At 57.6% G+C, this 52,963-nt stretch overlaps 1 protein-coding gene and 1 long non-coding RNA gene across 3 annotated transcripts; one reads left to right on the plus strand and one right to left on the minus strand.

Annotated features, from left to right (window-relative positions):
* Positions 1-13,534: 13,534 nt before the first annotated feature.
* SLC7A5 (solute carrier family 7 member 5) lies at positions 13,535-52,760 on the minus strand. The gene is made up of 10 exons (XM_054453320.2): positions 52,137-52,760; positions 35,411-35,536; positions 24,928-25,033; positions 24,342-24,386; positions 23,616-23,739; positions 22,383-22,486; positions 21,514-21,610; positions 20,150-20,299; positions 17,936-18,113; positions 13,535-16,533 (listed from the first exon to the last, which is right to left on the minus strand). Exons 1-10 carry the CDS (start codon positions 52,672-52,674, stop codon positions 16,478-16,480), a joined length of 1,524 nt encoding a protein of 507 aa, XP_054309295.2. The 5' UTR covers positions 52,675-52,760; the 3' UTR covers positions 13,535-16,477.
* On the plus strand, positions 27,182-37,328 carry LOC134738526 (uncharacterized). Of its 2 annotated transcripts, none has more exons than XR_010124273.1 (2): positions 27,182-30,260; positions 34,693-37,328. It is a non-coding gene; the product is annotated as an uncharacterized LOC134738526 (long non-coding RNA). The 2 variants fall into 2 exon arrangements; XR_010124274.1 differs by having other exon boundaries at positions 34,696-37,328.
* Positions 52,761-52,963: the final 203 nt, after the last annotated feature.

Here is a 52,963-nt window from a genome sequence, read left to right on the forward strand (position 1 = left end):
AGACATTCTAAGTCATAGGATGAGATAGAAGGTCGGCACAAGACACAGGTCATAAAGACCTTGCAGATAAGACAAGTTGCAATAAAGAAACTGGCCAAAACCCACCAAAACCAAGATGGTGATGAGAGTGACCTCTGGTCGTCCTCACTGCTACACTCCCACCAGCACCATGACAGTTTACAAATGCTCTGGCAATGTCAGGAAGTTCCCCTGTATGGTCTAAAAAGGGGAAGTGTGAATAATCCACCCTTGTTTAGCATATCATCAAGAAATAACCATAAACATGGGCAACCAGCAGCCCTCGGGGCTGCTCTGTCTATGGAGTAGCCATTCTTTATTCCTTTACTTTCCTTTTTTTTTTTTTTTTTTTTTTTGAGACAGAGTTTCGCTTATGTTGCCCAGGCTGGAATGCAATGGTGCCGTCTAGGCTCGCTGCAACCTGTGCCTCCTGGGTTGGGTGGTATCAGTTTAGACTGTGAGGTCTGGCTCCAGCCAATGGATGCAGGACACAGCAGTAAGGATGACCCAAAAGTGTAAGGGATAAATATGTCTGCATTTCCTTTGTTCACTGTCCTCTCGGGGCAAGACTGCTGGTGAGTGTACCCTTTCTGCAGACAGTAAAAATTGCCTTGCTGAGAGAATTAAATTTATATTCAAGTGCTATTTCTTTATGGCACCAGGGAACAAGCATTTAGCATTTCTAACAAGGGTTCAAGTGGTTCTCCTACCTCAGCCTCCCCAGCAGCTGGGACTATAGGCACCTGCCACCACACCTGGTTAATTTTTGTATTTTTAGTAGAGATGGAGTTTCACCATGTTGGCCAGGCGGGTCTCAAACTCCTGACCTCAGGTGATCCGCCCACCTGGGCCTCCCAAAGTGCTGGGATTATAGGCGTGAACCACTGTGCCTGGCCCGATTTATTCCTTTACTTTCCTAACAAACTTGCTTTCTTTTCACTTTACAGACTTGCCCTGAATTATTTCTTATGTGAGATTCAAGAACCCTTATTGGGGTCTGGATCGGGACCCCTTTCTGGTAACAGATGTGCCTGGGGGAGAAGGAGCCAGGAGGAAGGTGATGCAGAGGCCACCTCCCCTAACCCTCACCAGCCTACATCACCTCTGCCACTCCCACTTCACAGGTGAGAAAACCAAGGCTTAGTGCTGTGGGGCCAAGTGCTCAGTGGTCACAGCTGGAGAGCGGCGGGCCAGGATTCATAATAAAAAAAGCAGCCCTCTCAGATCCTGGGAGGATGAACAGGAGAGCTCATTCCCTATTCTCCGGCTTCCATCTCAAAGTCTCCAGGAACCCCCAGCAACCAAAATATTCTTGTAAGTGAATAAGGAAAAGAAAAGCCAACAGGTGATTCTCGATGCTCCCGTAGGCCCCAGGGAGTGGAGAAGCACCACGCTCCAAGTGCCTGGACAGAGAAGGATCTGCCAATGGGAACTCAGTCAGAAAGAGGAGGAGGGGGAGCCAGGGCAGGGGGCAAAGAAAGAGAGTTCAGTGAGGGGGTAGCGCATGCCAAGGCCCCAAGGAGCATCCCGGGCATGGAATGTTCCGGCAACCAAGAGAAGGCCGTGTGGGTTTGAGTGCAGACAGAAGGGGAGAGTGGCTCAGCACAGCCAGGGAAAGCCAGTCAGAGCAGAGGGGCAATGGCCCAGGAATGGCTGGGGAGCTGCGGCTCTGTCTGGAAAGCAGTGGGCGGGCGTCACTGGCACCTGCTGCCATCTATGGATTCACCCAAGCCGAGGATGAAGATGGGGAACCAGCAGGCTCGGGACACAACATGGGCCCATCCCTCGACGACTCCCATTGGCGGACAGCGACCCATGCATGAGCTGCTTTGGAGGACGGCAGCTTCTGGCTCAGGGGCCAGCCTGCGTGTCTCTCCCACGGCAGGTCATAACCTCATCAGCCTCCTTTCTAAAATCCAAATGCCACACGCCTGCTGCATTTCTCAGGATCTCACAAATCCTACCCAGTCCCTAACATCCTGGCCAGCCTGACAGTTACTTCCTGGAGCATCTTCCAGAGTTCGTCGGGTTTGCTGACCCTGGTTGAGTGATGGCATTTTCTAGCTCTTTCTGTCTGTACCCTAGAATGTAGCTGGTCCCAGCCCAGTGACTTAAGCCCAATCTATTCATTTCACCACTGTCCCCTGGCAGGAGGAATTCCTCTGAAAAGACCCCAGGAGACTGGCGAGGGGTACGCTGGGGAGGCAGCTGGTGACAGGGCCTGGGCAGAAAGCCTGCTTGTCACTAAGAATTCTTTGAACCTTTTGAATTTTGTACTATTTGAATATACTGCCTGTTCAAAAATAAGTAATTAATTGAAACAATGAGATCATTCTCTTTGATACAAAAAGGCAAAACCCTAACGGGAGTCCTGTCATTCTGCTGTTATCTCATCCCTAGCTGGAATCTGGTCACCCCAAACTCCCCATGCCCCAGCCTCAGCGTCTCCATCTGTAAACCAAGGCCCACGCCCTCGGACCTTGGTGGGGGGGCTCCACTTTGTGACTCTGACTCGTCATAGCCTGAAGCTGTGGCCCGGGTCCCCGTCTCCGTCCCACTCGCAGGTTGGTTAAATCCCAGGAGTCAAAACCTCCAGGAGCAGGTTCCGTGGTCTGAGAGTCCAGGACAGCTTGTCACTCAGCAAGACAGCTGGGGGCGGGGGGGGGGGCACCCAGGGCGACTGAGGACACCAAGGTGGGGCCTGTGGGTGAGGTGCCCCCAGGAGTCCCAGTGGAAGCTCCAGGAAGGTCACAAGAGATCCCTCCTCCCAGGTGGCCCCTAAAGAAGCCAGCACACAGTCCATGGAGGAAGAGGCACGGAATCAATGAATCTGACTTTCAAGGAACGAATAAACTTAGACTTGTTGGTGTCTCAAAGGCATCTGGTACCTAAATTGTTCTTGAGGTTCCTACTGGAGGCTCCAGCCCTTAAAGGGTGAGCAGCCAGGGACAACATTCCAGGGCAGCTGGCAGTGCCATCCCTGTTTCCTGCCAACCCAGGACCCGTGGAGACCAGGAGCAGCCTCTAGCATCCCTGGGGCAGCAGGAGAGACCCTTGTCCCTCCTCCACCCACACACTAGGGATCCCCATGCCTCCCTCATAGCTTGTGAGGAGCCAGGGGTCTGGGGTCAAAGTCAGATGCCGCAAGCTGGAGAGGAAGCGTCGGCAGACATCCCCTGGGTGGGGTCCTGGGGTCTGCAGGTCACATGGAGAAGGCACAACGAGAACAAGACCGAGGCCAGACAGCAACGTCCAGCGCACGCTCCACAGCGGGCTTCCCGCAGCTCTGCCCAGCACGGCGAATTGCCACCTAAGTGTGTCCACGGAGCTTCCACCAGATCAAAGCTGGAGACAGCCCCAGCTTCCCAGACAGCCTGACGACCCTCAAAACTGCATTTAAAAACCACTGTTTTGGTGAGTGGGTGAATCATTCACGTGGTTCAAAATTCAAAAGGAACAGAATGACGTCACCTGGAAATGCGTTTCCTGCCCCATCCCAGGGACTCAGGCTCCCGCACCTGAAATGGCCTTTGCAGAAGTCCTGTCAGTGAGACAATTAGAACGCTAAGCTAAGCTAACCCAGCCCCCATCCTGCCTTTCCCTTAATTATTCTTGGGCTATCGGGCCAAGCTAACTTTGGAAGACATTTAGGCTACAGTTTAAATGATTGATAATAGGCCTTGCCCCAAACCTGCTTTTCTAAAGCTAATGGAGGCCCCCAGGCTTCCAGGAGGAGGGAAACAGACTCCTGTTAAGGTGCAGACACAAAGGATGGTCGGCCATTATCCCGGAGGTTACAAATATGCAACTTCCCCCATTACTCCTGCAAATAACACCACTGCTGTAGATGGAAGTATCTTTTGAGAGATCTTTCCAGGTTTTTTGCATGTCTGACACCCACAGCTCCACTCAGCCCCCATGGCTCCACCTGGACCTACAGCCCTGCTCCTGTGGCCCCACCACAAGCAATTCGGCTGCAGGAGGAAAGCTTCCACCCGCTGTGATTTCATCCCCACCCCAACCAATCAGCAGCAAACATCTGTTACCTGTACACCCCCACCTAAACCCCTAATCTAATCCGGGCGCAGTGGCTCACGCCTGTAATCTCAGCACTTTGGGAGGCCGATGCAGGTGGATCACAAGGTCAAGAGATCAAGACTATCCTGGTCAACAAGGTGAAACCCCATCTCTACTAAAAATACAAAAATTAGCCGGCCATGGTGGCGGGTGCCTGTAGTCTCAGTAACTCGGGAGGCTGAGGCAGGAGAATGGCTTGAACCTGGGAGGCAGAGGTTGCGGTGAGCCGAGATCACGCCACTGCACTCCAGCCTGGGTGACAGAGTGAGATCCGTCTCAAAATAAATAAATAAATAATAAAAAATTGTCACAAGGCTGGCCATGCCACAAGGGAGATGGAATTATTACTCAAATCAACCTCCCCGAAGACGTGGAGGTTAGGGGATTTTCAAAAACTAAATTTCTCCCAAAGCTAGCTTGGCGCACGCCCAGGAATGAAGGAAGCCAGCCAGCCTGCCTGTGAGGTGAGGAGCAAGATGGAGGCAGCTATGTCAGATTTCTCTTCCTGTCATAATTTTGCAAAGGCAGTTTCAGGACAGGGCAGGAAGGGTCTGTAACCAGCAGGTGCTCGACAATGAAAAAAGGAGAGTAAGGCCACACACAGCATCTCCACATCTAAAGTCCCGAGGAGGGGCGTCCTGCAGCAGGGGCAGAGGGAGAGACCACCAGGGACCCTAGAAGGGGGAGGTGCCTCGTGCAGCTCAGCAATGAATCCATCTTCATCTGCACAGCGTGGAACTCAGCGAGTCCTGGAAAGCCCTCCTGTGTGTTCTGGAAACAGCTCACTGCAAACAGCCCCCTTCCCACAGGACTGAGATGAGACTCGCGGATGCCAGGTCCGCCTAGGACAAGGCCAGATCATGGCCTCATCAGTGATTCCCTGAGCTGTTTTGTTCCCACAGATGCAGCACAACAAAATGCTTGTTTAAAAAAACAACAAAAAAAGCTTGTTCAGCTTCTCTGCCTCCCCCAAACCCTGAACTGGGAGACCCCCCAGCCTAGTTCCCCCTGGGTCAGCCTGTAACCCCACCTTAGCCCCTGAGACTGGGCTGGCCAGGGGGCACCTGCTGTATCTGCTGCCCCTCAGGCCCCCTCACGCCACTCCCCCACCGATTCTTTCCAGCCCTGCTCCCTCTCTCCATCAAAGAAAACCCCTTTCCCTGGCTCTGGAGGCCTTGTAGGCCTCGTAAATTGGAGTGGTATGTACCCCTACTGTGAGACGCCCCCCCAAGCCCTGCAATAATCCTTTTGGAATAAAGTTCCCCTTACTAAATCCGGATTTGTTTTTTATTTGACAATTTCTTCTCTGTGAAATTCTCGGCTCAACTCAAGGGACGGAGCCAAGCTTAGAAATAAAACAGGAGCAGCGTCAACAGAAGATGTCAGGAGTGGGGGCCTCGTTTCTGCGTGGGGAATTCTCAGACCCAGGCACACCGTCCCAAGAGGGCAGTAGACACCGGGGAAAGTGTCACGGCTGATGAAGGAGAGGGAGGGGGCCAGTGGAGGATCCAGGCTCCTTCTGGCCCCTGGCTGCCTAAAGATGAAGCGTCGCCCTGGCAGTGTTTGAAACACGGTCATTAAGGAGTGAAATCGGTGAGGTGAGTTGTGCAGGAGAATGTGGCAAAACCTCCCCGGAGATGAAGAGCCCCAGAGCGTGTAACCTCTCCAGGGGAGTCTGGGTCCAAGCCCACCGTGTCCTCACCCGGACCTGCCCACGCCTCTCTCCCAGCTGTCAGGAGTTGTCAAGGGGATTAAGTGGATTCTCTTTGCCGGTCATGGGAACGGCAGCGGGATTAGCTGGGGCCTCCTACCGAGGAGGGGGTGTGCGCGGGTTAGCCCAGACGACACTCAGAGAGCTTGGAGGGGCGGTGACCAAAGAGGTAGGTCACAGCCAGACACCAAGGCCTTGACTTTGGGGTCTCGTTTTACGGGTAAGAACCCTCCCTTGGCTGGGGGTGAGGATAGGGCCACACACCCATTCCCCAGCCAGCCTTTGCAGAGGTCAATGAGAGAGAGGCAAATTCTGGAATCTTTCCTCACCGTCTTTGACCCAGAGAGGATTTAATCTGGAATGAAGCTGGTTGAGACTAGTTTTGTGAGGAATCTGTCCACCTGGGGTGCCAGTGTGTTTTACAAGGCTGGCTTTCATGGTGCAGTTGAGTTCCCACTTGCAGAACGTACTCACCCTGTGGCTGTAAGGCAAAGGGCTGGGTCTTGTAGGAACTGGACCCCAAGCAGTGAACAGGTCATTGCAGGGCCTGTTTGTTTGGTGTGGCTGCACATGCACGAGAGACAGGAATGTAGGCGTTTCTGGCTGGAGGGAGAAGGTTGGACGAACGTAACAGCACCTTCGGGGTGAGGGTTTGCGTTTCCGCTGGAGATGAGGCCAGGTGTCTTGCACTCAGGTTAACGCTGTGAGGAATTGAGGCCAGGCCCAGAAGGAGGGTGGGATGGAAGGGAGGGGCAGTCATGTGGATGGTGGGTCAGGTGTCCAGGCCCTCCAGGTGCACAGGTTGGAGAACCCGGATTCTCCATGTGTGCGGGTCCTCCAAGTGCCCAGACCCTCCAGGTGCCCATGTCCTCCAGGTGCCCGGGCCGTCCAGGTGCACAGGCCCTCCAGGTGCCCACGTCTCCAGGTGCCCGGGCCGTCCGGGTGCACAGGTTTGTGAGATGCTCCCACTGTGTGCTTCCTACCATTTTGCATCCAATGCACACGGATCCACTCCCACCTCTTGGCTCCCCTGGATCACCCCAGGCAGGTGAAGGAATGTTTTGGAGCCCTGTTTTCTCCTCCCTGAGACAGGGTGGCACCCGGCCTCCTCCTCTGGCTGCTGCAGGCTCAGTTCACTTTCCCACGCTGGACCCCTTCAGGCCAAGCCTCGGGGAGCACAGAACCACGGGACAGTGGGGATCTAGGTCCCTCAGAAATCCGGCTGGAGGAGCTTCAGGGTGACCCCTCCTCCCCTGTCCCTCAGAGCAGATGCTCCTAGAATGCTCCTCCTTAGAGCGACTGAATTAGCATTCCCACCAAGGCTGCCCAGGGAGGGGTGGGGGAGGGTGTGTGGGGCCCAGCATGGGCAGCGAGCCTCCATCATCTGTGGTCTCAGTGGGCAGGCGGGCGGTGCCAGAAGTGCCATCTCCATCCACTGTCTCCCCTCTGTGCTCTCCCAAGGCATGGCCCCTCCCCGAGGCTGAGGACCCCTCCCCACCATCTCACCATCTCTGCAGGGTTTCTGCTGAAGACCAAGGACTTACAGGCTCTTGAGAGGCCAGAGAGCCATCCTGTGTTTGGGACAGTTGGCGGTGACCCAGCCCAGGTGGGGAGTGACCAGAGGACACCCAGGCAGAGCCACTACTCCCTCGGGGACTCCTGGGCCCCCTGCTCTTCCCAGGTGGGGAGTGAACAGAGGATTCCCAGGCAGAACCACAGTTCCCTCCGGGGCTCCTGCAGCCCCGCTCTGTCCAGATGTTGACTCCCCACCCTGCCCAGGCTGGGACCCCTGTTCACCTCCCTCTGCTATTCCCGCAGCCCGTGAAGCCCATGCCCTGCGGTGGTTTTGGCTGACTACAGGGCAGGGTTGCCTCCTCCTGTCCCAGGCGTGCAGCTCACACACACACAGCCGGCAAACACAGTGTGGTGAGCTCAAGAGGATTGTCTAGGATGCAGGAGTCACAGGAAGGGATCCCAGCCTGCAGCCCACCCTCTTCTGCGTCCCCCTCTTCCCACCACCGCCTTCTCCTCCTCCCTCTGCTTTCCTCTGTCTTCCATCCTCCTCTGCACAGGAAGCCTCTCCAGGCCTGAAGGCAGAGTTGCTGGAGCTGTTGCTTGATTAGGGCCGTGGCCCCCATCCCCTGGCCAGGGGAATTCTCTCTCCTCTCCCCCTTTTTCCTCCCCACTTCCCCCTTCCCTTCCTCTTCTCTTCTCTCCCCCTGAGCTGGGTTAGGCAGATCGGCTCTGAGCACCGAGGCAGAAGCACATTCATTCCGGTCCTCTCAGGGGCCAAGACCCTTTTACATCAGAGCTGGAGAACACAGCCGCCCCTGGGCTGGGGCAGGGGCCGGGGCGTCACAGAGCCAAGGCCCCCGCTTTCCAGGCCAATGCCCTCCTTCCTTCTGTTTCCCACCCTTTCCCACACCGGGGGTTAGGGTTTAATGTGCGTCTCCATGCCCTCCCACCCACAGTTCCCAGCAGGTCATAAGAGCTGCCCCGGAGTTCTGTCCAGCGGTACCTCACGGGGAGACGGGGTGCCAGCAAGGAGCTCTGGAGGAGGGCGAGGTGGCAGGAGAGGGCGGGCCATGGGGAGACCCGGGCTTTCTGCAATGAGGGGGCGGTGAGAGGATTGGTCACTGGTTCCTTTAGGAAGCCCTGCTCTCCCGGGGAGGGCGCACCTGACAGGCAGTTTCATTCGAATGTGTTTGGGGCTCCCGCCCCCACAAACGCTCTCCCCTCATCCTCTCTCTGGGGGAGAGGGAGCTGCCACACACCATTCGTTTATGCCTGCCATCTCCCACGGTGCTCAAGGCATCGAAGCGCCAGATGGAGGGAGGGCAGAGCTTGCTGGGTCCACCCGGGATGAGGCCAGGACGTACACAGCCCCTTTCTTGGCCTCATCAATGATTCTCTGAGCTGTTTTTGTCCCCACGGATCCATCAGAACAAAATGCCTGTTGACCAGACTCGAGTTCAGCTCCTCTCCCTCCCGCAGGCCCTTAACCTGGACCCCCTCAGCCTGGGCCAGCCGGTGACTCCCCACCCTCTGAGACAGTGCTGGCCGGGGGAAGCTGATTTGTTGTCCCTCAGGCCACCCACCCCACCCCCGACACAAGAATAAAGAACAAGGTTGAATTCTTTCCAGCCTTGTTCACATCCCCCATAAAAGAAAACCTTTGGCCAGGCACGGTGGCTCACGGCTGGAATCCCAGCACTTGGGGAGGCTGAGGCGGGCAGGTCACTTAAGGCTAGGAGTTCAAGACCAGCCTGGCCAACATGGTGAAACCCCGTCTCTACTAAAAATAAAAATCAAAAAAAGTAGCCAGGCATAGTGGTAAGTGCCCATAATCCCAGCTATTCTGGAGGCTGAGGCAGGAGAATCACTTGAGCCCGGGGGGCGGAGGTTGCAGTGAGCTGAGATCACACCAGCCTAGATGACAGAGTGAGACTCCATCTCAATTAAAAAAAAAAAAAAAAAAGGCCGGGCACGGTGACTCACGCCTGTAATCCCAGCACTTTGGGAGGCCGAGGCGGGCGGGTCACGAGGTCAAGAGATCGAGACCACCCTGGCTAACACGGTGAAACCCCGTCTCTACTGAAAATACAAAAACAAAATTAGCCGGGCGTGGTGGAGGGCGCCTGTAGTCCCAGCTACTTGGGAGGCTGAGGCTAGAGAATGGCGTGAACCCAGGAGGCGGAGCTTGCAGTGAGCCGAGATCACGCCACTGCACCCCAGCCTGGGTGGCAGAGCAAGACTCCGTCTCAAAAAAAAAAAAAAGTCTGGATTGGCCAGGTGCTGTGGCTCACACCTGTGGTCCCAGCACTTTGGGAACCCCCCCGGGGCAGGCAGATCACTTAAGCCCAGGAGTTTGAGACCAGCCTGCCTGGGCAACATAGCAAGACCCCATATCTACAAAAAGTTAAAAAAAATTAGCCAGGTGTGGCGGTGCACACCTGTAGTCTCAGCTACTCGGGAGGCTGAGGCAGGAGGATCACTTGACCCTGGGAGGTGGAGGCTGCAGTGAGCTGAGATTGCACCACTGCACTCCAGCCTGGGTGACAGAGTGAGACCCTGTCTCAAAGAAAAAAAAAAAAAGTCTGGGTTGGGCTTTGATTTTGACATTCCCTTACCTGTGTCCACCTCCATTTACAGGGCTGGACATTGGCCCCTGCAGTGGCCTGGCCAGTCTCTGGGCACCTGTAACTGCTGCAGCCCAGAAGGGGGCCCCTCCCACCTTCCTACAGACCTGCGCCCCACCCAAGGGCCCAGCCGCCACTCACTCGGGGCCCCCGAGCTGAGATGGGGTGCTGGCTTCATTTTTTTTCACCTCTTCCACAAATACTGACCAAGGCTTTTGTTCGACCAGACCCTGGGGCTGGGGGACCTGGTAGGGGACAGGGCAGATGAGGACCTGTCTTCAGGAAGCTTCCCAGGATGGGGGTGCACCCACAGGTGACTACAAGAACGCCAACACCAGCACTGCGGGTGCAGACCGTGCTCTGGGGGAGAGAGGCTGGGTCAGGGCAGGCGTCTGACCATGAAGGGTGGCCTGGAGGGAGAGTGGTCCAGGCTGAGTGGAAGGCAGTGGAAAGCCCCGGGATGGGGGAGGGCGGGGCAGAGCTTCGGGGACTCCAGGGGCCCAGCCTGACTGGAAAAGGCAGATTGGCTGAGGCCAGGCCTGGTGGGGCTGCAGCTCTGTGGAGTGTCTGCATTTCTCTTCAGGGCAGGAGGAGCTTTTCTGATTCTGACTGGTGTTCTGCAGGGGATTGAGGGATGAAGAACAAGTCAGGGTTTTTAAAGGAGTTGACTTGAAAAGGTTATTGCAGGCCGAGCGCGGTGGCTCACGCTTGTCATCCTAGCACTTTGGGAGGCCGAGTTGTGGATCACCTGAGGTCAGGAGTTCAAGACCAGCCTGGCCAACATGGTGAAACCCCATCTCCACTAAAAATACAAAAATTAGCCGGGCGTGGTGGTGGGCTCTGTAATCCCAGCTACTCAAGAAGCTAAGGTAGGAGAATTGCTTGAACCTGGGAGGCAAAGGTTGCAGTGAGCCGAGCTCATACCACTGCACTCCAGCCTGGGTGAGAGTGAGACTCCGTCTCAAAAAAAAAAAAAAGAAAAAAAAAAGGTTATTGCAGCACCGAGGACTATCGCAATGGGGGATCTCTGCTCCCACCACAGGGTCTACAAGGAGCTCCAGGGTTAGGCAAAGGTTTTTTGTTTTTTTGAGACGGAGTTTCGCTCTTGTTGCCCAGGATGGAGTGCAATGGCGCAATCTCGGCTCACTGCAACCTCTGCCTTCCGGTTTCAAGTGATTCTCCTGCCTCAGCCTCCCAAGTAGCTGGAATTACAGGCACCTGCCACCACGCCTGGCTAGTTTTTGTATTTGTAGTAGAGACGGAGTTTCACCATGTTGGCCAGGCTGGTCTTGAACTCCTGACCTCATGATCTGCCCGTCTTGGCCTCCCAAAGTGCTGGGATTACAGGTGTGAGCCACTGTGCCTGGCTGGGTTTTTTTTTTTTTTTGAGACAGAGTTTCACTCTTGTCACCCAGGCTGGAGTGCAATGGTGCGATCTCTGCTAACTGTAACCTCCACCTCCTGGGTTCAAGCGATTCTCCTGCCTCAGTCTCCCAAGTAGCTGGGATTACAGATGCCTGCCACCACGCCCGGCTAATTTTTTGTATTTTTAGTTGAGAAGGGGTTTCACCATGTTGGTCAGGCTGGTCTCGAACTCCTGACCTTAAGTGACCTGCCCACCTTGGCCTCCCAAAGTGCTGGGATTACAGGTGTGAGCCACTGTGCCCGGCCTGGGTTTTTATTTTATGGGTGCGTGAACAAGGCTAGAATCTGTGTGGGGAGCTGGGCGGGGTGTCTGAGGGGCAGTAGATAGAGCGGGTTCCCCGGGCCAGCCTGGTCTCAGGGAGTGGGAAGTCACAGGCTGGCCCAGGCTGAGGGGGTCCAGGTCCTGGGCCTGGGGGAGGGAGAGCAGCCGAGCTGAGTTTGGTCAGCAAGCATTTTGTCCTGATGGATCCCTGCGGGTCATTGGCAAGGTCAAGGGGACTCAGGACCTGGGCTGGGCCTTGCCCTAGGTAGATCCGGGGCGGGGGCATCTCTGAGTATCACTCAAGTCACATGGGAAGAGATTTCTCTGCACGAGCAGAACACAGGGGTCGGGGGTTTCTTAACCTTTGCTGTTTCCAGGAGCCCAGGACTCTTTGAGCTCCACGCTGGCAACAAGCATCTCAAAGGAGCCAGCTGGGCTGGGGGCCGGGCGAGCTGGCAGCCACTGAAATGCTACCTGGGAGGGCTGCCGAGACTGAGGCTGCTCACCACGCTGGTGGCACCTGCAGGGCTGGCTCACCTGTGGCTCCCAGCCCCACCCTCAGATATCACTCAGCAGGCCCCCAGGGAGTCCCCAGATGCTGGTGCAGGTGTGTGAGGGCCTGTCTCACCAGTGACCTCGCATGGCCAGTGTCAGGGGGTGGGGCAGCCTGTGAGTTCTCTCCTTCCTGTCCCTCAACAAGCCCATCACAATGGTCAAGTCCCCAAAGGGGTACGCACCTGCCGCAGGGCCATCCAAGGTCCCCAGCTCCAAAAATTGCTTTCCAAATTCCAGCTCCCTTAGAGGGCGGCCAGTTCTCAATTGTGAGGGGCGAGCTATGGGATTAATTTGCCTTTGAACAGCACTGAGAGGCCCGGACCTCAACTTCCCAGCAGCAAAGGCATTATTACAATGCACCCGAATCCTCCCAGAGCCCACGGGAGGCGGGTGGGCCCTTCCTGCCTGGGTGGTCAGAGTGGGGGGCTCCAGGTGACCCCGGTTGCCGCAAAGGTTCCCAGCTGCACCCCAGAATGCCCTGGTCCACCACTGGGCAAGGTCTCCCTAAAGAAAGGGCCACGGGGAGGGGGGCCCGGCCCACTAGGGAAAAGCCGTCCAACCCCCAGTCCCAGGAGACCTGCAGCCAGGAGGCCTCTTTGCTAACACCCTGTGGAGCTGACTGCTCACTCCAGTGACTTTGTATTTCTGGAGGCCTCCCGGTTCCTGGCGGGACTCGGTGGCTCCAGGATAAGACTCAGACTATGGGACCCACTCAGGGCCCGTCCCCGACCTCCCGTTCAGCTGGGACTGCATGAGTCCTGCAGATACGAGCAGCCTTCACTGGATCCAGGACGGAGCCCCATGGTTGCCTTCCCATCCCGTGCTGGGAAGTGGATGAGGGGCTCATGCTCTGAGCCCCGAACTCGCCCTCTTAACTGAGAGGCTCGGGAGTGTCCTGGGAACACAGAATCGGTGCCGCTTCCTCTCTTGCTCTGATCCCAGGCTGGAGAAAGGCTTCCTTCCTGACCTCCCCGGAGCTGGAGCCCTGCATCCTCTCAGCGGGTGACCCCCAAACCCTTCCCAACTTCACCCCTGCAGCTCCCTGGGACTGGAACCTTCCCCCTCCTCCCGGGTGGTCTCCACCTGAATATCCCTGCGCAGGCTGCCTGCCCCCCACTCCCGAGGCAGATCCGAGATCTTGGCTCAGCCCTCCACCCTCGAGGGGTGCGTGCTCACATGTGTGCTACCCGCCCATGGCTTACCCCCACCCAGCGGCCTCAGTGGGCTGTCGGTGAATGAATGAATGAAGGTGTCAAGATGGAAAGGAACGGGGTGGCCAAGAGGGGGCCAGGAACGTTCCTACACACAGAACCTGGCGCAGAAGAAAAGAACACAGAACATCAGCGGTAGGATGATTGAGTGTTTCTTTAAAAATAAAAACCCCACAAAAAAGCCAGAACACCCTACGCAACCCAGCCCAGTGTAACAGGTTAGCCCTTAACACAGAATAAAAAAGGTCCCAGCCACACACGTCATTACTCGGCAGAGGGTGTCCGGCCTGGTCGGCCGACGTCACAGTGGATGGCCCTGCGTGGCCGGGACACAGACGGGGAGCAGGCGTGGCACCTGCGCCACGCAGAGCAGCAAGGCTGAGCATGACCACTGGAAATAAATAAACATGGTGCCGACAGCATCTTTAAATTAGTAAGACGTTAGCACAAAACAAAAAAGCACAACGACTGAAAATGCACTTGCTTGTTTTGGTGGGGTGTGCTTGAAAACACCTGAAGCCCACAAGTGGAAACCGTTGGGGAGGTTTGTCAGTGGAGTGTGTAGAAAAAGGGCCGGAAAAGCCAAGTCTTCTGAGACAGTCCCCTGCAGTGGCCCTGGTCCCCTGTGGAATTCCAGCACAGCAGGAGGGGGAGGGGGAAGCAGGCCTCAAAGTCAGCACTGCGGGACACGGCCCCTACCTTCTGAAGTGGGGTCCCCATGCTGGAGTGGGGCACACAGCACCAAGGATCACAGACTGGACCCCCCACCAACCTTCTGCGGAAGAGCTCCCACCCCAGCTCAGATGCCCAGAAGAGACCTGCGCAGTGTGAAGACGGACCCCAGCGGCCCCAGCCATTTCACTCAGCAGCTACTTTCCACAACAGACGCTGGCAGCCCCCATGCTCGCCCCAGCCGCAGCAGCCAACAGGCAAGCGCGTGTCATCGAGAGGCCACTGGCTCCCTGTATCCTTGAGGCATGTCCACCTCCCAGAGCAGGAGGTTGGAACAGAACAGCATCCCGAGGACCCCTAGCCGAGGCAGGAAGGGAAGAGGCTGACGTCGTGCGTGGGCCCTGCCGGCTCCAGTGGGAAGCAGTGGTGTGTGCCTCCAGGGAGCACCTCTCCCGGACCCGGGGCCGTGGCCGCCTGCAATGTCCACTGCCTCCTGGATTCGCACAGCAACGCGCCAGGCAGGTGGGGCACCAGCTACTGTCCTTATTTGCAGCCAAGAGAACAGGCCCAGAGGGAAGAGGTCTTGCCCAACACAGTTGGTCCACCTGCCTGCTGGTGGTCCTCGGCCTCCAGACTGTGGGCTGTCCCTTGGAAAAGCGGAATTCGGCCCCAGGAAGGATGCAGGTCCTATGAGCAGACGCTGTGAAGTCTGTCCATGTGCAGTGGGAAGCAACGGGGCAGGGGTGAATAAAGGTCTTCATTCCTCAAGCAAGAGAGACGGAGATCTGGTCCTGGGTCCCCAAACTGTTCATCAGGTTTCTCCAGGCTCATTGGATGGTGAGGGGGTCCCGGTGCCCAGGCAGGGGCGGCAGGCTCCACTGGGCACTTGCTCAGAGCTTGCGGCTTGAGCAGCCGCTGGTCAGTGAAGCCGTGTCCAGCTCCGGTGGCTCCCAGCTTGGGACACTCTGGGCTGTGCCACAGGCCAGCTCCTCCAGCCACAGCTGAGCACTGGAGTGATGCTGGACCACTTGGCTCCACCTCTGGCTGGGGAGAAGAGAAGCCCAGGGCCTGAGAAGGCAGAGCACGCCCAGAGCTCAGGAGGGGCCCGGCGGGATCTTCTTGTTCTGGGGGTCCCTGGCTGCTGCCATGGAGGCAGCGACAGCTCAGGAAAGTGGGCCGCACTGGCCAGGCCTCGGCTGCCTCCCACAGGGAAAAAAATTCACGGGAACAACAGAAACAGCGGGTGCGCCACTTCCCTCTCTCCAGGAGGGTGGGGACTGGGTGAGAGACCAGGGGCCTCCAAACGCAGGCGGCAGAGATGTGAGCAGTGCTTGGCTCTGTCTCCTAGACAACAGGCATCAGGACCAGGACAGGACATGAGGGTGACAGGGAGAGTGGGAAGGTGCCTAGGCCGGGAGTGGGAACCCAGCACTGGCCAGAAGGGGCTGCTAGGCGGTACAGAGGCCAATGCATTGGAGGCTGAGGGTGGCTGCGACCTCTGGGGCAGGGGACACTGCTGTGTGGAGCCCAGGGTGGGAGCCCACTTAGGTGCCTGGCCGCGGTGTGTCTGCCTTTCTTGTCTGTTTCTAGAAGACTGAAAGGCAGGGCTTTGTCTGCATGAACCAGAACTCAGCCTCCAAAACTGGACACAGAAATAGCCAAGAGGCCGCACTGCCCAGAGGCCAGGCCTGGTGAGCTAGGGGAGATGCCGGCACCCCCCTCCCCACCCTGGGGCTGTTCCCTGGCTCAGGATGGTGTCTCGGGGCTAGGATGATGGTCAGGAGTCCAACGGGGCCTCAAGCACCTCCTGGGAGGAGCTCTGGAATCACCCACTTTGCCCAGATCCCCCACCCCCATCCCAGTGCCACCCTACAGCTGAGTTTCCACTCTGCAAACCCTAAGGCAGAGACATAAGCCTGCAGGGTTGGTTTTCATGAATGTCGCAAGCCCATGTATCTGGGCAGCTGTCCGGCTTTCAGTGCAAGTCTGTGGTAGCAATGAGGTTCCAAGTCTCAGTAGCTCTGTTCGCCCAGGGTCTGGTCCCTTGGGGCAGGAGAAAGGAAGGCTCCTGCCCTCCCCCAGCTCCTTAAAAAATCATCATCTTAGTGGTGTCAAGTTGACCCAAAATTTAAGTTAAAAAATATATATATATAAGTAAACAAAGGAGGGAAGGGAAAAAGGGCCCAACGAGACCAAAAGCACACCTGGGTCCCTGGCCCTCAGTTGAGGGATGAGATTCGTACCAGAGTTTTCACAACAGCCTCCGCTGCCCGACCTGGGAGGGACGGCGAGGGACTGGGATGCGCAGCTGAGCTGTGGGTTGCGGGGAACCGGAGTGGGTTCGAGGAGGTGAACTACTTTAGCTGGCCTCTGCGCGTGCTCCTCCGGCAGCCACTCGGCCTCCTGGCTATGTCTCCTGGGGGACCACCTGCATGAGCTTCTGACACAGGACGGTCGTGGAGACTGTCAGGAGAGAAGACAGCTGTGTTAGCCTGGGGGCTGGGCAGGCACCAGTGGGACATGGGGGCGTGAGCTGGGGCTCCCCCAGCCCTGCTGTCACCAAACCCAGCGCTGCGCAGCGCTGGGATTTTAAGGAACCCTCCCTTGTGTACTTGCGCATGTGGGTGCCGGGTGCCCAAGGCGCTGTCTTCTGCTGAAATGCAGAAGTGCCACATCCCACTCGGCCCACCCGTCGCCTGCTTCAGAACCCTGGGGAGGTGGAGTGCAGCCCCTGGAGCACACGAACCAGGCCCTGGTGTCTCGGCAAAGTGCAATGGGGGGAATGACAGGCCCTCCTGCAGGTCCACACCCGGCCACCACCTGGACACCTACCCGGACTGTTCACAGCAGCCAGGCTGTCCTGCAGGCAGGGCCGGAGGGGACAATCTGCTAACAGGTCCTTGGAAGACCTGTCGCGCCTGGGACTGTCTACAGAGACATCGCTCTAGGGAGGCGGACTGCTTTCAGGATAGAGACGGGGGTTTGCTTTAAGCTCTTGGTGTCCTGAGTGACAGTTAATGCAGATCCCACTGCAAAGCTTGAGGCAAATGTTCTACCATGGCCCTGGCAGTGATCAGAGTGTGGGGTTGGGGTGGGGGGTCTCCCTGCCTGTGTTGCTGCCATCCCGGGAATTCTCAAAGCTACCCAGTGACATGGGGATCAGCATCTAGGCCCGCAAGCACCCCGGCCTTCTTCTACGAGCCTGGCCACATTTGCAGGCGCTGAGGACGGGGTCCTGAGCTTGGTGGCAAAACACCCCTGGGGCCGCCGCTGCACCGAGGGCCGGGCAGCGGGTTTCTCCTAATGCCTTTTTTTTTTTTTTGAGACAGAGTCTCGCTCTGTCGCCCAGGCTGGAGTGCAATGGTGCAATCTTGGCTCACTGCAACCTCCGTCTCCCGGATTCAAGTGATTCTCCTGCCTCAGCCTCCCAAGTAGCTGGGATTACAGGCGTGAGCCACCATGCCCAGCTAATTTTTATATTTTTAGTAGAGACAGAGTTTCACCATGTTGGCCAGGCTGGTCTTGAACTCCTGACCTCAAGTGATCCGCCTGCCTCTGCCTCTTTCTGCCTTTCTGGGTAAGTCTGCTGTGTCTGCTGGTGGCAGCCAGCAGGATTTTGTTACTTGGCAGCAGTAGCCTGGTTTTCTGAAATCCCTTCATCCTGAGAGATTAGCTGGTGCTGCGCTGAGCGTCTTATCCCTGAACCATGTGGGCTGCGTGTCACTGGTGGACACCGCAGTGACCTGAACCCTCCTGCCACCCAACACACTTGGCCCCGTGTGGGTGGAGACGGCTGACGCCTCTCAACTCCCTCCGCTGCCCAGGGCAGAGGGTACCATGGGCTGTGGGCCAGTGAGATACTCACAGATGCCCTGGAGGAGCCACTTGGGCTTGTTTTTCCACCAGACCCCGAAGAAGTAGACGGGCAGCCCGCTGAGGATGATGGTGAAGCCGATGCCACACTCCACGGGTGTCTTCCAGAAGGAGACAGCGATCAGGAAGAGGCAGGCCAGGATGAAGAACACGGGCAGGGCCAGGTTCACCTGGGGCAGAGGACAGGGCCTGGGTGAGCCCTCTCCTGTCCAGCCTCCCTCCCCCATGCCCTGAGGTTCCTCAGCCCTCCTGGGCCCTCCACACACACAGCTGCTGACTTCCAGGTCACCAGGATGTGATCTGCACCCCATCTGCCTCACACACCGGGCTGTCATGCCCTCGACTCTGCATACAGTGCTGGGCATGTTGCCAGGGGCTCAGGCGGCTTATGATGAGGGATGGAAGGAGCCAGCTTCATCTCCCAAGGCCTCCCACGGGCAGGGAAGGTCACAGCTCCATTCCCACATCACAGGCCTGGAAACCCTGAGCCGCCAGGACGCGCAGGGGCCTGATGCTTCCAGGAAACAGTGGCCACCCACTAATAAGCCAGGAGACCACATTCTTGGAGACGCCACTGTGGACAGCGCTGAGCAAAAGCCCATCCCTGAAGCTGCAGCCTCAACTGTCACCTTCAGCAGATGAGCTCCACCCGGCACAGAAGCCAGGCAGGGCTGCGAGGAGCCTGCAGGCCCAGCCCGCGACCCGCGGCTCGGCATGGCTGGGGGATTGACTCAGCTGTCCTGAATCCATACTTGTACAGGGCACCCTGGGAGACGCAGGGCTGATCACGGGTCCCAACCCATCAGTGCAGGCTGCATGACTGCCCTGTCCCCAGGGAACAGACGCCAATCCGTGCCCAGGCTCACAACAGTGGGTAGAGCCTACCCCATGCCCAGGTCCCTGGGGGGCTGAGCCCCTGCTGTGCCCAGTGACTGCCCTGTGCCCTAGGCACTGCCCTAGGCTGGCACAGCAGGCACAAGCTGGTGCCCATGTAGGGCGGCTCCTCCTCACCCTCTGCAGCCTTCTCTTGGGGCCGCATCTGGGTTCTTGTGCTGACTGTATTTTAAAGCCCCTGTTTTTTTGTTTGTTTGTTTGAGACGGAGTCTTGCTCTGTCGCCCAGGATGGAGTGCAGAGGCGCGATCTCGGCCTCCCAGGTTCATGCCATTCTCCTGCCTCCACCTCCCAAGTAGCTGCGACTACAGGCACCTGCCACCACGCCCAGCTAATTTTTTTGTATTTTTAGTAGAGACGGGGTTTCACCGTGTTAGCCAGGATGGTCTCTATCTCCTGACCTTGTGATCTGCCCACCTCGGCCTCCCAAAGTGCTAGGATTACAGGCGTGAGCCACCGCATCCGGCCTAAAGCCCCTGTTAAACAGCGTTCACAGACACCCCCGGGGCCCCCAGGCTTCGGGAACACAGAGGGAGAAATGGTCCGGGCAGGGAAGCTGGGCTACTGTGACAGCCATATGCCAGCTGAGTGACAAAAGCTGCTGGCCAGCAGCCACCAAGGGCTCTGGCCTCTTGTTCTGTGTCAGGGCCAGGGCGGCAGGACTTGCTGGGCCCCAGGCAAGAGCATGGCCTCTGCTGGACAGCCCTGTTTTTGAAGAAAGCGGCCCACTGGTAACAGCTGCCCCTCTGAGTGAGACGCTGGGGACAGGGAGAGTCCAGGAGAGTCCAGCTGGGCCCTGGTGCTCCTCGGGCGGGTTCCCTGCATTCCTCCTGCCAGCACAGCCCTCACGGCCCTTTGAATGCTGCGCCAGGCCCGGCTCTGCCCCGCCCCTGCCGGGGCTCACCACCGCCCACCTACGACTGCAATGTCCTTATCTGCTTCCCTCCATCCAGGGGAGCACAAGCTCTGTGCAATCTGCTGTCCTTTGAGGAACCCCAGCTCCTGCAGTCACACTTGGCACCCTCGTAGCTGGTGGTCAAGTCGTCACTGGAATTAGTTGACCCCCGTGTCTGCTGTAAAAGCATGGGCACACACGGCCTCGCACCCCTCCCACCGGGACCCCCTGTGGCATGAGCCCTGGTTTGCCGAGGGGAGACACAGGCTTTATGTGGACGTGGCCCGGCCCAGGTGCATGCAGGCAGGGGCAGGTCCAGAGGCTGAGCTGGGATGCTGGCTCCCGACTCAGGGTCCTTAGGACTCACGGACCCTGCCTCTGTGAAGGGTGCCTGGGTGAGCAGGAGGCCCCGGGCTCACCTTAATGGGCCGCTCAAGCTCAGGCTTTCTGTAGCGCAGCCAGATCATGCCGATGATGGCCAGGGCCACGCAGAGCCAGTTGAAGAAGCTGAAGAAGTTGATGACGGAGAATATGTCCTTGGAGAAGGCGTAGAGCAGCGTCATCACACACTGGAAGAGAGAGGCAGCTGGCTGAGCCCTGGGGCCCACGACCAGGGCTGTGGCGGGCCGTGGTGGCCACTGGGGACTGTCCAGCCTGGCTGGGCCCAGAAGAGCACCAGGGAATTTTGTTTTAAAGGAGAAACCTCATCTGAGCAACATGCAAGGTCTTGAAGGAGGAAAGGAGAGAAGTAGAGAAAGAGGGAGGAGAGGAGGAGGGAAGAGGAGGGGAGGAGGGAAGAGGAGGGGAGGAGAGGAGGGAAGGAGGGAGGAGAGGAGGAAATGGAGACTACATTTGGGTTAAGGACAGGTGAAGAGCACAGTGTACATACGCAGCTGGGCTCCGCTGGACTACGGCTCTGTGTGTGAGGGCCACAACCTGATCTAACCCAGTGGTCACCAAGAAAACAGTTTCTGTAAGCCCCAGCACAGCCATGCTCCCGAGGACTGTGCAGCTGCCAAAGAGTCCAGGACTCGCTGCCCTTCCTGACTTGCTTCTAACTCAGGGAAGGAGTAGTAAGCAAGGGCCAGGACCTCTGAGGCCAGCCCACAGCTGCCAGACCCCAGCTTCCTCTGCTGTATCTCACTGGCTTTGGGGGAAGCAGCCTGTGGGGGGAGCCCAGTGTGCTGAGGGGCGGGGCCTGCAGCCCACAGCCCTGGAGGAAGTCACAGTGGGAGTGGCCTCTCCAGCCCTGGTCACACCCTCGGATGAGAACACAGCTCCAGGCACCAGCTCCCTGAATTCCTGACTCACAGAAACTGTGGGATAATAAGTGCTTTTCCTTTTAGACCACTACATTTTGGAGTGATGTGTGACACAGCCAGAGGGAACAAAGGCAGTCACACAGGCTGGCATGGAAAGATGCAGAAGTGGAAGGAAACTGTGTGTGATGCACCCCGCTGAGAAACGAACAGAGTGGGCGCCCGTGGGGGTGGAGGTGCAGTGAGCCAGGCGGCCGGCAGAGCAGCACCCTGGGTGGAGCTTCTGCCTCCCGCATTTCCGATGGTCTGAATTGTTTGTGGCAGCCACCATATATTGTTTTTGGAATAAAATCTAAAGCCCCTCCAGCACTCTCTGGCATTCAGTGGAGCTCGGCAGGAGGCCACATTTGAGCTGCCACCCAGTCCACACCCCAGACAGAGCTGCAAGCTGTGGCAGCCTCCCTCTGGGGAGCCCCCAGACAACCCCCAGGGATGTAGGGCACGGGGCCGTGCAGCAGGCTTACCGTGAACACGAGGGACGGCACGGGGGTGAGGAGCTGTGGGTGGATCATGGAGAGAATGGAGGGCAGGTGGCCTTCCCGGGACCCCACGAAGAAGAGTCTGTGGACAGACAAGAGTGGCAGAGTCAGCCACCACCCCACAACTCAGCACACGGACAGGGGACACGCAGGCTGGGGAGTGGCAGGGCCTGTGCCTGACTTGTCTGGACCTCTCTGGCCAGAGTGGGAACCAGGCCCCTCCAGCTGCTGGCTGTGGGTCTCTCAGTGCCCCCAACCAACCCGGCAAGGACAGCAACTTGGGAGCCACTGCTCACTCCAGCCCAGGGGGGTCGAGTGGCGGCCACGGGGCATCTAGGACACCATAGCTGTGTCACCTCCAGGCAGGAGTGGGGAGGCGAGGGCCAAAGTTCATGCTTCCTTTATTTCTGTATTATTTGAGCTTGCTGCTGCCTTTTTATTTATTTTTTTTTGAGATGGTCTCACTTTGTCACCCAGGCTGGAGCGCAGTGGCACCATCTCGGCTCACTGTAGTCTCAACCTTCTGGTCTCAAGCAATCCTTCCACCTCAGCCCCCCAAGTAGCTGGGACTACAGGCACGTGCCACCACACCTGGCTAATTTTTGTATATTTTTGTAGAAACGGGGTTTTGCCATATTGCTCAGGCTGGTCTTGAACTCCTGAGCTCAAGCGATCTGCTCACCTCGGCCTCCTAAAGGGCTGGGATTACAGGTATGAGCCACCATGCCTGGCCTATTTGAGCAATTATGCATCCCCAGTATCACAGAGACAAACCTTTTACAGACATGGAACATGTTGAACCTGGCCCTGAGGCCTGGGCCTCCCTCACCTGTGGTGGGTCGGGCTGTGCTCACCTGGAGGATGTGAACAGGGACCCATTGACGGAGCCGAAGCAGGACAGGCCCACGAAGACGGGGATGATCCAGGACATGACGCCCAGGTGATAGTTCCCAAAGTCCTAGGCAGGCACAACCAGTGAGCTGGGCCCCACCGGGCCGGCCCTCGCCCTCCCTGTGCTCACCAGGAGCCCTCTGCACAGGGCTGGCCCTCGCCCTCTGTGCTCACAAGAGCCCTCTGCAGAGGACCTCTTGGGCTGGATTCTGGCCTCTGGGGGGAGTTCCCAGGACAGAGCTTTCCAGCGACCCCTGCCCAGCCTGCCTGTGGAGGAGCCCTCGCTGGTCCTGATTTGCCCCCTCCTCTGGGACTCCCTGGAGCAAGCTACGGCCTGCAGGTGGGGATCTTGCCTTCCCCATCTGGGGTCCTCCACAGGCTCAGCACGGTGCCCTGCCGGCAGTGGGCTGGGAGTCAGAGCTTGTTCAGTAGGAAGCTGGCCAGAGCACCCACTCCCTGTTCCCCTGGCCCTGGGAGGGCAGTGGGAGGAGCCTCAGCAGCTACGAGGCCAGCCTGGCTGAGCTGCCTGGTGACACCGCCCGGGCCTGGCCTCCCGCCTGCCAAGCCAGCAGCAGCCATGCCTTCTAACGAATCCCAGTCTGTGGCAGACTCCAATCTTTCTGTACTCAGATTTAAAATGACCTCTGCCCTGGACTCCCTAGGCATTCTGGCTTACAGCTGGTTCTGGGTGTGGCCTGGCATCAGATTTTAAACCCTTCTCCCCTGTGACTCCCCCAGCAGCTGAGGTCGAGGACGATCCCCAGACACTTCCTCTGTAGTTGTTGTGAGGGGAGACCACCACTCCACCCCTCCGGGTAGGGGAGGCTTAGAGACGCGGGGCCCCTCTGGGTAGGGGAGGCTTAGAGACGCGGGGCCCCCTCTGGGTAGGGGAGGCTTAGAGACGCGGGGCCCCCTCTGGGTAGGGGAGGCTTAGAGACGCGGGGCCCCCTCTGGGTAGGGGAGGCTTAGAGACGCGGGGCCCCCTCTGGGTAGGGGAGGCTTAGAGACGCGGGGCCCCCTCTGGGTAGGGGAGGCTTAGAGACGCGGGGCCCCCTCTGGGTAGGGGAGGCTTAGAGACGCGGGGCCCCCTCTGGGTAGGGGAGGCTTAGAGAGACGGGGCACCACTCCAGTCTGGAGGGGACGGGCTGGCCACAGCCTCTCAGGCCCCTGGTGGAAGCTGGCGGGTAGCGGCTCACCACGGCCACGGCCTCGGACGACAGCATCTGCTCGGTGGACAGTGTGGTGAAATAGGCCAGGTTGGTCAGCACGTACACCAGCGTCACAATGGGCAGGGAGATGATGATGGCCAGGGGCAGGTTTCTGGAAAGAAAAGGGACGACATGTCACCCAACGCAGCCTGGGCTGAAGGCCAAACCCTGTGCCCAGGAGCCAGGTGGGCTCCTCACAAGCAGTAGCTCCAGCCTCTGTGCCGGGCTTCTCAGGGAAGGTGGGAAGCAGCAAGAGAGCACAGGCTGGAGGCAGGAGGCTGTGCCTGGAGTGGGACACTGCGCAGGCCTGGCTGGTGCCTTGGCCGCGGCCTCAGCTTCCCCACCTGAGAAATGGGGATTCTTCTGGGTGACCTCAAGGGCTCGGGAGAGCTAAGTCAGGCCGCCTGGTCTGAATCCTAAGGCTCTGCCCATGAGCTGCACAGCCGGGGACCAGAGCCAAGAGCCCAAGCAGCTCCTCTGTACCGTCCTGCCCTGAGTGGGGGCCTCACTTGCCACCTGTTCTCTGGAGAAACCGTGCTCAAGGACACACGGCCAGAAGCCACCCGCCCTACATCTGCTGGCCCCAGAGGCCCCAGTCACGGCCCTACTGTGAGCAGGCCTGAGCCGACCAACAGGCTTCGAGTGGAATGTGGCTGCTTCCTGCTTCACATTAAAATAAGGAAAAAAGACGGCTCCATCCATTCTTGCACGTACCTGTAGGGGTTGATCATTTCCTCTGTGACGAAATTCAAGTAATTCCTAAAATTTAGAGAACAGCGTTCAATTATATGATTCTCATCAGGGAAAATAAATCACCGGGGAGAGAGCATCCCAGGGCAGCTGGTGAGCCCGCCCCCCGGCGGTCTGCTCGCTGGGCTGGAAAGCAGACCCGGAGTGGGAGCTCAGCCTCCTGTCTGTTCCGGGGGTCCCTGCTACCCCTTCCAGACCCTCCCACACATTCCCTGCCTGCTCGCCCTACTGGGGTGATTCTCAGGTCCCTGTGAGGCCCGCCTGAGCGCAGGAGTCAGGCTGGGGCCTGGAGGAGAGGGGCCGCAGGGCTCAGCTGCCTCCACCTGCCACCTTCGCCAAGACCGAGACGTGGAGCTAGAGCCAGAGTAGGGCTGCAGCAGGCGGCCTCCCCACACTTCGTCGGGATGTAGGTGAATCTGGAGGATCACCTGCTACTCCATACTGTCCACTCCCTTTAACTGCCCCTTGATGGCTGGGAGATTTGGGATTCCTGGACACATCAGGGACTGTATGTCCCCAGACCAAGGGACCCAGACATTCCAGAACCTACCATCCTCCATAGGCAAAGAGGCCGCTGTATAATGCCAGCACAATGTTCCCCACATCCAGTTTGGTGCCTTCAAATGAGAACTTGGGATCTAGATTGGACACATCACCTGGCAGGGGCCAAAGAAAGGAATGCTGGCTTAGAGAACGTTGAACAGAGGTCATGCTACCAGTTCTAGAATGTTCCTGGAGCAAAATACATAGCAAACAAAAATGCTGGGGTGAAGGCTTTTCACTGTGACAAATGGTATGTACCTGCTGAGGCACATGGAGGGTGCGGGGTTCCAACCACAACCAGAGGGATGTGGCCCCGCTGGAGGCCCTGTGCCCACCTGAGAGGGGACAGGCAGCTCTGACCACTGCCCAGGAGGGCTCCTCAGACGCTTGTCTACAGGAGGTCAGGATGGAGGGGTCAACCAGCCCCAGTTGCCTTCAAGAAGGTTCCCTGAGACCTCATGACATGAGTGTCAAGGCAGTACAAAGCCAGGAAACCTCGGTTTGCATCCTGGCTACAGCAATAAGGAAGGGCCCAGAGCCACTAGGGCCCTGCTTCTTGGGGTACGAGGAGCTCGGAACAGACCGCCCTCCCTCCAGGGCTGGCAGGACAGGCCTGGGCAAGAACATAGGTTTGTCCTGGACCGTGCTGAGCATGTGGCCAGCTGCAGCTGGGGCAGGGGCAGGGGCAGGGCTGCCGGGGCCGAGAACGAGCCCTGTGCTGTGTGCAGAGCTCTCTCCTTTGTCCTCTGAGGACACGCGTCACTGGACTTCGTGACTGCTCCACCCTATTCCAGAAGGACCTCATTTCAAAACTTGAACCTCAGTCATATCTGCGAAGACCCTTTTTCCAAATAAGGCCACCAGCATTCACGGGTTCCTCAGGAGGACATGTCTTTTGGGGGAAGGGGTGTCTCCGGAAGGTCACCTGGCTGCTAGGACAGCACTGGCCCTTTCTGTGGCTGTTACCTCCTCTGTGAAATGGGCCTGGTGTGTTCGAGCCCGGAATACATTGCCCAGACACCAGTCTCACAGATCACTGCGCTTCAGGAAGGAGAACTTGGAAATAAGACCAAAGACACCACCGGAACAAAGGAGCCGGGTCCCCTCCTGCCTACCTGCCAGGCGCATACACAGCTGGAGGCACAAGCGGAAATCTTGGTCAGGCTGTGGACTGTTAGTTCATTTGAGAACCGTGTGTGACAGTATCCTTCCTGCTGGAAAGTCACCAGCCCGTCTCACAGGGCCAGGCAGGGACAGGCCCCGGGGCTGCTGTGTCCCACCATGTGGCCTTGGACCACAGGTCACCATGGGGGCCCAAGAAGGGGAACCACCTTGGTGGTCCAGGGAACACTGCAGAGTGATGAGGTGAGCAAATTTCAAAGGGGACCCGTGAGGGGAGGTTCCCATAAGACCTTGGCAATTACCCCAAACAAAGTGCGCACTTCAAAGGTGGCACCAGATTTCCTACGGCAGAGCCCACAGTGGGGTCCCTTCCTGATGGGTGGACCCAGTTCCTGTTTTGCACCTGCTTTCCCGTGGTGTGCTGGATGCCTGCAGCTCTGCCCCCAGGTCTGTCTGTCCCAGATGCCAGGTGCGCCGGGGCCTTTGATCTTCAGCCTACACTGGGGATGCTGGTGGGTTCCCTGAGGGCTGCCCGCCACCCTGCCCTGCTGAGGCCTTGATCTCCTGAGAAGAAGGAGCTCGAGGGCCCACTGCCTGTGTGTGATGTATCCTGGTCACCGGGTGGTCAGCAGGCAGGGCTTGACCCTGCAGACCTGGAGTGGGGGCAGCTCAGAGCAGCTCAGGACAGGGCACTTTGCACAGCACCTCAGCCAAGACGCCCACAGCCCCTCTGGCCTCTCTCCCATCTGCTCTCTGATGGAATGTTCTGGAATGTGCAGACCCTTCACATCTGCAGAGCCTTACTGTGTCCTGCCCACTTACTTCTGCTGGGGGAAGCATCTGTCCACTCACGGTGGGAGGGGGTGAAGGTGAGCCCTGGAGGCCGGAAACACGTGCCCCATTCACTGTGACCACTCCTGGTCTCAGCCGGAGCTGATGGACAGGAGGCCTCAGTCCACGGTCCCCGCCAGACACATCAATCCTCATAGCCGACCTCCAACCTCATGACAGGAAAGGCGGCTCATCCTACACAGAGGGCGGCTGCTTTTGCTAAGGACAATATACCGAGGCTTGACATGGTATGAGGTCTTCAGGCAGGAGCCAGACATTGGTAGCCCTAAGGCCTGGGTAACTTTTTTTTTTTTTTTTTTTTTTTTGAGACAGAGTTCCACCACGCCTGGCTAATTTTTGTATTTTTAGTAGAGATGGGGTTTCACCATGTTGGCCAGGCTGGTCCAGCTCTGCTTAAGGGTGGCCTGGAGGGCTGCAGGAGGGACCTGCTTGCAGCCCAGGGCAGCTGGACACAGGGAGGCCGCCACACTCATCCAGCGACTCCACGCTACACAGGGGAGAGATGCACCAGAGGTGGGAGTTAGACAAACACAGGAGTCAAACCCTGGGGGCAGCACCCTCGCACCTCTCAGCATGACCAGGGGGCATTCTGCACGCCGGGAGACCTGGGCTGTCACGATGGCGGGGTGGGGCGCCACTGGCATGGAGCAGGAGGTCGGGGATGCTGCTGGATGTCCTGCAATGCACAGGACACCCCCCCACAACAGAGAGCCCACGGTGGCAGAGGCGCCAGGCTGAGACCCTGTGCGAGAAGACCATGACAAGGCATCAGCCATGAGCCAACACCCCTGCCGGGAGGACAGGACCAGCTCCTCTCAGCTTTCCCTCCCATGGACCCTAGACTTGGGCTTGGTCCTGGCTTCGACATGAAGCCCCAGGCACTGGGCAGGACTGGAAGGAATGGCTGAGCAGCCCACTCATCCAGCAACCACCCAGCCTCCACACCGGGCAGTCTGCTATCCAGTCAGCCTCCACCCACAAGGAGGGGACAGCGTGACAGGGGAGGGAGGAAGAGAATCACCGTGGACAGACGGTGACATTTGCCAGAGCCCACAGAGACGCGAGAACAGACCCAGTGCAGAGCCTGAGTGGGGCCCTCCAGCCCCTTCCTTGTGCCTAAGAGGCATCTTCCTCAGGGGCTGGTGGGGCTGCCGTGAAAGCAAACGCACAGCCAAACCCCGGGTTGGGGGAAGGCAAACTGCAAAGGCCGCGGCGACCCCGGCACAGCAGCCCCGTCAGCAGGATCCCCTCGAGAACGGGGTAATTGCAGTGGGAGCGAGCGCTCCAAAGGCCCTGGGGAGATGACTTCAGGGAAAAGCGGCCTTAATCCCTGAGTCAGGCAGATGCGGCCATGGGAACCATCCACCCAGAGGCTGGAGGGGAGACTCCGCCGTGGCTAAAGCCATCCTGCTGACAGGGCCCAGGGACGCCCCCAGTGGCCAAACACACGTGGGAACGGGATCGTCCCCCTCCTCTGTGACGTGGCCAGCCCTCCAACCCTCTGGCTCCTGACTCAGAGGACAACATCTCCCCATGAACGCGGTGTCCCTGGAGAGAAGAGTCTGCCCAGCCTGGGGAACATGGGAATGTGGAGAGGGAGGGCATCCCGGAGCCTCAGGGCTGACGGGGCCCTGCCCCAGCCCTGGAAACACCTCAGGGACAAGAGAGTCACTCCTCAAGCGCGGACTTTCTGCTGTGCTGGGGCCTTCCGCCTTCCAACCACTCTGGCCCCTTTGGGCTCTAGGTGGAGTGTGCTGAACAGTGTCCCCAAAATTCACGTCCAGTGGAGCTGCAGGATGTGTCCTAGCTACAAATGCGGTCTCCGCAGGTGCAATTAGCGAAGGACCTTGAGATAAGATCATCCCGGATTAGAGTAGGCACTAAGGCCGACAACAAGCATCCTCAGCGACACAGAGGAGACAGATCCAGGGGAGACAGAGCCGGAGCCAGCCCAGGATGCCTGGAGCCACAGGCAGCTGGAAGGGGAAGGTGGCACCTTGGGTCTGGACCTCTGGCTGCCAGGACCGGGACCGTCTGCATGTCTGTTGCTAAAGCCAGTCTGTAGGCATCTGTCACCACACGAGGGGCCAACCGTGCCACCCAGGGGAGACCTCCCTGGCTTCTCAGTGCGTCAGATATGGTCAGGGGCAGGACAGCTGCAGCTCACACCCCACTTCTCAGTCACCAGCCGAGTGCACAGCCAATGGATCCTCATCTAAGAGGTGGCTGTGAGTCCCGTGTGGTCAGCATCCTACAGCTATAGCTGCCCTGTGGGCTCAGGGAGGACGTGCAGTGACCACCACATGGGTTCGGTCCAGAGCCCAGGCCAGAGTGCATGCCCACCCCAGGCCAGAGTGCATGCCCACTCCAGGCCATGGCGCCGCTTTTCAGATGCCTGTTTCGCTCTGGCCGTCTAACGTCTGGGAACCGTGATGGGGCAGGAATTTGGGTTTGGGGGTTCTGGCGGTGACCAGATGGCACTTTTGGACCACCAACAGTGTCTGTCGGTCTTGGAAACTCATGAAGGAGTGGGCCCTTTGCTTAGAACTGCCAACCTCACACCAGAAGTAAAAGCTTTTTCCAACTCCACAGGCCGGAAAAGACCTTGAGAACTGTCCCCAGCACAGGGCTGTGGCTGTGGCGCCTCCCACACTCACCTTTTCCTGCGGCTGCTCTGGCCTCTGTCCATGCGTCTGACGAAGGGCACCGGGAGGTGAAGGCCGCGGGAAAACAAGCCCCGCTCCCGTCCTTTGATTCTGTCCCAGCACACGGCACCGGCAGAGCCCCAGCTTCCCCAGCCTGTCATCCTCCCGAGGCCGACAGCACAGAAGCATGGCAGGCCCAGGACACACTCAGAGCTCCCAGAGCAAGCGGCAGGTCAAGCGTCCTTTATCAACTGCGAGGACTTCGAGGCCCAAAAGAGGTGTCCTGAGTCGCGAAGTACCCACCCTTGGGGCAGCCAATGCCGCAGCCCTGGCTTCAGGCCCAGGTTGTCTGGAGCGGAGCCGCACTCGAGCCTGGCACCAATCTGGGAGCTCCTGAGCGCAATGTCCTGTCTGTCCCTGCATGACCCTGAGCCTGTCTGAGACGCCTCACAGAGAGACGCCCTGGAGTACCCCACAGGGAGGCCAGCCTGGAAGCTTCTTTGGAAAGTGAGCTTTGGCAGCTCGAGGCCGAGCTGTGGCCGACTCCTCCCTCGGTTAACAGCCTGGACCCAGCTGGGGTTCACTTTGAGGCCCTGGGGCGTGCCCTATTTCCTGCCAGGAGAGCGGGGCCCGAAGCTCCATCCTGTCCCCCAAAACTCAGACGTGGAAGCCCTAACCCCGGTGTGGCTGTACATGGACATGGGCCCTCTACAGATTAAGGGTAAGTGGGGTCCTCAGGGTGGGGCCTGATCTGACAGGATCCTTGTCCACAGAAGAGGAGGCCCCAGACAGCTCACTCTCCCACAAGGAAACACAGTAAGGGGGCATCTAGGAGCCAGGAGGCCGAGCACCCGGCCCAGGGCATCAGGGTCCCTGGCCTGGTGGGGTCCCTCACCGACTCTCCCCCCGGCATCCAGGTAGCAGGGCCCCGGCACCAGACCCTCTGAGGCTGAGACCCACCCACCCAGACCTGCTCCGCTCTTGCTGTCACCCCAGGAGAAAGTGGCAGTCAGGGCGTGAGGTGAGGAAAAGGGGCTGTTGGACCCTGCATGGCGGTGGCTCCCGTGCCAGGGATGCAGTGAGCCTGGCCTCCTCCCTGCAAGGGAGGACAGCCCATTTCCCAGGGGAAGACACCGAGGCTCAGACTCACCCTGGCCAGGGGGCGGCAAAACTAGAATCCCAAGGCAGCTGCACATCTAGCACCTGCCCTTACCCTCTCTCCGGGAGGGCGCCCTAGAAGCCCACAGTCCCGATCTGGGGTTCGGAGAGCAGGCTGGGCTGAGCTCTGCTGGGAGTGCCCAGAAGCCCAGCTAGGGGTCCACACACACACTCAGGTGAAGCCAGGCCCAGAAGGAACAGCTCTAAGCCACAGCCCGGGGGGGGCCTCTCAATCCACAAGGTGACCCCTCCACACCCCAGAGCCACAGACAGCCAAGGTGTGGGTGAAACGTTTTTCCCACCAGAACAGCCCAGCAGCTGGGCATGTGCTGTGGCCACTGAGGGGGCCGTTGTCAGAAACATCGTCTGGGGGCCGGATGCCCCCACCCACAGGAAGCGGGGACCAAGACAAGGCCGCACACCTCCCAGCCAGATGAGGGCCAGATGAGGGAGGCGGCACCTCTTCCTCCAGGAAGCTCCTCAGGAGGGAGATTGGCAGGGGCTCAGGGGACTGCCTTCAGGGAAGCCCAGTGAAGCTCAGAGACCAGTCTGAGAAGGGGTGTCCTCCAGACCCGCACCCTCTCAGGATGGACGTGTTACTCAGGAACTGTCCCGTCAGCCTTTCCCATAACACACGACACCCGACACGAACCTCCCAAGAGCAGACGGGCCCAGTGCTGTCCACCCAAACGCACCCTGGGAACAGAGGTGTGGGCCTCCCCCCAGCAGCGCATGACCCTGCACACTTCGCCCAGGGTCAGAGTGGGTGTGGGGAGGGACCTGCCCACTGCTCACGGCTGTGGGACCTGGGGCAGGGCACCCCACTTCTCTGAGTCTAAGGGGACCTACTAGCTGAAGAACCAAACAAAAACCATCATTTCAAAACTGTCACATGACACACAGATGCAGGCCCCTGCTCCACAGCCCGGTGGCACACACATATTTACCACCTGGGACACGAGACCATCCAGAAGTGCCCTACTCATAGGTGCAGGTCACATCCAGGGGTCTCGGCCACCGGGACCCAGGGCCCAGCAGCTCAGCAAAGCCATTCGGCGGGGGTCTGAGCCCTGCCCAGGGGAAGCATTTTCCCCTCCTGGGGCAAAGGACAGCAAGAGGCACGCCGCCCTGGCAGGTCGTGGCTTTCTTTCCTTTTTGTGGACAGAGTGAAAGGGCAAATCTTGCTCCAGGGGAATAATGACCTCCAATAGTACAATGTGGGAGGAGAAGGAAAAGAAAGTTTTTATGGAACTTTTTTTTTTTAATCTGCCCAACTATCCAATCTGTAACTGTTCAAGGAGAGATTAGTTTGTTCTACCGCTGAAGGCTGCAGCCTGAGCAAAGCACAAAGCGTCCCATTGTGTCCTCCAGGAGGGACGTGCTGCTGCTGCTGCTGCTGGGCTCGGACGGCAGAGCCTGTGCACTTGCTCCCACCCTCCGCCCTGCAGGCGAAGGCCTAGCCACCCTCTCCTTAGGGAACAGCCTGAGCGTGGACTCATGAAACCTGAGTACTGTCTCCCTTTTGAAAAGGCTGGGACTAACCGCAGAACCTCGTGTGACACCTAAGCCTGTGTGTCCCCCAAGACGCGGAGGAGGCGAGGGCTCCTGACCACTCAGGCCCCTGCAGTCGCCCCTGTCACTCAGCCAGCTGCCCCTCCCAGCCCACATCTTAGGGAGGCCCAACCCCTCCGATGGGCTTTTCTGGTCTGCGCCGGGGCCCCGCCTATGCCCCACTGCGACTCTCCCATTCATGTGCCTATGACTCTCATGTCCTCCCATGAGCTCTGGATGCAGGGCCATGTTCTCGTTGGGACCTGGCATAGATGCGGCACACGGGACAGAAGATGGTTCTGCGGACGGCCAACTGGGAAGGGGTGATTACAAACTTCCCTGATGAGGAGGAAACAGGCAAGAGGCTGTGCGGTCAGCCAAGGGCCTACGGGACCCTAGGGCCAGTGCCTTTCCATAGCACAGAGCCCACCTGGGGGCCAAGGGCAGCAAGGAGGTGCCCGACGGAGCAGGGCACCCAGGGTGCGGGACAGGCAGGAACAGGTGTGTGGGCCAGGCCTGCTCTGCCAGATTTTCGCTGCATTCTCCAGACCCGGAAAGGGCCTCTGGCCAATCGTTGCAAAATTGAGGCAGAGTCTCTGCCTTGAAGTATCTGGGGGCGCTGCTGCCAGGTACCAGCGAGGGGAGGGGGCAGCTGCCCAAGGGCTTTGCGTCCATTGGGGGTATAAAGTTCGACAACTGCTTTGGGAGAAAGGGGTCAACACAATGTATCTTCTAAAAGCAAGGCATTCATCTGGTAACAAAATAAATCTCTTGAAGCCAAACAGGAGACAGGAATTCTGCAGACGCTGCACTGTATCCCAAAGCTCAGAAGGGAATTGCTGGGGGGAGCACGGTGGCAGGACGCTTTCAACAGCTACCGGAATTATAAAGCTATTATGTATTCAAGTCGAACAAAAGCTCTTTGCTCTCCCTACCGAAATTTGTTTTTACAAAAATCACGTTCCCCTCCTAAATCTTTCCTGGCTATCTGATGAGCACAGCCAAGCAAAGACCTTCACGAGCAAAGCACCCCTTCCGTGCCCACTCCTGGGAGGCACAGGATGGATTTGTCTCCTGCCCGTAAAATGTTACTCAGGCCCAACCACCTCCCTGGGCAACTTCTGAGTGCCAGGGAGCCATGGAATGAGCTCGTCTTCTCTTGAGTAAGGTGCTGGAACCTGAGGTCCCAGGAAGGTTCAGAATTGGGACTTCCTGCCAGCCCTGTCCTACCAGCTCTTGGGTGGCTCTGATACCCCGCACGGCTCTGAGAATCCCTGGTCAGACACATGCATGGGGGATGGGCTCGAGCTCCTGAAGGATTGACCTGGGCCACCTTCCAGAGCCACCTGGGAATCAAGCGGGACTTCTCCTTGCTGATGAGGCAGGTAACTAACGCCTGTAGCAGACTTTGTACAGATTGATACATTTGATAAAGACAGTCAGGCCCCAGCACCTGGAGCTTGCCTCCCTGTGGTGAGGTCAGTATAGCCCTGCATCCCTCTGCAGGCCCATGTTACCTGCTTGGTGCGGAGACCCCTCCCCAGCTGCAGCCAGCCTTTGTCCCTAAGGCGAAGTGCCATGTACAGCCAGCAGGGGGCGCCGGGAGCAAGGCGGAGGCTCAGCTAAAGCTGCGTGCTGGGTGCTGGGTGCTGCTGGGCACCGTTCAGTTCACAGCCCACCAGTGGCAGAGTGCACACAGGAGAGCCTCCCAGCCCTGAGGCAGGGCCCCACGCAGGAGGAGGGAGCGTCCTTGTGTCTGCATGTTTTGGCCTGGCCGTGCATGGGGGCGGGGCAGCTCACAGCTTGCTGGGTGGGGGCCTCCCTGCCTCTAGGAGCAAGGTCCTTGCCCTGTCCTCTGCAGCCCTGGGGTCCTACCTGCCTCCCCTACAGCCATGTGGGACCAGGCAGCCTCTCTGCAGCCATCAGTGACTGTGAGTCACCAGAGCGTGCATCCGCCAGGTGCCCGCACTCAGCGACAGCTCCACAGCTCCAGGACTCGGATCATCTCTACCTGAGGCTCTGGGAGAGAAGAGAAGGAGGCCAGCTCCTAACTGCTCTGCTCCTAGGCTGGCTCCAACATGGATAGAGACAAACTCAGAAGGAACTGCGGACAGAGGCATCCCTGCTGGACTCAAGCAACAGGGCCCCCCACTTCAACTGCACCCAACCACGGGCAGGATCCAGTGCCAAGGACAGTGTGTCCCAGGGTCTGTGACCACACAAATGGGAACTGCTTATGAAACCCCAGCCCGACCTCACTGCAGAATGGCAGTGTGGAAAGGGTGGAGGCTCTGCAGGCAGACACAGAACACAGATATATGGGGTGTGTGTTAAAGGGTCCAGAGACACCCAGCAAAATACCAACTGTGTCAGTCCATGTCTACAGAGAACGCAGGTGCAAGAGGCGGGGGCTGTTTCACACTCACTCTCTTTATTCCTTCCAGCAGCCCCAAGAGAAAAAGCAGCTGGGAAAAAGGCTCAGAATCAGTGATTTCCCCAAGATCACACAGCCCAAGACCAAAGCCTGGGCCAGCCAGCCTTAAAACCTGTGCGCCAGCCTGCTCTCACCTGTTCCTGAATGCTAACAGTGGACACGTCTGAGTGATGGGGTTACCAGGTTTGTTTTGTTTTCCATGCTTATCTCATCTTCTTTAAAAAGCAGACAGAAACACAGAGACAATCCCACACCTGTCCATGGAATGATGAATAAATCACAGCATGACCAGGAGCATGGCCCCGTCGGGGGAGGGTGAGGGGCGACAGCACGTGGGACTCTGACAGACCCAGGGTGAGATGGCGCAGGGGAGGTCTGCATGGCAGGCAAGGCCCCTGCCAGGCCTGGAATGTTCCACATACCCCCCAGGTGAGGTTACAACGCATCAACTGGGCTCTCAAGACTCACAGACATCGCAGCATAAAAAATGAGAAACCTGCCAGAGCCCCTCCCAGTGGTGGCCACGCTGTCCCACAGGAGCACTCCTGTGTCCCCCTCTGGGTCGGATTTCACTTGCTGGGTGATTTTCCCAGAGGGAAATCTCCATGTTGTACAGCACTGCAGAGCTGCGGACTGGGAGGCACCCAGGGACGGGACTTCATGCCCTGGGAAGGACACACAGGCAAAGCCTCGAGGGGCTGCCGGTGGGGCCTGGGGGACGTACTCACCCTTCCCGATCTGGACGAAGCCCAGCAGGATGATCAGGGCCAGGGCCAGGAGCTTGGCGGCGGCAAAGGCATCCTGGACCCGGGTGGCGGCCTTCACGCTGTAGCAGTTCACGGCCGTGAGCAGCACTGTTGAGACAGAGGGCAGCGGTGAGTTCCACGGGCTCACGGGCAGATGCCAGCTCCAGCTCCGGGGTAGGCTGGGAGGTGACGACCCCACCCCCACCCCAGGGCCAGGGCTGAGTCCACTAGAAAAACAAGCTCCTTAAACAGCTCCAGTCCCATGCCAGCCCTTAGGGCAGGTTCTGACTTTCTGGGACCTGTTTTGACAAACTTCACAGTTCTTTTAGGTCTAAGGGCTGGATCCCAGGTGCCCCTTAAGATCTGCAAGGGACCTTTCCTCACCCCCCCAACCACACCAGGCCATGGAGTCCTGTAGTCAGGACTTCAAGTGGGGTCGCTGCCTCCAGAGACCCAGGTGAGCAAGGTGACCCTGCCACTTGGAAGGCACCCATTACACCTTTTTGCACCTACTCAGCACCTCACCTGACCGTGAGACCCACGCACAGCCCGGCTGCCAGACTCCATGAGGGCGGGGCCCTTTCCTCAAAGAGGATCTTCTGTGGATTCCAACAGAAGTGGGGTGTCCTGCTATCCTGGAACTACCTGGCCAGTCACCTGGGGACGGCAGCCTGGGAGGGGCCACACGGGCCTGCGGTGAGCAGAGCTGACCCTGCTGCCCTGCTGCTTTGGGGGCACACGATGAAACCCAAAATAGCACCATGTGCTTCAGAAGCCTGAGTGACCCCACACAGATGGCCAGAACCCCTGCCCCAGGAGGCGCTGAGACGTGGGGTCAGGCACGCTTAGACAGGTCTCCAGACACCAGCAAGTCCTCCTGAGCCCTGTAAGGCACCCAGCTCTGAGCCAGTGTGTGTGTGTGTGTGTTGTGTGTGTGTGTGGTTTTGGGGAGTTCTGTTGTAATATGTAGGCACGCTGAGCCACTATTCAGGGATCTGTGAGCTGGTGGGGAAACAGCCACCCCCACAACTTAAAATGAAGTAAAATCATATTAACCCCGAGGCACTGACTCCACGACACCCCTCACTGCCTGCTGCCCTACCCTTCACTCCTCTGCCCACGAGGTTATTCGTCGCTGTCAGTAGCTTGAAATATGCCAGTGGGAACGTCTACACCCCAGAAGTGGGCAAAGGCCCAGCACGGGCCACCCACACAGCTCGGATCTCACAGCCCTTCCGGCACCGCTCAGACTGCAGGAAGGTGACAGCATCGGAAAGGCCGTAGGCGCCTCTTCTCTTTCCCCATGGGAGTAACCTCTTCTCTTTCCCCATGGGAGTAACGCTCAGAAAGGTCTGGCCAGCCAGGGCCTTGAGGACGCCGGTGGCTTTTCCCCAGCTGAACAAATCCTATGGAATTTTACAATGTGAGCAACAGACCCTGAGGAAAGACATCCATGCTAATTAACTGATGACACTGGAAACGTCCTGTGGTGTGGGACGGGCTGCCGCCTGCCTATCTCTCAGAAATTAACCACCCCGCTACAATTCTGTGGATGCCAGAGCGGAGACGGCTACTACACACCAGGAAAGTCTGGTTGAAAAATGTCTGAAAGTCAGTGTTTTTGCTGCTATTCCTACAATAAAATACTTGAAATTCCCTTCCACTCCTCACCCAAACTGAAGAGGTGATTCTTCACTTCTTCCCAGGGTTCCCAGGGACATGGAGATGTTACCAGTCCAGAGCTCTCCAGTCCAACCCTCAGGGCTCAGCAGGGTCAGATCAGTGGGTCTAGGCAGCTCCTTCTCCGCTGCACAGGGCAAGGGGCAGGTCCTGGCTTGCCAGTCCCATTTCCTTATGGTTGGGGGGGTGTGACCATAAAATAAACTGAGCCTCGGGGAACTAGCCGGCAAGCGACGGCTTTGGCTTTCCGGAGAGCTTTCCGGATTCGCAAGAGGCCGGCTGATTGCATCACTCGCTCATTCATGCCTGGAGGGAGGCGGGGAGTGGGTGTGGCCAGGCCGCACTCGAGGCTGCCTTTCCCCAGAAGGGAGACGTGGCACGCTGCCACCACTGAACTCCAGAAACCAGACAGGCGCTGCAGAGACACTGAGCACTGCCCCCGCGGCTGTCACGTCTGCTGGGGGTTCGGGGGTCCAGGAAAGGCAGCGATTTGCCCAGAAGTGCCCAACCATGGGCAGTCCTGCCACACTGACGTGGTGCTGGGCAATGACACCATCAGGGCTGTCACTTTGGGTGGGACAGAGGCCAGGACCCCCCCCGCCCCACCCCCGCCAGCCTGACCCTGCCTGCCCAGATCCAACCCAGCTGCTCCCCAACCAAAAACAGTCGGGAGGAGCTGACGGGTGCCACCGGGAGGGTTCACCAGATCATCTCCTGACATTGAAAATAACCACAGGGCAGACAGGCGGGGGCCAGGCCTTGAAGTTGGGTGGGGAACAAAATGGCCATAGAACAAAAGGGACCTTATATTTATTCCTTTTATAACAAGAACATACATTTTCATGTTCACTGACTTTGGGTGACGAGTAAACAAAGGTTTCATTATTCTCCACAGTGTCCTTTTTTTAAGTTTTAAGATGAAAGAAAATCTTAAACAAATACATGAATTCATCTGGGTTCAGTACCTTTTGACTTTAAGGAGGCGAGGCAGTCACGGGATAAGTCTGGGGTTTGAACCTCAGCCCCTGCTGGCACCTGCCCTCTCCCCAGCCTCAATGTCCACACCATGGAGGGGCTGCTGGCTGCCCCCACAGCAGGGAGATCAACAGGGCTGTGCTCCCCGAGTCAGAGTGAGGAGGCTGAGCACACAGGGCCAGCCACCCCCAGATAAGTGTGGCCGCGCCAGCCTGTGGGGACAGCTGGGCCGGGAGATAAAACCCCGTGGCGTGGCTTGGCTTGATTGGCAGATAGCCAGGCAGGCTGAGCTGGGGGCTCCTCCCAGTCTGGGGTGCTGTCTTTCCCGTCCTCACCTGGCTGCCTCCCACCTGGCTGGCTGGCAGGGGCTCCAGAGGAGCTAGGGTGCCTTGGGGGCAGTGCATTGGAAGAACCTCTGCCCTCCTCCTCCCTTCACCTGTGTCTCCACCAACCCCCAGGGCCATCAGCCACAGAAACATCCTCATCTTTGGGTGGGCATTGACAGCAAGGCCCACAGCCCGGTGAAGGAGGGACAGCCCCGGCCACACCCAGAGCCAGCGCCAGGGCCTCGGCCAGGACACCTGTCACAGTGAGGCCCAAGCTGTGGTCCTGGTCCTGACTCAAAAGCCACTTCAGATGCCCTGAGGCTCACGCAGGAGGGACTGGGGACGCGGCCAGCCTACTTCTCCTCAGGACCCTGGGGTGGGCACCAAGGCCTCCCACTGCTCTCGCCACCTGCCCTGCTCAGAGCTGGGGCGTCCTGGGGAGGTTGCCACCACCCAGCATGAGGTGGGGGACACCCCCACTCCCTGTGCCTCCCCATCTGTGGGGTGGGGCCGGCAGTGATACTGACCTCACAGACGGTGCAAGAAGGCACCTGAACAGGGAAGGCCCACAGACGGGACAGGTGCATACCGCTGGCTGACCTCCCAACTCTGCTCACTCACACACGTGCACACGCATGCACAGCGCCCCCACAACTTGTAAACCAGGAGGCTGCCTTCTCCTGGCCCCTGGCCTTACCCCTCTCCCCTTGGGGGGATGATTCTCTGAGGTGCCTCCCCTGCCTGATGCCCATGAACGCTCACCTCTGCAGCAGCCAGTCCTGCTCACCTCCCCTGATGCTGGCATCTTGGTCTCCTGGCCCCAACTCTGTCTAGCTCCTGATAAAATCCTGCTACAGGCACGGGGATGATCCCCCAGGGTCCAGTGTTGGAGGAGAGGGGTGGGGGAAGGGCCAGTAACAGGTGTGTACAATATGGAGAGCAGGTGGGACCTGTGGGCCCCAGCTGGGTGGGGACCCCACAGGCCCCATGAACCTACCCCACATGGACTAATGCCTGATTCTTTCAGGTAATAAACATGTACCAGGTACAGAAGCATCCGTGGATAAGGTTCAGGATCAGCCACGATGAAAATCCTCTCTGTTACCCACAGAGGCCGCTCCCTGGGCCGCCGGTCCTCACCTGCCCCCGAGCTGGACACAGCAGTGAGTCCTGCGGGGCTCAGCACCTTGGCCTATTTGTAAGTGGGAGTACCCAATGAGCATGATCCTCCCGGGCCCCTTCAAGCCCAAACACAGCCACTGTGAGTGCCCCAGGCAGGCGTCCGGCCCAGGCAGGCGTCCGGCAGTCCCTTCAGTCATTTTCAGACCCAACAGAAACAGAGGTGCTCCTGCCAGGCCCCTGGGGACTGCCTCCAGGAGTCATTTGTAACGACCGGGTGCGTTCTGCGCATGGTTTCAGAGTCTGTCCAAAGGGCCAATGCTGGGGCTGGGGCAGAGATGGTCCAAGGCCTGTGAGCTGTGCTGCTTTATAGGCAAATGAAGATCGTTTACCCAGAATTGCCTGCTGGAGACAGCACAGAGGAAATGGCCGGCAGCTTCACCGGTTCTAGGAAGCCCAGGCAGCCTGGTCCCCCAGGGTGCACCTGGCACAGCAGTTCGCACGGGGCCGGAGAGCGGGCAGCTGACCGCTGCAACTACAGCTGGCCCGACACCGGGCACAGGTACCAGCCCAGCCCAGTCCCACCCAGCGCAGCCTGTGGCCCCTAGCCGAGCCAGCACCTCGCAAACCTGACACTCAGCCTTGGAGCTTGGGCCCCCCTCTGCAGCTGGCTGGGGCTCCTGAGACAGCTTCTTTGTCGGAATCCACTCGGTACACACAGGGCCCCAAACTTGGTGGCTGCCCAATGAACATGGGGCTTCGTAGAACCAGTAACTTCGTCCCTGGCCCCTTCAAGTCTAAACATCCCCTGCTCTGAGTACAAGCCTCCACCTTCTCCACTGATAGACAGCCCCCACCATCTCCCGTGTCATCCCCTGGGGGAACTTGTAAAAGCAGTGGTGGAGGAGGGGGATGGAAACCCACAGCTTCTGATCAGGCAGGTCAGGGGAGAGGGAGACAACACATCTGCACAGAACAAGGTCCCAGGGAGGCTGGCGCTGCCGGCCTGGGGAGCGCCCCCAGCACAGGTGCGTGCTTCCCTGATGGACACATCACCGCCCCTGGGCTCCAGAAAATGAATGTGTCTGACCCAGTGACCCCTGTCCTCACCCAAGGCCAACCTCACCCCAGAATGGGCTGGAATGCCAAGCCTGCCCATGCTGGCTCCAGATCCACCCGCCTCCCCGCCAAAGCTGGCCACGGAGAGAGGTCAAAGTGGTCCGGAAACCCCAAGGAAAACGAAGCAGTTCCGGGGCAGGGAAGCAAAGGCAGCATTTCCATTTTTTTTTTTTTCCCAGATGAAGTTTCGCTCTTGTCACCCAGGCTGGAGTGCAATGGTGCGATCTTGGCTCACTGCAACCTCTGCCTCCTGAGTTCAAGCCATTCTCTCACCTCTACCTCCTGAGTAGCTGCAGCCTCTGCCTCTGGGGATCAAGTGATTCTCCTGCCTCCTGCCTCAGCCTCCTGCCTCAGTAGCTGGGATTACCGACACCTGCCACCACGCCCGCCTAATTTTTGTATTTTTAGTAGAGACAAGGGTTCACCATGTTGGCCGGGCTGGTCTCGAACTCCTGACCTCAGGCGATCTGCCCACCTTGACCTCCCAAAGTGTTGGGATTACAGGCGTGAGCCACCGCGCCTGACCGGAAAGGTCTGCTTATAAAGGCTCAATTTTGATGCCCAGTCTCTGCAGAGCACAAGGCCCCACCTTTGGGCCGGACATACAGATGTCCATGGGCAAGCAGAGAGATGATCCCAAGGCCCTGGCCCCACCTGTCTGCTCAGTGTTGAATCAGATTTCTGTGAAAACAAATTACTAACAGATTGGTGTCACATTTTCAAATTCTGTCACCAGCCCTTGAACACATGTCTTTGTACTTTTTTCCATTTTTAACCGGGGCTGAGTTACACCCAACCACACTGTCCTGGCTGGCACGGGGGAGGAGGTGTCAGCTGCTGTCCAGAATGGGGCTGACACATTTATTTTAAACAGGCCAGGAAGATGCAGATTTGGCAAGCTCTGAAATTTGCCAACACCCCAAGTCCAGGGTAAGCAGGAGAACTGGAAAAGGGCAGCTTCTCATGTGGTCAGGTTCTCCTGACCCAAGCGTCCTGGTGGATTTGGGTTTCCCAAGGGTCCTGACTCCAGGAGACCCCCAGGACCGACAGGAAGGGCCGCCCGGTGCTGAAATGCTGTGTGAACTCGGGCAAGTTCCTTCGCAGGGACTGAGCCTCCCTTTCCTGTTTCCAACAGACTGGAACACTGCCTCCCGTTGCATGGGCAAAATACCTCACGGACATGTCTTAAGGCGCCCCATGAAAGCATCACCTTTAATCTGACCAGTCACCGCAGCATGAGTATCTTCAGGGCACAGATGAAGCCGTGGGCACCAGTGATAAGGAGTTGCCACTAATGGCTAAGTGCGGAGCCTCACACATCTGCGGCCCAGAAACCCATGCCCCACTCCAAACCCTCTGCAACTCCAACAGTTATGCTAACAAGAAAAAGGAGTGAAAACCTGCTCCAGTCACGGTATTGTGGAGGTGGAAGGACACTTGTGGCAGCCAATCCAACACCTCCATTTTATAGCTGGGGTAAACGTAGTTCAGAGAGGTTGTCTCACTTGCTGAAAGTCACACAGCAGTTCCTGGGCGGCAAAGTGAGGACATCCAGGTCTCCTAAATCTCACCCTCGTGCTCTGGCCACTTGACTGGGCTTTTCAATCCCGGCTGTCAAAGAGAAGCACCAAGTCCACTTGGGCTCCTGGCCAGCGTCCAGGCCAGTCCAACTCAACAGCAAGCAGAAGCAAATACCACACAATGAACTCGTTGAACAGACTCTGCGTTCAGGCTTAACCAGTGCACAGCCTGTACACCCGACAGGCGGATGCAGCTGTTCCAAACTAAGGCCAGGGCCTCTCCCCAATCCGGATGGGCTCTGCAGGTGCAGTGATGGAAGAATCTCTGGTGACAGGGAGCCCTGAGCTCTGAGCAGGACCTGAAGCCATCTCAGGGCTTGCACCGGCCCAGATGCTGCTGCACAAGTGCTCCAGGGACTCCTGCTCTGCCCTCCCCACCTCACCTGTCAGGGATGTTTGATTCCTGGCTGGCCCCTCCCCTACCTGACCCCTGCCAAAGACCCAAGCCACCCCAGGCTCCCAGCTCTGAAGCAAACGACCAGAGAAGTCAAGTGCCTGGCTCCGGGCCACACAGCTTGAGGGACTCAGAGCTCCAGGGACAGTGCCCGGGCCCTGCTCAGGCCTTCTGCAGAGGCCCTGGGCTCTTCCAGTTGACTCAGCTCACAGGGCCCCTACACGGTACCAGGTGAAGACACGGCCCCAAGAACCTCAGGCTCTGAAGCCACACACGTGAGCCGTGGGCAGAACCTGCATTGGCCTCCAGCAACTCGAGAGCACAGGGACAAAGCTGGACTGGCCCCGGGGGTCACTGTGGCCTTGGTTTTCTACCAGCTGCAGTTTGAGCACGTACACCAAAAATAAAATTCTAAGCCCCGTAACTGACTGAAGGGACCCCTCCTATTGGCCAAAGGGATATTCCAAAGTTAACCTGAAAAACGAGCTCAGGTCACCACGGGAAGAGGGGTCACACAGGCCGTTATACCCCCTCCCTCTGGAATTCAGGTACAGCTGACCAGCACTAACATTCAAACACAGATCTTGGCCTGGCTCAGTGGCTCACGCCTGTAATCCCAGCACTTTGGGAGGCTGAGGTGGGCAGATCACGAGTTCAGGAGTTCGAGACCAGCCCGACCAACATGGAGAAACCCCATCTCCACTAAAAATACAAAATTAGCCAGGCATGGTGGCGGCCAGCACCTGCAATCCCAGCTACTTGGGAGGCTGAGGCAGGAGAATCGCTTGAACCCGGTTGCAGTGAGCCGAGATCATGCCACTGCACTCCAGCCTGGGTGACAAAAACAAAACAAAACAAACACAATATTGGTCTCCACAACCTCCTGTCTTACCCAGATATTCCTTTCTATTGATTCCAGGTCTTTAGCTAATAACTCTTTCAACCAATTGTGAATCAGAAAATCTTTTGCCAGGCGCGGTGGCTCGCGCCTGTAATCCCAGCACTTTGGGAAGCCAGGGTGGGCAGATCACCTGAGATCAGGAGTTCGAAACCAGCCTGACCAACAAGGTGAAACCCCCGTGTCTACTAAAAACACAAAATTAGCTGGGCATGGTGGTGCATGCCTGTAGTCCCAGCTACTTGGGAAGCTAAGGCAGGAGAATCACTTGAACCCAGGAGGTGGTTGCAGTGAACTGAGATCACGCCACTGCACTCCAGCCTGAGTAACAAAAGCATCTCAGAAAAAATAAATAAATAAAATAATATATATATATACACATATATATACACATATATATATACACACACATATATATACACACACACACATATATACACACATATATATATACACACACATATATATACACATATATATACACACACATATATATATAAAGAAAAAAGAAATATTTGAACCCACCTGTGACCAGGAAGCCCATCCCCGCCTTGGAGTTGTCCTGCCTTTCTCGGCAGTACCTTTCATGTACTGACTGATGTCTGCCTGTAACTTCTGTCCTTGTACAAGGTATGGACTCCAGCTGTGGCCCACCCCCTGGGGCACATGTCCTCAGGGCCTCCAGGCCTTGGTCCTCACATTTGACTCAGGATAAATCTCTTCAAATATTTTACAGAGTCTGGCTTTCTCATTAACAAGCAGCTCACACATATAGTGTCTTCAACAGTGACAGATGCTGGCCCATCCCGAGGTCAGGATGACTCAGCAGGGATCAGGTTTGCGGGCGTCACGCTCCAAGGCCTGGAATAGGAGGTCGGTGCTCATGCCTCACATAGTGGGCAAATCCTAGGGCAGGGGAGGGGCGGGCAATGCCAGAGAACGGTCCCCACCTGGGGCGGTCTGACTGCCAGGGATGCAGAGAAAGAGACACCTCCCACGCTCCCAGAGGCATGCACGTGCTGTGGCCACCCCGGAGGGTCCGCCTTCCAGAGAGTTCAGGATTCGGCCAGTATCAGGGAAGGAGACGCTGGGGGGGGGCCCCTCCTGTCGGAAAAGGACAGCGGCGGGAAGGGGGTGCTGCCACAGGGCCTCTGGGGAGCGCACGGGCTCACAGTACCAATCTGCATGCATACACGTGTCCTGTCCCTGCAGACGGGCCAGGCAAGGCCTGCCCATGGCCAGCCATCCAGGTGATGCTCCAGGGAGGGCCAGGCCTACTAGGGGGCAGAACCCTGTGGCTGTCCAGGGTACCTGGATGTGAGTCTGGGAATGATGGAGAAGGGTGGAGGAGTGCGAAGGGCCCCTAGGGGTTGCTGGGGAACACAGATGAGCCTCTGACCCACCTGTGTCCTTACGTGGGACGACTTGGCCACCCAGTCTTGCTGACTGACACCTCCCCAGACCTCTGGTACCCACCAGACTCCCCAGGCGTGGCTGTGTGCTCCCCTATGCCTGATGACAAACGGTGGCCTCAGTGTAGAGGTGGGCACTGTGGCCCCTGGCTCCTGGCTTGCTCCTGCCTCAGTTTCCCCAGCTGTAAATTGAGGATTATCACTGGCTTCAAAGGCTGGAGTGGAAAGTGGTGGCCAAGAGGTGCCAAGAGGTGGTCCAAGCATGTGCCCTACCTTGGACACCCCTCTCCAGGGGGCGGCTCTCACCCTGGCCTGGGCCCCCGGGGGTCTGCGCAGCCCACCCTTCTGTGTGAAGGCGGCTGGTATACATTTCTGGGCAAGATTCTGCATGTTCTGCTGGATTATGAAAGAGGTCTGTGACCCAAGAAAAAAGAGTCAGAAGTGCCCGTTAGGCTCTCCTGTGTGGCTCAGGTCATGTGCTTCTGTGAGCTCCCCCTACAGCTTTACCCCGAATCCCGTGATGCAGCGTGACCTCCCCAGGCACCGGCGGCACTTTCATGTCTGGCTGGGAAAGTCGGATTTCAGCACTAATCACTGGCTGCCACCTGCAATGAGCCCACAGCTTGAGCTGTGGTGCCCACCCAGCTCCTTAAACACGCAGAACCTTTGCTAGCTGAGCCAGGGTCCCAGCTGTGGGGGGTTGGGGGTGGAGGGGTGCAGGGATCCCAAAACCCAACCCGGGGCCAGGTTTTACACAGGCCTGGACTGAGAAGTGGAGCTACAGGCTACAGGTGCTTGATACTCCGGGGGGGCCCTGGAACAGGCCTGGACTGAGAAGCGGGGCTACAGGTTACAGGTGCTGGATACCCCGGGGGGTGCTGGACACCCCAGGGGGTGGATAGCTCCTGTCTCTGGCTCGTCCCTCCCTCTCTTTGTTCCCTTGCTCCTTCCTTCTTTTTGCCAAAGGAGAAGACAGTGAGGCTGAGGGCTGCTCAATGTGCACAGTGAGCAGGAGATACAGGCACGTGGAGGGACGGTCACAGCCCGTGCAACTGGCACCTTCACACGCGGAGGCCTGGGATTCCCAGACACCTGGCGCTGGGCAAATCCCATTCCACAGCCAGAAACGGGCTCGGTGGGGCCAGGTGGATTTCAAAGCCTTGGTTGCTTTTGGCCTTATGCTAGCTGGACAATGTGTCAGCTCACAGGTTCCTAAACGCACACCCGCCCACACCAATCTGCTGAGGAGTGACAGCCATGGGGAGGAGACCCATCTCACTCCAGGGACCGACCCTGGCACCACCTCCCATGAGGCCAGGTATCCTCAGCCACCCACAGCCAGAGTCCCACGAGACTGATGGACGGCCTGCCCCTGCGTGACAGCACGCTTGGGACTGTCCCAGCAGGCTCCCATGCTTCACCCAACTGCTACTTCTGCTTTCAAGGCATGGAGGAGCTGTCTGCAGGCCACTTCCTGAACACCTATGCGCTTGGGGAAGTGACTGAGACTGAGCCGGGGTATCTTCTCCACGACTCGGTGAGCCCATCGGGCCCTTCTGAGAGCACCTCCCTGGAGGTGGAAGCCCCTGAGGCCCACAGCATCTTCTGAACCTGTGAGTTCCCACTTACTGAGAACTCACCTGGGCCAGTGCCGTCCACGGCTGTGGCTGGGACTTTGAGTAGATGCTACCCGACTCGCTATGCAGAGCCAGCTGGGGCCCAGGGAGGTCAGATAAACTGCCCAAACCAAATCCAGGCCCAGCCAGAATTTCAACTCCAGCCTTTGCGCCTTCTGATAAAACCCAGCATCGCTTGAATCTCCAGTACACGCTGCCAAGTCTTTGTTAAGCAATAAATAACCCACACAACCCTACTGTCATGCCAAGTTCCATATGGCCATCCAGAAAGAGACACATGGAGCTGGTTCCTCTCACCTTTATGACCAGTGAAAAGCGCACCAACACGAAGACATGCGTGAAAGGACCTCATCTCCTAACCAGACCGACAAGCAAGGGATTTTTTCCACTCACCGTCAGTGGGATGGTTCTAAGCACCGAGGCCAACCCATTTCACACGATTATTTCACAAAAAGAAACTTTCTGTGGGACGTGCCTGGGCGACTGAAAAGACAGCCAGCAAAACTGAGAACCTTGTTCTCAAATCCGTACCCTCTCCCAAGGCAGCCTCAGAGGCCCGAGGGCTGAGGATACAGACCCGAAAGCCACTGTACTTTCTGTAGGATCAGGCTCAAGGAATAAGGGGGTACAAGGTGCCCTTTCCCTTCCTAGTGATCATTTAAAAAAAAATATATCAGCCGGGTACAGTGGCTCATGCCTGTAATCCAAGCCCTTTGGGAGGCCGAGGCGGGCGGATCACCTGAGGTCGGGAGTTCGAGACCAGCCTGGCCAACATGGAGAAACCCTGTCTCTACTAAAAAATACAAAATTAGCCAGGCATGCTGGCGCATGCCTGTAATCCCAGCTACTCAGGAGGCTGAGGCAGGAGAGTCGCTTCAACCCAGGAGGCAGAGGTTGCAGTGAGCCAAGATCATGCCATTGTACTCCAGCCTGGGCAAAAAGAGCGAAACTCTGTCTCTAAATAAATAAATAAAATAAATCACTTTCTATGGTTTTTCACTGCTCCAGGAGCAATGTCCACAGATCAAACGCCCAGCCTCTCCTTCACACCCTGGAGCGCCCATCCTACCCACACTGGTCCAGGCTCCAGGCTGCCCCCTGCACCTGTCAGAAGCCCCCCTATAAGGGCAGGCAGGGTCTCCCTTCCTGGGACATCCACTGCCCTTCTCCGAGCTGAAGTCAGAATGACCTGACAATCAGCTTGAGTTCTACCAGCCTCAGCCAAGCCCACCTCTGCGACAGCACTCCTTTCCGGGGGCACCAGCTGCAGGGAGTCTGTCCCTTGCAGACCCCTGACCCGGCGACAGATGAATAAAGTACAGACACACAGATATTCTGCTCTGCCAGTCCAGCTGAGGGTCCCAGCCGCTTATAGGCTCCCTGCTGAGTCCTGTAAACAGTTGCTACTTGGCCCTGATCAGCTAGTCAGACGTGCATTTCTTCAGTATGATTAATTAACAAAAGCTTGAGTCAACACCATTAGAGTGTAACAACACCATTAGAGTGTGGACTTCCCGAGTAAAAAGCACTTAAGCACCCACGGTCTTAAGATAATATAAGTAAACAAGCTAGCTAGGTAAACTACTCTGCCTTTCTTTTATTACTATTTTTATTTGTTTAACTAAAGGTAAAGGGATCAGGCTGCCTTCAGCCAGATCTAATTACGAAAGTTATGCCAACTTCTCGGCCTTCCAAGATTTGTGTCTATTTCTGTAACTATCTCTCCCACCAGAATGATTGAACCCCAACACACCTCCCTCTCTCAGCAGGGTCTGCCTGTTCAGACAACACAGCTTCTCCTTCTTGCCTTACACACAGGGGCAAGAATAGATTCACTCTTGCAGAGAGCACATCCCTTTCTGTTACTGAAAATCACTTTCCAAAAAAAAAAAAAAGCAACACATACACACATACCACACACAAGGTGGGTCAGAGAAAAACAAGTACAACTGGCGTAGGGACATGAGAAGTGTGGCCCTAACTTTCGCTGAAAGGGATCCTATTAACATTAACCCTCACCTCTGGGTCAGAGAGGGTTGGCACTCTAGAACCTGCCTTGAGGCTTTACCTACTGGGACCAAAAGGACTGCTGGAAAGCTATTCTAGGCCGGGTGTAGTGGCTCAAGCCTGTAATCCCAGCACTTTGGGAGGCAGAGGCGGGTGGATCTGCTGAGGTCAGGAGTTCAAGACAAGCCTGGCCAACATGGTGAAGCCCCGTCTCTGCTAAAAATACAAAAAATTAGCTGGGCATGGTGGGCGCCTGTAGTCCCAGCTACTCGGGAGGCTGAGGCAGGAGAGTCACTTGAACCCGGAAGGCGGAGGTTGTAGTGAGCCAAGATCGCGTCATTGTACTCCAGCCTGGGTAAGAGCAAAACTCCATCTCAAACATAAAATAAAAAATAAATAAATAAATAAAAATACTTTTTAAAGCCCTATTACCACAAAATAAATTCAGGAACGTGTGACTTGGTACGGCCTCTTTGGAAGGCACATTAGCTATTACATTAGAATCCACACCCCACCAGGTATGATGGCTCATGCCTGTAATCCTAGCAAATTGGGAGGCTGAGACACATGCCTGTAATCTAAGCTCAGGAGGTTGAGGCAGGAGAATCGCTTAAACCCAGGAAGCAGAGGTTGCGGTGAGCAACGAGCCTGGGCAACGAGCCTGGGCGACAGAGACAGGCTCTGTCTCAAAACAAAAAACAAAAACAAAAAACAAAAAACCACATACCCTTTTCCCATTTGCACAAAGCTGGGAAACCCCAAATGCTCTCCACAGGGGTCTATGGGGGGCGGGGGTGCGGTGAGCACACTTGTTCCTGCCGACACAGGGAAGTCTTAGCAGCTAAAGAGGGCAGCCTCTGTGTACTGCCTGGGAACATGGCAAAACCATTTTAGCCTTAAAAAAAAAAGGTGGAGAACAAGTTGTACATTATGATCTTTTAAATAAATAGGCCAGCGATATATTTGTAACAGAAGCAGCTCTGGAAGCGTACACTGTCAGCCACAGAAACTCTGGGGCTGGGAGGTGGTAAAGGAGGAGAAATGTGTCACCCAGGCAGGAGCTCAGTGGCACCATCTTGGATCCCGAGTTCAAGCAGTTCTCCTGCCTCAGCCTCCGAGTAGCTGGGACTACAGGTGTGTGCCATCACGCCCAGCTGATTTTTGCTTTTTCTTTTGAGACGGAGTCTCGCCTTGTTGCCCAGGCTGGAGTGCAGTGGTGCGATCTCAGCTCACTGCAACCTCCACTTCCTGGGTTCTAGTGATTCTCCTGCCTCAGCCTCCTGAGTAGCTGGGATTACAGGCATCTGCCACCACACCCGGCTAATTTTTTGTATTTTTAGTAGAGATGGGGTTTCTCCATGTTGGTCAGGCTGGTCTCAAACTCCTGACTTCAGGTGATCCGCCGGCCTCAGCCTCCCAAAGTGCTGGGATTACAGGTGTGAGCCACAGTGCCTGGCTTGTTTGAATTTTTAAATGATGATGAATTCACGTATGATTGATGTGATTTTTATTAGAAAGAGAAAACTAGGCAGCGCCCCATCCTATGTCCCTTCCTGGTGGCCAGTGAAGCATTTCCCACGACTCACTCCTGGCACCAGCAGGAAGTCAGAGACTCAGCACCCAGGGGCTGCTTTTTTTTTTTTTTTTGAGACAGGCTTGCTCTGTCACCCAGGCTGGAGTGCAGTGGCGGGATCTCAACTCACTGCAACCTCCACCTGACGGAGCATGCCTCAGACTCATAAGTAGCTGGGATTACAGGCGTGAGCCACTACGCCCGGCTAATTTTTGTATTTTTAGTAGAGATGGGGTTTCACCATGTTGGTCAGGCTGGTCTCGAACTCCTGACCTCGGTAGATCCGCCCGTTTCGGCCTCCCAAAGTGCTGGGATTATAGGCATGAGCCATCACCCCCAGCCAACCAGGGATTCATTTTTTAAAGATAAGAGTGCAGGCTGCGTAAGCTATTATCCATGTGTTACATACCAGGCCGACATGTACCTAGGCGGGAGGGAGACTGAACCAGTAAAATTCTAATGACAAAAAAAGAAATCAGAGTCATCCCCTACATTCACATCTCCAACGCCCAGCTGGAAGCCACAGGCTCTCCCCACTCCTGTCCTGCTACGATTTTTCCCGGCTTTGACATGCACGGTGGTGTGGCTGCTCCGCTCAGCGCGTCAGAGAAACCACACAGAGCCCTGCTGAGTCTTGCCCTCGGGGCATTCTCACATTTATGAAGAGAAGCTTCCCCTCCCCTTCTCCACAAAGTACAGTGTGGCAGAAAACAGAGCCAACAGGTCCTGCAAGTCAGAAGCCACTCTCCTGATTTCAGGGCTCATGACCCCAACTATAAATTAGCCCTTCCCACCTTGAATGTGGACACACACTACTGAGATCCAGGCCGATCCCTGCCATGGGATGAACCTGAGAATTGCCAAGACCCACCTTCCCACGCCACCCAACCAAATCATGTGGCATCTGGTACAAGTGATTTTCCCCCTGAAATCCCACAAGAAAACTATTTTGAGGCCGGGCACGGTGGCTCACGCCTGTAATCCCAGCACTCTGGGAGGCCGAGGTGGGCGGATCACAAGGTCAGGAGATCGAGACCATCCTAGCTAACATGGTGAAACCCCGTCTCTACTAAAAATACAAAAAAAAATTAGCCGGGCGTAGTGGCGGGCGCCTGTAGTCCCAGCTACTCGGGAGGCTGAGGCAGGAGAATGGCATGAACCCGGGAGGCGGAGCTTGCAGTGGCCGAGATCGCGCCACTGTACTCCAGCCTGGGCGACTGAGCGAGACTCCGTGTCAAAAAAAAAAAAAAAAGAAAACTATTTTGAAAAGCAGTTCTCTCTGGCCTGGTGAAGAGCACACCAGCACCGAGCCCACCAAAACAGGGGCCCCATGGCTGTTTCCCAGCGTAACCTGGGACCCGCACGTCCATTCACTGCAACACAGACTGAATCTGCAGCCAAGCTCCACTCTCTCACTAGTTGGCAACCCTCAGGCAGGATCCCTTAGCCTAAACCAGCACCAGTCACTACCTGCATACGATTTTATTACTATTGTTTTCTTATGAGTCTGCCCGTGTCACTGATTCCTGACGAGCTGGTGTGGAAAGCAGAAATGAAATGATTTTTTTTTAACTGCAATTTCCTTCTCACCAACCAGTCAGCAATCGGGGCTCTAACAGTAAACCGGTTACTCAGTTACTCCACGTGGGTGCCACGCAAGAGGCTGGGAGTATTGCTCAGCGGGGCCAACGGGAGGCTGGCACTTGCCTGAACCGCGTAAGTGGGGGAATGGAATGCCCACCGAAGGGCAGGGCAGGGACCCTGCTGTACCGTCACTGAAGATATTCCCAGCCTGTGGGGAGAAGTGTAAAAGAATGAATCAAAGAAACGCACGTGGTTTCTGGGACCAATGACCTTAGCCTAGAACTGCCGGGATGGTCCAGGAACGCAAAAATGTAGAGATGTGGGAGCCAGGGGCGTAGTGATGCAAGGATGCAGGGACCCAGGGACTACGACCTCCCAACCCCCGGCCCGCGCCCCGTACTCACGCACGCAGAGGCAGGCCACGAGCTTGGCTGCCTCCTCGGGCACCGGGCAGGTGGGGAAGAGAGGCTTGAGCAGGTAGGTGGCGAAGACCAGGGCCACGATGTACTGCGATGAAGGCCGGATGATGAGCAGCTCGATCCAGAGCTTGAGGAAGGCGGGCAGCGAGCCGTAGACCTCCAGCATGTAGGCGTAGTCGCCGCCCGATTTGGAGATGGTGGTGCCCAGCTCCGCGTAGCAGAGCGCGCCCACGATGGAGAAGACGCCGCACGCGGCCCACACCACCAGCGCCAGCCCCGGCGAGCCTGCCTCCTTGAGCACGCCCGTGGGCGTCACGAAGATGCCCGAGCCGATGATGGTGCCCACGATGATGGCCACGCCGTTGAGCAGCGTGATGTTCCGCTGCAGGGTCACGCCCTCGCCCTCGCCTGCCGGCACCGCGCCGTCCGCGCGCTTGGCGGCCAGCATCTTCTCCCGCGCCTCTTCCTTCTCCTCGGCCGCCGGGGCCGCCAGCGCGCGCCGCTTCGGGCCCGCACCCGCCATGCTCTGCGCACCGGCCGGGCCTGGGACACCCGGGAGCCGCGCCCAGCGAGGAGCGTACTCGCCGCCCGCCGCCCGCAGCTGCGTCAGGAACCCCGCCCGCGCCGCCTTTTACGCCCCGGCCCGCCGGCCCCGCCCACCGCCCGCGGCTCCTCCCCTCCCAGGCCCGGCCCCGGCCCCCGCCCTCAGCCCCGCCCCCTCGGCCCAGCTCGGAGCACGTGCGTCGTCCGGCCCAGCCTGGAGGGCGATTCCCAGGCCCGCGTGGTCCTCGAAGGCCGCAGTCCTCCTGCGC

The sequence above is a fragment of the Pongo pygmaeus genome, chromosome 18, assembly GCF_028885625.2.
Source record: "Pongo pygmaeus isolate AG05252 chromosome 18, NHGRI_mPonPyg2-v2.0_pri, whole genome shotgun sequence".
Lineage (NCBI taxonomy): Eukaryota > Metazoa > Chordata > Mammalia > Primates > Hominidae > Pongo > Pongo pygmaeus.

Excerpts from the sequence above, each read along its gene's own strand:
- SLC7A5 (XM_054453320.2), bottom strand. The coding sequence starts at position 52,674 with ATGGCGGGTGCGGGCCCGAAGCGGCGCGCGCTGGCGGCCCCGGCGGCC. Across the intron at positions 24,387-24,927 it reads CTCTTTGCCTATGGAGGATG|GAATTACTTGAATTTCGTCA; the intron begins GTAGGTTCTGGA and ends TCTAAATTTTAG. Across the intron at positions 23,740-24,341 it reads GAAATGATCAACCCCTACAG|AAACCTGCCCCTGGCCATCA; the intron begins GTACGTGCAAGA and ends TTTTCTTTCCAG.